General features: G+C 32.8%; 1 protein-coding gene across 2 annotated transcripts; it reads right to left on the bottom strand.

The window, feature by feature from the left end:
- Positions 1–3982: 3982 nt before the first annotated feature.
- Positions 3983–30811, bottom strand: LOC105325405 (uncharacterized). Of its 2 annotated transcripts, XM_034461332.2 has the most exons (27): positions 30636–30811; positions 29444–29697; positions 28528–28709; positions 25283–25392; positions 20060–20325; positions 19507–19668; positions 18729–18769; positions 18469–18569; positions 18008–18155; positions 17163–17210; positions 16684–16764; positions 15618–15881; positions 14461–14724; positions 14001–14264; positions 13650–13910; positions 12854–13111; positions 12298–12558; positions 9772–10029; positions 9249–9506; positions 7908–8162; positions 7472–7587; positions 7223–7290; positions 6224–6444; positions 5768–5864; positions 5638–5660; positions 4700–4847; positions 3983–4134 (listed from the first exon to the last, which is right to left on the bottom strand). In XM_034461332.2, the coding sequence occupies exons 1-27, from the start codon at positions 30750–30752 to the stop codon at positions 4041–4043; spliced, it is 4620 nt and encodes a 1539-aa protein (XP_034317223.2). In that variant the 5' UTR covers positions 30753–30811; the 3' UTR covers positions 3983–4040. The 2 variants fall into 2 exon arrangements, with proteins under 2 accessions (XP_034317223.2, XP_034317224.2); XM_034461333.2 differs by lacking the exon at positions 14461–14724.
- Positions 30812–52409: the final 21598 nt, after the last annotated feature.

Genomic DNA, 52409 nt, shown 5'->3' with positions numbered 1-52409 from the left:
AAATCCTGTAATAAAACAAAATGTCGTTTCGATCGGAGGTCAGCCATTTTATGACAATGTGTTATTCCACCTTAAATCAATGGTAACAGCACAGTACAGTCATGGCAAAACATATATTCAAGTCAAGGCATTACTTGTATTGTATTAATTTTGGTCTAAGTCCACCGTACTTTCAAGGCAAAAAGGGGGCGTGGCAGGATACTATAAATTTACTACGAAATAATCTATTCAGGTGTCCAGTGTGTTGGGAAATGAACGTGAACTCGTCACAAATTACCTGCCATATAATGGCAAAGCATTCATATATATAAACTTCGGGTCTGATCATGTAATATAAATTAACCAAATAAATAACTTTACGGTGCCGCTTGACCAATCAAAACGCTGTACGGTACCGTACACACTGAGCTATGCCGAACAGTGTCGTACAATACTACCGTAACCTGCTCAAAGTAAATCTCAAAGAGAAATATGTCATGAAAATAAACATCGGAATAACTTTTAACAACCTGTAAGTAACAATAACTTGTAAATATTTTGCTTTATTCAACATAGAAACGAGAGATCGTCTAGCAGACGACGTCTCATATATTAATCTCCCCATAATAAAGGGAATAGTTATAAAAAAACGTACGATATCTAGTTTCGAGAAAACAAAGTATAATATATGAAAACATGAATTTTAAGGGAGTTTATAAACTATAAAATCATCGCTAGTAACGAAATAATCTTAGTATAGTCCGTCCCAAGTTATTTCTTCCATCACTTTTTGATGATTTTTAATAAAAATACACATACTTATGAAAGAAGTACAATTGAAATCGATGAAATGGAAAATATCCAAGATAACTTCACTGACAAATTATCCCTTTTCACTCATAAAAGTTTACACGAACGAAAACAAATTTCTTACGGAGATTTATAATGGGAAATGTTTACATATTTTCTCCATTCGGAAGTACTCGGGACACCTTGCGCAATTTTTCAACGTTATCATCCGGGCTTATTAATGGCTGATGCAATGCAAAATATCCGTAGACTTTCTATTTTGGGATGTGTATTGAAACCTGAAGCGGTAGAGGGGGCGTTTCAAAACAGATATTCTGGACATTTTTCATATTAGTGGATGAACGTAGTTGGAACTCGAAGGTATTTATGATTATAGAAATATCAAGCGAATAGTGGTGGAAGCAAAAACCCGGGACAAAGTACTGTTCAAAATACGAAACGATGGCTATCACAATTCACTAGAGGAAAAGATGGCAGCGGAATGTAAACAATCTACCCAGCTCCAGGAATCCAGGTAAAGTAGACAATGAATAGCACGAAATAAAGATGCATAGGTATAATTAACATTCATAGTGTTCTTGCATATATTATTAAATTCACTATGTTAAGAATAAATATGCAAACTGGTAAAAAGAAAAGTACACGTGCCAAAAAAATAAGTTTTAGCAGATACGGTAAGCATTCAAGAGAATTAAACCATGAATAAACTGTATTATGTAAAAAGTGAAGTTAAAATTCATAAACTCTACCCACTTTAACCTTTTAATAAGACCAATAATCAATTAATGTTAAAATGATAAATTCATGATTATTCCCATCTCAGGTCAATACAATATAATATATATACTTTATGCATGCAGTTTTGAAAGTTAACGGTATAAAATGCATAACAAGTTAGATATAATGGTGAATACTTCTTAAATTTTTATACCGCATAAACCTCATCTTTTGAATATTAGTAAAAAAAAATTGTAGTCGTCTTAGGGATGTTGGATCCTGCGATCAAAAGTTTTTTTTCTAAAGTATTTTTTTAAAAAAATCTACACACAAAGCTTAACCAAAATTCAAAACAAAATGTTTGGGTCTATATGCTTCATTTGGCACTACGGTGTATTTAATATGACCTTTCTGCACTGAAAGTGCAGATTGCACATAAATCGCTTTTCCCTCTATATTTAATTATCGGAATGAACCATGGCATCAAATACAAATTTATTCTAGATAAAATAAAATGTCAATAGAAGTAAAATTATCACTAAAAAATGTTACAATTTTTATCCATTACCAATTCAACATGTAATGAAATTATTTAAAAGTCGCAAACTTTTTCTCAAATTATAATAAACTTGTCAGAAAAATCTTAAATTTTCAGAAAATAAAACAAAAAGTATGGGTCTATTATGTAAGCTGATTTTAGGCAAAATTGGGATTCATTTTTCCATGACTTTTATGAATTATATAAGCAATATTTGCCAATATATGTCGATAGAAAAATTGTAAAATTATGTTTTTCGTAACAAAATGAAGACATCCTAATGCACAAACCATCTGGAAATTTTGTTTGCACTGAAAACAGAGAAGCTAAAGTGACGGTACTCTATAACAACTGAGTTATGAAAAATATTCATTTTCCATACTAAACTCTGTAAATATGTTATTTTTCCTTTACTATTTTATCTAAGATAATGTAATTGACATTTAAAATTTGAATTTATGAGTAGAATCAATATGAGTCATAATTTCTAGAATAGAGGTGACCCAAAATGGCTACCAAAAACAGAGGAACGAACCTCTTTAAATATCTTACCAAATATGCAAGTGCTATACGCCTGTCATAATGTGTAATGTATAATATAACTATAGGTCTTTAAATAACACATTTTTTCTTTCTTTTTCTTTATTCTACATTGTAGAACCCATATGTACATGTATATTAAGACAACGCCAAGAAAGGCACAGAAGAAAATGGACGACAAGTCAAAGCAGGAAAGGAAATTGCATGTACGTTGATTTTTTAATTTTCCTTTCCTACATTATATGTGACCAATAATGATGTTCATGTGAAAGGAACACATGTAATATGCTCCCCTTTGACATTTTTGTAATGATGATGAGACTAATAACGCATCTTTAACCCACTAGTCAATGCAAATTTATCAATGGTGTACTACATTATTTTATTTCTTACAATGTTTTAGAGAGAGCAGCGTTGTAACCAATATCCTTTATCAAATGATCAAATAACGGCTTTAAAATTTGTTTTCATGCTTCAAGTGCAAACTTATCTTTGACAGCCCTCAACCTCCTGTTGCTACATACATAAAATATAACTGAACATGGTTTTTACTCCTGTATCGTATTCCGTAGGGTTCAAAGGGAAACAAAATCCACATCCTCTACGATGGTTTTGGAGACACCACCTCTGACGTTACAACCCTGTTACCTCGATGAGCTGACTCCCGACGAGCAAGATCTGGTCAAGTTGCAGATTGAACAGAACGAGCGCGGGAAAGTCAACGTGGGTACCCAAACTGACCCGGTTATTGTTATTGGACCCGAGGACCTGATACCCGTAGTAAATTCCACCGGTTCGTCTGCTGTGATTGCGATTTTGGCACAAATCCAAGATACGCAAATGGAAATGCTAGATAATGTGAAGGCTTTGTGCGAAGACATGCGGGAGATGAACAATTTGTTGAATTGCCTAAAGCATGTTTAAGGACAGCCCTTTTTCTTAAGAAGACTGTGGTATGAATAATGATAAACTAAAAAGAAATCTAGAAACTGACATTTACAATGTATGTGAGTATCATATTCAAGGGCTGAGCATATTATTTGTATTTTTTGAAATATATTTAATATATAAATTGTTTTTCAAGTATAATTAATGTACTTTGTCAATTATGAAATTGCATTGTATTAGCTTTGTGTACTCTGTGCATCTAAATAATGTACCTATTTTTCATCAATTTATTGTTACAAAATACTGAGCATTATTTTTTTTAAAGAAAATAAAGTGGTAAAACCTTCACAAGTTTTCTTTCGTCTTTCATACATGTATCATAGCCGATCAAACACTCTTCAAAGAACTGTTCGATTTATATTGGCTATCTTAGCTTCGATTCATGACACATGTAGAGCCATAACTGCTTGTCATGATACATGAATTTATAACAAAACACTAGGGTTTTTTCTGGATAGATTTATATTGACTGTACACAAATAACAAAGCTTGAGAGATACTAGTATGGTCATTTACATCTCTCCCTATCACAGTGCCAGTTGTTGTAAGGCCTGTAAATCGTTTGCGATGGAGACCTAAGTGTGGCTATTGGTGTTTCAAACCTAGAAGAAAATGGAATGTATATAGACACACAGGAACTTATCAAATATAACAGCTGGCCCATGGGCCGTGATGGTCATCTGAGTCCCTTTCTCTATCACAATGAAATGAAATGCTCTTTAAGACATTGAACTATTATTTTTAAAAACGTGCACTGCATGGCAGAATGATAATAAATTGGTCCCGATTCTTGCAAAGCAAACTGGTATTTGCATACATATGTATATAAAGGATTAAGAAGGTCTCATCTCTTCCTCCTATACACATTTTGGCTACACACCAACTCTACTTAATACTTACTAGAGAAAAGGTTTAAATTGTTCAAAATTAAGGACTAAGAAGGATGGATGACAATCAAAGTCAGACGACGGACTAAAAACCCATATATATATATACTTTAAGTTAATAAAGTCAGCTCAGGGACTCAGGTGACCTAATTGAAAAATTCCAAGAATACAATTTTACAATTTAAAAAAAAATGTATATTGATTTGAATTTTTTAAAATATCCTTGATGGCTAAGATATGTGATTCAGGATAATTTATCAAATACATGTATATCAAAAACCTTTTCTTTGGTTCCTGTTTAAATTTCCGTCTCTTGCGTTGTTCTTCTTTCTTTCGGAGATAGAACAGACCGATAATGATAATGCCCAGCAACAGAACCACAAGTGCCGACACTCCGAGCGCGACGCTTAATATCAAACCGTCGTTATCTGGTGAGAAAAAATAAACATGTCTATTCATTTACTTTTTTGATAGTGGTGGATTGCCAATTTAAAAAATAAATAAATTCTAAAGTGGGGGGGGGGGATTAATGAGAATGGGCCTCTCTCATGATATGCGATGGTATTTTCATTTATTTTCAAGTTAAGAAAACAATCTGACACTTTTCTGAACCTAGGGGTCATTAAAATTTTAAGAAGCTTGGTGGTCAACAAGATATAGCCATCAAATCCTCCTTATAATTTTAGATATTTAGATTTAAATTAACTGCTATTTTTGTATAGAAAACTTGCGTATATTTTTTATATTGGAATATTTTCATATTTATATGCTTTATATACAAAGCTCTTTCTAAATGAGATAAATACCTTCTAAAAATTGACACGACCATTAAACCCTCTTAAAGTTGAACATCTAACATTAAGGTTGCTTCCATTTTATAAATTTAAAACTCCATCAGTCCATTAGAAGAAATATGTTTCATTTAACATATTTTTTAAATGTAAGTACATAAAAACTTATTCATATACATGTTCAACATCTACCAACTCCCTCGCCTAATAATTGACTCCCACGCCTAATAATTGACTCCCACGCCTAATAATTGACTCCCACGCCTAATAATTGACTCCAACGCCTAATAATTTGATGGACTTTGACTCTTTATGTCAAAGGGGTATGCTATGATTCAATCGAAACATAATGCAAGCTTGAATCATTTATGTTAGAAGCCAACGCTGCATTTGACACTGTCAACGAACTAAAAAAATATGCACATACCTGGGCGCATACGTTTTTTAGCCCTGAAAGATAAAATGAAATTTTACAGATACTAAATTTGATGGAATAGATTTCACATATATCACATGTTCTTCACAGTTTGTAAAAGCACGTGTCTGACTGTACTTACACACACATGGCGGTCGATTCGTCACATTGTTCTCCGACTCTACACGTGACATACGATTGCGCAATATCACAAGCTTTGATACGTCCGCTGAATGTAACTGGAATATATAAATCATAATGATACTCATTTGTAAAAAAAGAGTTATATTGCCTCTGACTGACAGACGCTCTGTGATTGGATGATACTCGTCATGTGACTGCCGGTTACAAAAAAAAGAAGGGAAAATAAGACCGTCATGGCAACATAACATTCAGAACGTGTCCCTCATTGCATTTTATTTTTAATATATAAACAAGTTTGTGTACTATCTACGATTTAAAATCATTTAACGGGTTGTTGCTTTGGCTCATCTTTCCTGGACGTTGACAACCCGACAAAATCTCATAGACAGTGAGTAACAATATCATTAATTATCTTAATCACGACTTCATATAAAAAACACGAACTCAGTCTTACTGTTTGTTGTTCCTCCCTCTAACATGAGAACGAGTTTGGCGAACGTTGTTGTTGATCCTCCAATGGTTAGGGACGACCCCCCGGTAGAGAATGTAGACCAGGCCTTAGACAGAGAGGCTGTACTTTTAGACATACTGTTCCCACCCAGCACCACATCATGGTAAATAACTAGCTCACTCCTCGTGGGGATCGTTCTTCTTTTACGTCTGGCAGGCATTGATCTATACAAATGTAAGTTATATTGAATATTTGAGACTTTTTTACTACATGTGTATAATATGTTCTCTAAATGTTAAGTAATCAACCAAAGACTTAGTTTTATTATCAAATGAATGAAATGTACAAGGTGTACCCCAATGTTTACTAATATTTGATTAGGTAAATATCCCCACATTCATATACATGTACAATTTTTAATATCAAATGAATGAACTGTACAAGGTGTACCCCAATGTTTACTAATATTTGATTAGGTAAATATCCCTCATAAACATTCATATACACGTACATGTATTACAATTCTACATGTATCCGAGTTTCAAACATTTACGAGTACCTAGCACGTATATTGAAATAATGGTAACAAATATAGACATTAACAGTAATAATAACAGTTCATATTTGAAATATCATATGATCTTGAAGGTTGAACGTTCAGAAAAGTTATAAAGAGTGCATGATGGTCATGGTCATTTTTATACTTTTTTATAATACTTTATTAATCTCCTTTAATAGAAAGGCGTCAATGCATAAAGATATAAGAAAATATCATATTCAAATTTGAAATCTACAATATAAAGAGGTTTTCTTCACTTAAATTATCATAGTTAAAGAAATCATATCAATATTTTACGACAGATCCGATGGTTAGTTTGTTGACAACCCAGCCTCTTTAATATATATCCAACGTATATCCAACTGATCAATAGTATATTATATTGTTATTGTACGTATCAGATATTTAAATCAAACTTTTATTGTTAATACATGTATACTTACTCAACGGTGATATTTTTTATGTTAAGTGACTTAAAATTCTCAATTCTTGAGCGATAGAAATTCTCAAGCTGAAAAAGAAAAAAAAACCGCAACAATGATTGATAAATGAGGGATGGACTTCATTTTTATTGAAATCAATACGAGTAATCTAAGTATCTGAATCTGAATTTTGAATCAAAAAACCTAATAAATAATATCTTTAAAATTTAAAAGTGTATGTGACACATACTGCATGATGACGTCACTTACTGATATCTGACTCTCCGCTTCCAAGGTGTTGTACTCTGGAGATGTTTTGTTGGCGACATTTGTCACTATCACATTTGCGAGAGTAAATATCAACTCAAATACCAAATCCTGTACAGCTGAAATATGAAACCGTTCGTATACAATTTAGCACATAATACTTTTCTTTTGAACAGAGGATTAACACCTAATATTAATTTTATAAATATATTTCCCTGTATGAATCATAAAAATACGCTTATCCTTAAAATTTGATTTTTTGCTTTATTGTAAAAAAAACACCAAAAAAAACACGGATGCGTTAATAATTCTAAACGATATCTTCATCGGGATATACTTTTGGTTGGTGTGTAATTAGAATTCACAGAATTTGATCATATGATCAACCAAGTTCATATCCCTGATGAACTATTTAACAGAAAAACGCAAGTTTTCATACTATTGTTCCAATAATGAATAGTTTGCGCTTTATTTCCGGATCCGTCTACCATTTTGACTGTCAACGAGTACTCTCCATTTCGCAAATCTGTTCCCACCCACTCGTTATTGCAAGATTCATTTTTATCCTTAACTGGAGAATGAACAGTGCAAAGTGACGTCACTGCTTCATCTGTCGTCCATGACAACGATATGCTTCCGTTAGTCAGAGTTGGTGGTGAACCTATCCAACGAAGTGACGGCGGTGTGACGTCATCTGTGAATGAGATAATGAATGACATAGATTTTGTTGACCAAAAAAGCATAAAATATGCTTTTCTTAGAAAAATTCTTAGACAAAAAATATACCACAGATTCTGTATACTTGTTTAAAAATATCCAATATGTCATCCAACGTAAGCAAAGATAACAGATATTCGAAAAGAAAATTTTTCTGTACATATCAAAAAAAATTTTCCAGAATGACAGCCAAAAGCAAAAATTATTATAAATATTTTGACAAGATTTAACAATATTCTTACGTGGGAATAACTTACACATAATCGGCTTTATTTCCCACGCAAATAAAAAAGAATATTGTTTGTACCATTTACTATGTATGCAAAATTTTTACAAGTACAGTTTATACAAAATTATTACAAGTACAGTTTTTATAAAATTATTACAAGTACACAAGTTTATACAGTTTTATGGAATTTTATTTCTAAACGTAAAAAACTGACCTACCACTTTAGACACACAAACATAATAACACTGTATTAAACATTAAAATGGACATTCAAAATGCCACCTTGACAAATGCATTTTTCAAAGTATCAAAACTTCACTTTTATCCTTTATTTTACAACGATTGAAAAGCAAATTCTACGACTTATACCAATATCTCTCATTGGCACGGGTGTTAGCGCAAGGGGGTCAATAGCATTAACATTATCAGGTAATACGTTTGCATTAATTGGTTTCGTTATGTTTTAAAGATTTGTTTTTAAATTTCAATCATTTAATATAATATATGACATTAAATCATTCGTATCCTCGTACGAAAAATTTTTAGTTCTCATATGGCAAATTATTGACCTCAAAAGAGAGAAATTAAGTAGGCCTAACTGGATTTTCAATTAAACCAACATCATTTTTATAGCTATTCTAACTACATGTATTATTTAGTAAAGACAATTCCACTTTATTTAATTAGAAATTTAATGTTTTTATATTATAATGCAAAGCTTTTTTTCTAAAGCGTTATAATATACATGTTCATGTAGTCTAAAATTGGTAACAACCGCCTAGTTCTCTTACATTTTAAGTCATTTGAAAAAAAAAAACTTCGATCAACTATTACCATTGATCCATTGGTGACGGGACGGCCCTCCGACGTTTCCGGAAGTGTCTATCAAGGTAACACCGAGAGTAAAAGATCCCGGGGGAAGGTTAACGCCCACCCAGCTCCCATTACATGATACATTCCTGTAGAAGTTTGCAGGTCCCCGAATTTCACAGCTGCCGTTTACGGGTTCAGAGACATTCCATTGTATTGTTGCGTTACTATAAGTTTTACTTGGGATCTTGGTAAAAGTTACCCTTGGTCTAATCGTATCCACTGAAGAAAAGAATAATTATATGTTTCAATGTTTCTTTATAATATTCCATTGCTTGTATGAACAATGATATGATTTCATTGAGGAAAACAACTTTCTTATACTAGAAAATTTGTCAAGTCTTTAAAAATTTTCAGTGTTTAAAAAAACATTACTTATAAAGTGACTTCAATTAATAAATTAAAAGTTATGCGTGACAATACCATGTACGAGCATAAAGAATAGAAATATAAAATTCTGTGTGTGTTTTCTTCTTCCAATATTCACCGTTTAGCCACTTATGAACAAATGGCCCTGCAGCGTTGTTTCCTCGATCCAGCAAGCGAATACCGAGTTCGTAGCTCCCTCCTAGAAGACTGAATCCAGACCACAAGCCAGTATCACAGGAAAACACCACAGTCGTAAATGGCGTGGTCAGGGTGCAATTGGCTGATGCTGGCTCATTTACTGACCACGTGATCCATGCATGGTTTACAGTAAGGGCTTCTTTTCGTATTAAAGTAAGTACCGGCGGAGTCGTGTCTTCTGCAACGTTAACAATAATAACAGGATTTCTACAATTTAAAATGACATATACATCCTGAAAACTATTTTAAACTCACCTTTGCAAATTCTTTTTTTTTTTTAATTTTTTGACAATTTTATTAGAAAGAAATTTCAATATTTGCCCTAAAATTCAAAAAATTTTAAAATCACATAAAAATACAAATATACCATCTTGAACATGTTTGTATATAAAGTACCAAGTTATGCACTTTTACATGAATCTTGTTCCAAAAAATAATTATGACTTCAACATTCTGGCATATTTCTAAGATTTGGTAAAAAAAAATGAAGCCGTACCCGTCCACCACAACGAAATTAATATATGTTATGTTATATCACATGAAAAAGTTATATAAATTTGAGTTTTATCGTGGGCGACAGCTGAAGACATATTTTATTATTAAATCAAAGGCCTGAAGGCCTGAGCGGCGCATCGCATTGAGGGTAGATTAGCTGCAATAATGGAGCTCTCTCCCGATTTTTTTTTTGGGAGAGGGCTACAACTCCATAGCATCTCCGTAATGGTGCAAGTGTGATTTACTCCCACAACGATTTCGTCTCAAATCGTATATAAATGACAATAACATTAGCATTTCTTACCTGAACTCAAACATTGTAGATGTCTATGGCATAAATTAATCAAAAATATCAAGTATAGTCCATATATCGGTTATTTTTCGTGTATGTCAACAACATAAGTTGAATTTGTCCGCCATGTTTACTGACCTTGACCGGTATTATTTTTGGACAGCCAATGAGAATTCAGGAGCGGATCTTGAAGTGAATATAGGAATTCCCCTATTATAAACATAATTAACACGGTAGATATGAATTTCTATTATATATCATTTCCTTAAATGATGTTTTAGTGATAGAAGGAGGTAAGATCGATTATCTAGACTGACATTCACGCGAGAACTGGTATGGCTGCTGAAAAAGACGACTGGTAAACATGCTGATGTGTTTTATCTGGTTTTGATTTATATACGGTTAGTTTGTTCAACCTGAATTAAAAAATCATTTTATCTAAAGGAAGTCAAATATAAAATCGATCTTTTCAGACCGAAGTCAGTCGCATTAAAAAATTATTTTTTGCACCGTTACGGAGATCCTATGGAATTGTAGTCAGTAGATCTCTCCAGTAAAAATCAGATAAAAAATATATCGGAGAGGGCTATATTATTGCAGCTAAGGGTAGCTAATTAAAAACATCACTACAAGTTGTTAAATATCGCCATTCTACATGGGGAAGGTGGCGCGCTTTTCCTCATTCAGTTGGAAATCGTCTTATTCGTTTTATCAAGTGATAAAATACGAAATTTGTTCCTAGCTATAGGAAGACAGCCACTTACCCTCATTTTAATATAAAGATTTTATATACGAAATTATTACATTCTTTTACCTCCGATATTCAAACAATTAACGTCACCGCTTTTTTAATTGAAGAACGAACTGTTGTTATGCAAATTATCTCATCGGTTGACTGGTCCTCTGTCCCTATCATACATTGCAGGCATTGCCAGTCTATCGCACCTGCGTATTAATCTTTGTTTTGTTCTTTAATTGATGTTGATGTTTTTTCAATGTGTAAAGGAGATATCTGTTGTAATGATTTGTTGATATTTTTAAAACGCATACTGAATATATATTCCTGGTTGAAAAAACGTAACAATCATAACGGCACTATATATTAAATGGCGCATTGATACTTGAGTTTTATGACGCCGCTTGTATATAAGCCGAGAGAAGCGAGCTGACAGCAATGAGGCTACATCGCTGATAGCGATGCGCCTAAAAAAAAACACTAAGGAACTTGTGTCTTCTGTTCTGTTCTATGAAAATTACAGGAAAATGGACTGTTTATGACGTCACAATTAACCTTGGTAAAGTCTAATCAGGTAACTTTTTATATATGGACTCTATGAATTTATGGGTTTTCTTGTGTAAATGTACGTTACAATTCAACTGTTTGTGATATTTTTAAAAATCACTCTAAAATAGGGCAAAGTATGACTGAAACTGTACCTAGTTCTTTAGACATTGCAGGCAAAAAGAAGATGATAACATATGAAATAGTCACAAAGAGACAAGTAACGGAAGGATTTGGACCTAAAGGCTTACTTAAAACTATGGGCTAAGGTGAGATAACATATCTGGATAACTTTTTTACAGACAGCAACAGAAACACCTAATGACTTTGTAGCCAGCTGTAGGTATCCTCATTATAGACCAGAAAGACGGACTTACTATTGTACCAGGTATACTTGTATGTTGATGCAAAATTCCTTGATTTGTCTCGAGCATCTATTTCAATGGTAACGTTCCCTTCTGGCAAAAATGTTCCACTCCAACTATTATCACAGGGAGAAAACTCAGTGGTTAATGAAGTTTTGATCACGCATGTTGATGCTGCGTACTCATTGTAAGTCCAGGTGAGAGTGGCGTTATCGGAAGACTTGTCCCTGAATGGGGAACTTGTCAGTCTCAGCTCTGGGGGTTTTACATCTCCTTCACGAAAAAGTAAGAATATTGAGGAGGGTGAATGCAAAAATATACTAATAAGATTTACCTCAAAATATTAAATATGACTTTAGCCATCAACTATCTTGTCATGTTGTAAATTTTGAATTTACTGGGTGGGTGTAAATACAAAATTTACAACATGACAACAAAAACTGAATATTTTCCTGCATTTGTAAGAATTGCATTCGGATTGTCTACAAATGGACTGAGTCATTAAGACTTTTATGGTCTAAAAATGTAAAATAAGTAAATAAAATGGGAAGTAAAGGATGACTCTTACTGTTGTACCATCTGTGTTGGAATGGACCTGCCATGTTTAACGACTGGTCATAAACAGTGACATTAAGGATAAAATCTCCTTCCGGTAAATAGTCCTCACTCCAGACTTTGTCGCAGACTACTGACCGATAAAAAGAGGAAGGGCCCTGGACTTCACACACTCCATCAGCTTCCTCGTTAGTCACCCAGGTGATGTTAGCCTTGCTCAGAGAAAGGGCAGGCTTCCTTGTGAATGTCAGGATCGGTGGCGTGACGTCAACTTAGATAAAATCATAATAGAGAAAACGAAGTTTAAGAGACGTTCTGGCCAACAAATTAACCATCAGATATATCTTTAATTTTCAAAAACGATTTGTTAAGCTATAAATGAAATATTTAGTAAAGAAAAATTCCATATATTTTATTCTCTAAATTTGAATGTTTTATTTCCTATATTTTCATACAGAACTCTTCTTTTTAAGGAGATTAAAACTGTCGATAAATGGCCACGACAACCAGCCCCTTTAACAGCGTAACATTACACAAATAATGATATGATACAACATTTTAATGCCTAATACACTACTGTTTAACTAAAGATTTTTCTCGCGTTGAATTGTCCCCCTTCTACACCACAGTGTAGCAAACAGTTTTGCCTCGTCTTGAATTCGTTCCGACACATTACCAATTAATTGAGATTTTTTTTTTAAATCGCCCAGTCTAAAATTCGCACAAGGGCGAAAAGTTTCCAGTATACACTTTAAAATAACGAGACAGTCCGGCGTAAGAAAGTGATATCATTATTAACATATACATACTGTTTGTCCATGTATGCCTAAATGGTCCTCCGATGTGACCAGCCGTATCGACAAGAACGATGCTGATTTGGTAAGGACCACGTCGTAAATCAATAGCTTCCCATCGGTCAATGCAGGATTCATATACTAAGGTACCGTTTGGAAATGTTACAGTGCAATTAGATGATACAACTGGCTCACTAACAGTCCAAGTGATAGACGCATTGCTCCTTGTCAGTGAATGATTCAATACAAATCTGAGACTTGGCGGCGTTACGTCAACTATAAAAACGTAGATATTATTTATTAACATTTTATTCAATAAGAAAAAAAATACATAACCAATACACATGTGCATGGAAAAATACGTACTAACGACCCATATATGTTCATACGGTCCGGCTTTATTCCCGTTCAAATCTTCTATCTTGATACTAATGGCATAGTTTCCTGGGATCAAGATGTTCTGGCTATAGGAGCCGCGACAGTTTACTATTGATGAACTTGCAGGTGTTGTTAAGTTACAATGCTCCATAGAAAGGGACTCGCTCACAGTCCAAGTCATAGAGAACGTGTCATTGTCGTTGACTTGTGTTGGATTTGATACAAAGGTGAGAGAGGGTGGAGTTCGATCAACTGTGTAAAGATAATGCAATTGAAAACAAGAGAATGAACAAACAATGAATAGAGTTAATACTAAATTCACCTGGTCAATATCTAATTATAGATTCTATTATTGCTGCAAGAACTTAACTTCATCACATTTAACATATTAATAGCCATATTCCTTATTTTGTGTAGGGGATAAATGCATAAAAGGCAAAATACGTACTAACAATCCACTGATGTTCATACGGCTCCGCTTTGATTCCATTAACATCTTCTAATTCTATGCTAATGGAATAGTTTCCTGGGTCCAAGAAGATCTGGTTGAAAGATCCGCGACAGTTTACAATTGATGAACTTGTAGGTGTTGTCAAGTTACAGCGCTCCATAGAGAGAGATTCGCTTACAGTCCAAGTCATAGAGAACGTCTCATTTTCGTTGACTTGTGTTGGATTTGATGCAAAGGTGAGAGATGGTGGTGTTCGATCAACTGTATAGAGTATGGTAATGAAGGGTTGAGAGCTCATCAAGACGATACATCACCATTTTTTTAACAATATCATTTTTATAGTATCATTATATGAAACAAGAACAATAACATATAATTTTAAAGGGGCATGGTCACGATTTTGATCAGAATTTTTATTTTTTTATTTTTTATGTTTACAATGTTTCAGTTAGGCATTTTTAATAGGCAAACATTTGAGTGTCATTTGTTGAGTTATTAGCGAGTTACAGAGCTTATAATTCTTCGCTATATAAACAAAGCGTTTGTTTACATTTTGAATGTTGAAGTGAAAATTCCAGTTTTAGACCAAAAATGAATGTGTTAATCGTTAGAAACTGTTTATTTCTGCTTAAAATGAATAATTAGATGGTCAAACCAGCTTTAAAATTTTTTTTACTGGTATATTGAACCTTTGTAAACAAAAACAAGGCACGAGCCTTGTTTACGTGACGAAGAATTGTAAGCCCTGTATCTTGCTTAAAACTCAACGACTGGCACCCAAATTTCATTTGATCATTAGAAATGCATGCCTAAAGCATTGCAAAAAATAAAAACAGAAAAATAAAATTTGACCAAAATCGTGACCATGCCCCTTTTAATGTGTTGTGAAATTGTTTGTTTCAATCGATTAGATTGAATACCATCGCTGCTCAGTGGTTAAAGTATCAATTGTGTGAACGGCAGATTAGCAGTCTAAATCAATGTTTTGTTTTAAAAAGTGATATTTTAAATATGTAGATGAACAGGTTGTTATACACAAACCATATAGATATTTAAAAAAAATCGTGATTGAGACCAAGTAATCTTTATCTCATCTTAAATCTTCATAATATGTCCCAACTAACAAACTATTTGTACCTTAGAAAACAACATACCAACAAGCCACTGATGTTCGTACGGCCCAGCTTTGTTTCCATTCAAATCTTCTAATTCGATTTTAATGGAATAGTTTCCTGCGACCAAGTTGTTTTGGCTGATGTAACTGCGACAGTTAACTAATAATGAACTTGTAGGTGTTGTCAGGTTACAGCGTTCCATAGAGAGAGATTCGCTCACAGTCCAAGTCATAGAGAACGTCTCGTTGTCGCTGACTTGTGTTGGGTTAAATACAAAATTGAGGGAAGGTGGAGTTCGATCAACTGTGTAATGATAAGTTAGTTAGAATATTCTATTTAGATAGAATTTGATGCATTATAGTTATACATTTACAGACATGTTTACAAAATTTTTCTCAGATGTTCTTAGAGTGTTTCTGAGATAAAACGAAGTCAGTATATGTAAGTTAAGAACATCTAAAAATCAACGTCAAACACATTATGTTGAAAGATTGACTGTATCTCTAGCAATCGTTAATCATTTTGTATCGTCACATTTTTTTTCGTACATGTAGAATGAATTCGCGAGATAATAACATTGGAAATCATGAATTTTCATAGAGAAAAGAAATCATTAATAAGATAATAATTTTAAAGTAATCGTCAAATAATAGTATATTTCAATTTGTAAACACCCCCTCGCAAAAAGGATTTAGAAGAAAATTCAAATGCAATTTATTTTAGTACATTGTACATTTTGCCGTTATTCGCGAATTTCAGTCAAAATGAAAGATTTCACTTATATATATATATATATTCCAAAATGCAAAGAAAGTTTAAACTTAGGGATACTATGTTGTAAAAGTTTATTATAAGCAAACAACCTTGTTTTCAATATACATGTACTTGCAAATAATACCTGCAAAAATACGAAACATTTCTGAAAATTCTGAAAAAACGTTTATTTATTTCTTTATTGATATTAGAAATACCTGTACACGCAACGAGAAAACACCTTAATTATCCAAATAGTATAATTCATTTTAACGATTATCATGGCCATGTATGTTGATCGACAATGGAATAGTATATCTAGGTACATGACAAAAGCGTTCGTTTCTCATACCTACGGTGAAGTTCCAATAAAAGGGCTGAGTTATACCAGGCCACTCACTGATACAGCTTAAAGGCTGCGCGGCTACGGATCCTAGTAAATTAGGTTTTCACAATATTATATTTCATGATAAAAATTATAAATCACATTACCAGCCTTAATTAAGTATCATAATTAATACAGAAATAAAGCATTATATTTTCGATTAAGAGGCCGAATTTAGTTTTCATTGCGCATGTTTTTTGCGAATTCAAATGATATAAAATGTAATTATTGTTATACCTCTATGAAAATGAAATGTTTCTCTGCCATTTATTGATTTGAATAGAATAAACAGATTAAAATATTTAGATTTCTTAAGGACAAAATGTATGATATATATATATATATATATATATATATATATATATATATATATATATATATATATATATATATATATATATATAAAATATACTTGTAAATGGTTTTATAAATTAGCATTGACTCACCTGCCTCAAGGATAATGTAATACTGTCCACTTCCTAATAAATCGGGTCCTTTGAAATATGAAATAAGGTCGCTAATTAAAAAACTTTTCCGAAAAAAACATTACATCATATCTCATTTACTTTATTAAAAATGCAACCAAACGAGTCTATATCGCTCACCTAAGCAGCAACATTAAATTATTAACTTTCTCTTAGTCAAAAGCAACAAAAAAAAATATTTAAATGCAAACGCAAACATCTATCTATCATCTACCCATATACCTATATATTGAATTTCCAGATGTGTTATTTACTTATTAGCTTGCTTATATATTCATGTAAGATACACAAACTGTGTCAGTCATGATCTAACTAATAATACAAATATCTTTTCTACTTTTTCTATTGCACATTCTTATGTAGCATTACTCTTCCCAACAAGGTTTGATAGTTTGACTGAGAATCAAGCTCTTAAAAGTGTAACTACCTTCAATATCTTCTTGACAGAAAAAAACCATCTTTATATATGTTTCTATATTGCATTGCTCCATTCCATATTCTGAACTTTGTAGATGTTATGGTATATATAAACTAAAATGTCATTGAATATCTTTAAAATCATCTTGCTGTTATACAAATTTCAAAGATACAGTTCTTAAAAATGTTTTTTTTAAATAACAGTGTCTTATTGTTTAAACAGAACCTGAGTTCAATGTAATGTTATGTTTGAATAGAAATGGTCCAGAGTTGAAGAAGAGGTGATGGACATATGAATAACAAATTCATTAGACGACGAAACTGATACATTGTGGTCAGAAAACCTTACTTCGGTCTTCAACATAAATGAGCATGATAGGTTAAATTACCTGATGAGTTGCCCCAAGTCACAGTAACCATGCGATCGTCTAAAGTCGAAAACGAGGCAACATTTGGATCATTTAGATTAAGTCTATTGGCTTCAGTTCCATTTGAATGATGAATAATCATGTATTTATTCGTCGTTGGTCGATTAAACTATCAATATAATTTAAAGAGCATATGTACATGTAGAATATGTCATGAACATGTCATACATAGTTTTTGTCTTTAAGTTATTTCTTTTGTTAATGAAAAAATGTAATTTAAAATTTGAAATTATTAAAAAAAATGCTTACTTTTATATCCCTCACTGGTTATTGTTTGGGTTTGTTTATTTCTTATATAAAGTTAACATATATATTACTTGCTTGAGCATTATATTAATTTTTAATCAGGTTGATTAAGATTTCCTAAAATGATTTAATTTTGGGGTACAACATTAACTGTTTTTCACAAGATAAAATTTCACCTTTTTATCGAAACACATCCTAAATGTAATGTTGGATGTAGTACTGTCAATTTCTCCAGTTGGTGTCAAACAGTTTGGTCGAAGATTTATAGATGGTGGTGCTAGAATAGAAATTATTTTTTGTCCACAATAATATAAATGATATTTCGCATATCGAATATTTTTTTCATGATCTTAGAATCTATATTATGCTGAGATGTCGCAAATTGAGAAAATTTGAGCTCTTTTTTTAATGCTTTCTAACATAAGATCTAACTCACTTCCTTTCATCACATCAAAGCACATCATGCCTGAAGAGAGTCTGAAAGTAAAACAAAAGTTCAAAGATCAAGATAAACTAACGTACTGTGGTTTCATCAATATTCGTTGAATACCAATTTTCGTAGATTTCGTTGTTTAGTTGATCCACGAAATTAAATGTTCATTAAATTGCCTTTTCTATTCACACTTTGCATTGATAGGGTCATTGACCACGATTTTACGTATCCTTGAAACTGTAATTTTCACTTTATCCACGAAAATTGATACCCTTGAATATTAATGAAACCACAGTATTGCATTATTCAGGAGGACTAAATGGTCGAGACCATTTTTAGACTCATAGCATATTAGTCTTCTTTTAAAAAGTTTTGTATAAACTTAAGATATATAGGAAAATTCTCACACCTAAAATATTAACTAGTATATAATAAGTTATTTTCGCCCCCGTGTTATTTTAGTCCTTTTATACTTGCAAATGGCTTCGCCCAGTCTTATATTAGCCCAGGTACAGTTGTGTTAAGAAATAAATAGTTTTAGGCATTTGAATTTGCACAGTCTTTAATTCGCCCATTGACAACGAGGGCGAAAATAAAACGTATACTTCCCTGCATACAGTAATTTTTTCTCTATTAAAAATGGTTTTAATTATGGCTTAAAAATATCATCTTTAACATTTTAAAGAGGATTTGATGGGTTTTTTTGGGGTTGTTTTTTTTCTTTGACCATCCAGCCTCTTTAAGATCATTTTTCAATTTACGAATTTAAAATGAAACATACTTGTTATTGATCTCGGCACTATAACACACAAGATGTAATCCGTCTTGACTCTGCGTGGGTGACCACTTGACTGATATCGACCACTCCCGACCGGATTTGCCATACGGGGCTAAATTGCTCTTCGTTATTCCAGTAGGGCCCATTAAGAATATATTGGTTATTCTTAAATGAAATGTTTCGTAATGAAATTGACATCCTTTATATAAATTATAATTTGAATAATGATAAATGATGATGATGATAATACTGATAATGATAATAATAATGAATTAAATATATAAAGCCTTTTAACCAGTATGACATATTTAGCGACAAATGCTTTGTTTTCGATATACATGTGTAATCCTACCAATAACAAAGGTACATGTAAATAAACTGGTTTTTATAAATGAATAAAATGAATTTTGAAATGAAAAAGAGTTTCCCCATAATTTTTTTTTTTAAAAACTGTCAACATGAAATGAAAATTTTAAACACATTACAAAATTTAGAAATATAGTGCAATATTTCCCAAAATGAGCAGCAGAAGATTTTACTTAGGTATAGGTCTTACGTGTGAGCTGCACTTTTGGTTCTCGCTACCAATCTTGTAGTAAAGGTCGTGTTTACCACGTGGCAGCTAGCCTCAGGTGGGGTAGGGGATACAAAGGTGGGTCCATCATTACAAGCCAATGAGTCAGAAAAAACCAAGATCAAAAACTGTATGGGGACAGAGCTTAGAACGACTGAGGGAGAGGCGGCAGAAAAGTCCTCGATATAGAGACTGACTCCATAGATCCCTGTTCCAGACGTTGCATTGTAGGAAAATACACACGCATCCTGCAGTTTACAAACATAGGTACCGATTACAAAGCTCACCGAGACGAGGCAACACCTTTATGAGGCACCGCCTGTATGAGACCACCTTTATCATTTTATATGAAAGTCATACTTTATGATCTTGGATATTCCTGGATACTGTTTTTACACAATATCGTATATTATCTGTTAAAAAATTGTATGATAATCATATGTTCATTTCATACGGTATTATAAGATACAATATTTATAAATACAATAATATTAAATACAATATTGCATCATATCATACTTACAATATACATGTATATCATATATTACAATAAAATACTGTAATAAACAATGATGAGATATGATATTGTAACATATGATATGACATTGCATTGTGTTATAAATAATTGTATTTTACCTCATAATACAATATCATAATATATAATACAATATAGTATTTTGTTTTCCCTTGGACTGAAATGTCACACTTTCATTGGTTTACACATAGCACGTGATTGCCTCACATATCTCTATATTTGTTCGGTGAGAAATAATATAAGGCAATATAATCGTCATTAACCGACGCTTCGCTTACTCATTTCGACATTTCATAGTATTTAATACATAAACCGCATGCTGTAAGTTCTTTAAGTATTTGGAGTAGTTGCCCTTAGAATATTGACGTTACATTGTTTTGTCTGGAGCAGAACAAAATGGTAGCGTCAAAATTTGCTCAATGTCTGCAGAGGAAAGGGAGAACACATTTAAAATTGAATTGCAACAAAATATTGTAAGTAAACATGGGTAAAGCAAAAATGTTAAAAGAGAATTTGAAAGGTGAGATTGAGAATTTTGAAGAGTTTAAATTAGTTAAATTGGACGATATGTCAAGCATCTTGTACATGGCTTTGCGTAGATCATCGCTAATTGTGAATAAATATGTCGCTAAATAGCCCTCGGGAAAACAAAACACTTATAATGTTAGTTACTGACTCACTACGGAAATATATTGGGTTGATCAATCTCATAGAAGGCTCGGCTTCGCCTCGCCATCTATGAGATTGATCAACCCAATATATTTCCGTAGTGAGTCAGTAACTAACCTAATAAGTAATAATATGATACAATATCATCACATAATAAATCATAATATTGTAACATATGATATTATATGTATAAAATAGTATAATATTGTATTGTATGATATTGTATCATATTTGCTACATAAGATAAAATAATTTGATACAACATTGTATCATATCAAATGATACAATATCATGTGATAAAGAAAAAAAATCATATAATACAAAATTATATTAAACATATTGTATTATAAGATACAATAATATATATAACAATAGCATATAATACCATTTCATGTGATATAATCTAATATAATGTAAACCAATGTTATATTATACAATTCGTATGATACAATATTATATAATTTAATAATATCCTACAATACAATTTCCTGTGATATAATACTATATTAAAGAAACCAATAACATATTATACAATATGATATAATACAATATTATAATATTTATAATATCATATTATATAATACAAAATAATTTATTTGAATATCATATGTTACAGTATCATGTGATAATATAATAAATAAATAATACAATATCATATTATACAATATAGTATCATATTATACAAAACTATACATAACAATATCATGATACAATATCATATCATAAAATAACAAAAAATTGATACAATATCATATTGCATCATAACTTTTTACAATATAACTTATGATATTATATTGTATCATATTAAACAAAAGTGTATTATATTATACATTGTTATACTTTCATGTTAAATACTGAAATCTGATTGGTTAAGACGCAGTTAATAATATTTACTATTACCCTCAGCGTTAGCAACGCACTTGGCAACGGGTAACATTAAAAAATATTACATGCGCGAAAATTATGCGCGTACGGTTCGCAGTAGAATTCACGTTATTCCTATATAAAAGCAGTAAAATTTTCTTTAAAATTTTAAAAAAGACATTCAGTATAACAAAATAAATAGTGCCTGTTTGGGAGGATAACAGTTGAAATTGACACCCCTCGAAAACCATTGTCAACCTCCGCTTCGCGTCGGTTGACAATGGTTTTCTCGGGGTGTCAATTTCAACTGTTACCCTCCCAAACAGGCACTATTTATATAATACTATATCATCCGAATCATGTTATATTATTTAACAACAAACACATCTATCCATTAAACAGGTTTGAGTGAGGTAGGAGATTTTTTTAGCATCCTTGATAATGGAGGTCAGGCTCTGCATCTGAAGCTGTTTCATTTATACTATAGTTAATTCAACTATGCAGGCTATTATCTATAAAACATGTGACCTGTTCCAAAAAACTAAACCTCATCCAACATCCGAAACCTATGGCTCAGATTCAGCATTCGAGCCTGCCAGGTGCATCAGTATCATAAGACACACACCATCCATGCAAGTTTGGTGAAGTTAAGACCAGAAATACACCAAGATATATTTTTTAGTATCCTTAATAATGGATATCAAGCTCTGCATCTGAAGCTACCTCTGCGATTCGTTCACATTATAGTTTAATCAACTATGCAAATTTAAATTAGTACTACTATCTATCAAGCATGTGACCTGTTCCAAAAAACTTAACCTTATCCAGCATACGAAATCTATGGCTCAGATTCAGCATTCAAGCCTTTCAGGTCCATCAGTATCAAAAGACACACCACCCATGCAAGTTTGGTGAAGTAAGACCTACTATTCGTGCAAGTTTGATGAAGTTATGACCAGTAGTAAGTAAGAAATAATCATCAGAGGGCACTTGCTCCTGAAACTTTAACCAGCTCTAAAAACCTTAACCTCCTCCAGCATACGAAACCTATGGCTCAGATTCAGCATTTAAGCCTGTCTGGAGCATTATTATTATAAGACGCACCATCCATGCAAGTTTGGTGACGTTAAGACCAGTAGTAACTGAGATATAATCATAAGAGGGCACCTGCAAAAAAACTTTAACCAGCTCTAAAAACCTTAACCACCTCCAGCATACGAAACTATAGCTCAGATTCAGCATTCAAGCTGTCTGGTGCACCAGTATCATAAGACACACCATCCATGCAAGTTTGGTGAAGTTAAGACCAGTAGTAACTGAGATATAATCATCAGAGGGCACCTGCAACAAAAACTTTAACCAGCTCTAAAAACCTTAACCTCCTCCAGCATCTGGAATTTAGAACCCAGTCTGGAGCATCCAAGTTTTTCAAGTCCATAAGTAGGTCCAGATGCATCATCCGTGCCAGTTTGGTAAAGATAGGACAAGTAATAACTTAGATACAGGACCTGCAACAAAAACTTTAACCAGGTCCGGACGCCGACGCCGACGCCGACACCGACGCCGGGGGTATAGCATAAGCTCCCCTTGACTTCGTCTCGGTGAGCTTAAAAGTACACACGCATCCTACAGTTTACAAAAATTACACACGAATGCTACAGTTTACAAAAATCACACACGAATCCTGCAGTTTACAAAAATTACACACGCATCCTGCAGCTTACAAAATTTACACACGCATCCTGCAGTTTACAAAAATTAAACACGTATCCTACAGTTAACAAAAATCACACACGAATCCTGCAGTTTACAAAAATTACACATACATCCTGCAGTTTACAAAACTTTTCAGAAAGTCTTATCATTTTAATTGTATCACAAAAAGTTCAGTTATCATTTGCTTGGTAAAAAGATTATTGCAGCACATGCGCAAGCGCGGACCAAGAAACGGAGGGATAAGTTGGGGGGGGGGGGGGGGTCCGAGGGATATTTAATTTTGCCAGGGTGATCTAAGGTATAATTTTGGTAATTTAACTCTGAAAATTTAAACAATTTGAATTTTTCTGGAGACTTTCTCTTTATCGTACGCATAAGTGTTACAGATGAAAAAAATATAAAGTATTTCTTATTCAGTAAATTGATTTAAACCGATGTTTTACGGGTAGTTTTTAACTGAAGCATATAAGAACAAATATGATTACCCTTTAAAGCAATGTATTCTGATATTTTTACAATGCTATATGCGGGTACAATGTAGTTACGTGATCAAATCAAATCAACCAATTATTCTTCGGGCTTTAAAAGATTCGATCACGTGACTTTAAGGAATAAGATATCATTCTTTGGGTATTATGAGGTGATAATTTTGGTCGGGCGTGGTCAAATCTAATAAAATCCGAAGAGTTTTATGATAGATTTGATCATGCTTCGACCGAAATTATTACCTAATAATATTCAAAGAATCCCTATTATTTATATTATTTCGACTTTCTGCTCTTTTTAAAACAACATTTTAAAACCACAATTCTTTTCATGTTGCACATGCTATGTATTAATACGCGGCGCAGCCAATACCGTTTTTCGGTTATGATATAAGACACACCCATTTCGCTCATCTTTTATGAAATCATTGGGCTATATGCTTCAACGTTGATTCATAATGTTAGCACAGACAAAGACAGTTGAAAATGTTAATATATTCCAATAAACGTTTAAAAATGATTTCTTATTCCTTAAGACGAATGGATGGTTGTGGCATATTTAGGCCGCTATATATACCTCCTTCAAAAGAAGAGCTCTGTACAAAAAGTTAAAAAGGTAAAATGTTCAAACTTTAGAGGCTAAATATTTGGATTTTTTCTTTACTAAACATAGTGTATTGGCAAAAATATCACTTTTAAAAGTTTAAGGCAGATTCAATGGGTAATCTGATTAAAATAAGATCTTTAATCCGCTCTGAAAAATTTGATGTCGCTCTATACACAAAGATTAAGCGACATCGAATTTGTCGGAGCGGATCAAAGATCTGATTGTGTAGCGACATCGAATTTGTCGGAGCGGATCAAAAATCTTATCTTAATCAGATTGATTTGATAGGTAAGTTGTTTGACCACTTAGCCTCTGAAATAAACACGAACCGTGTCCAAAGCACTGCCTGGCAGGCCGGCACAGAGGTATCCACACTCGTTGGTGTCGAACGTTGTATTTGGTAATCGGCAGCGCACGATATCATTGTCTGCATCGATGACTGAGGAAGACAGAGAGAGAGAGAGAAAATCACTAGGCACACCGGGGTCGTACACAGTTTTAAAGAGGACTGGATGGCCGTCGCCATTTTTATACACATTTCTATAAGGTTTCCCGTCATTCTTACACAGTATACAGGACCACTAATACTTAGTAATCTCCATTATTAGAAGACGAACTTTGCAGGAAGAGATAGGAAAATGTCAATAATATTGGGAACACTTTTTGTATTCTATTAAATAATAGTTTAGTTGCTACAGAAATCATGTTTGATATTTTAAGGTAGATCTGACCACAAAGAACAGGGGCGTACAAGGCGTTGTATACCCCCAATTCGGAGCAATGAAGACGAACGAATTTCAGTTCAAGTTAGAATGTTAAGTTTTGACTTATATGCATTGTTTTCATTATAAATTTCACGATGGAAGTCAATATTGTGCTTTCATTCTATAAACACGACAGATATTGGATTCCAAATTAAGCTGCACATCGTTTTTTGCCTATATCTTGGATCATCCACTGTTCTTAATTGCAAAATAGGTATGAATGGGTCCTGACTCCATCCTAAAAGTACTTTTATTTAAAGAATAAGTTTAGTTTGACTTTTATTCTTGATTTTTGTCAAAAACGTTTTACTTCATTAATTATTGTCAAATAGTTAAATTTATTCACCCGTGCTCTTATGTGTCAACGTAGCTCAGTGTGATAAGCGGAGGGTCGTAGTCCATCCTTCTCCATGGAGAGGGTGTTCGAATCGTATAGACGGCGTTTTATTTTTAATTCATTTGCCTTTAAGTAAAAGTTGTTCTGCTTTTTTATTGATTATGAGAGAAATATCTAATACCATTTACATAATGACACAATTACGTAATGTTCATGTTCTGTACATACAATGTCGGATAAAAATAGCGCTTGCACAAGTATGAAATCATTCTGTAATGCTTAGAAATCAAATAAAACAAAGGAGATGAATACCAAGTTCATTTATTATTGTATATTATTTATTTGTCAGAGAATGCAGTTCTATATTATACATGTACTGATGCACAGTTTCAAATGTAAAGATTTTTTATATGTTCATATGCGATTTCAAAATCCTGGGTACGGGGGATTTGTCAGGCCTTGTACGCTCTTGTCCTTTGCTGACCATCCAGTCTCTATAAGGTATGAGACACCTCCATAATGTTAGGTAACTTTACTTCTTTCGAATGATCAATTACGATTTAGTTTAATACAGTTTATTTTCTTTCATTGTATTCATGTTAAACAGCATAGAGCAGTTAAAAACCTTAAAGTAAAAAAAAGATGCAAAAGTCTCAGTATGATTTGTAAATCAGTAACTGGATTTGATTCATTCTTTTCAAAAAATAGTCTATAGCTAAAAAAGAATCACATTTTGAAATTTTAGGTTTATCTGATGGTTAATTTATTGACTATCCAGCCTCCTTAATTGCCAAATATAAATCTTTAAAACATCTCAATAAAGGGATTGCAGATAATTTGTACGTTTAAAACATCACTGGAAGGGTTGTAATTTGTTTATGTTTAAGCCTTTATTGTAAAGCCTTTCGTAACCCAACCATGTAAGTTGGCTCGATGGTCACAGCCATTTTCAGACTGTATTGATCTCCATTTGAAAAAGAGCTCAATATAAAACTATAGAAAAATACCAAATTTAAGCGGTGAAATATATGGATATTTTCTTTACTAAATAATACCGAATATCCGGGTTTTTTTCGCGTGTTATAAAATTTGCGCAAATGGGAAAAATGTGTAATTTTTTTTATTTGCGTCTGTTCATTTTTTGCAATTTAAAAAGATTTCCAATAGCAAACAGTACCGGATTAAATTTCTTTGCGTTGTTTATTTGCGATGCAAAAATGATCGCGAAAATTAGATCATAGCAAAAATTACCGGATATACGGTAGTTTATAGCTAAACAAATCATATCTTAAAAGTTTAGTATATCTGACGTTAATTTGCTGACCATACAGCCTCCTTAATACGGTATAGAATTAAAACCTTTGTTTCTGGTCTAAAGTGCTTGTGTACGTTTTGGAGCTGTCACATTTGCAAAGGGCGACAAATGTGCTGATAACAAGATTCTAATTAAACAGGGTTCGATGGTGGTGGCCATTTTAAGACTATTTTGATCTCCTCGAGAAGACGAGCTATGTACACATAAAAATACATGTACTGTATAGGAAACTGTTCAAATTTTTAAAAGGTTACATTGTAAGGAATTTTGTTTAACTTATAATAAACACTGTGCAGGATAATTATGCCGGTCCCAAGGTGACATAATTGCATCCGTCTAAGCTGCATGTATCGAAAAATTCAAATATGCCATATGATAGATCGTTGCTTAAGGTGGTATGGGATATTTGGAATTTCCGGAATAAATTGAAAGTACTACCTATTGGAGTTTAAATTCCGACAGGATTTGAACAAAACTCCCATATGATTTTAAAATCCGATACGTAATCTGATTTTTTAAGGTAAATATCTCACCTGCCAGGTGAGACACACTTAAAAACAAGTGGTTAAATACTCTCTAGACAATGGTCTATCATTTTATATGCATGTATATTGATTTTTACGAAACTGCAAAAAAGCTACCTTGACACTGGCAATAATTTTCCGGCCCAGTGTTAATACACGTAGTTTGTAGCTTCAAAAATCATTTATAAAATTTAAGATAGATTTCATGACCCTTTTTTGTGGACCATATAGCCTCCTTAAGACCTTTGAATGGAGGCATTTTGCAAAACAAACTAAAGTAAAATCTGTCATCACTTTGAAAAAATGAAATTTAATAATTAAGAATAAGCACTAGATTTTCTTTCACTTCGATGACGATCGCAAGAAGTCGAGGAGATTGGAGACAATATAGTAAATTATAACTTGCACTGCATCGTAAGTTTAACACTTAAGATGTAAAATAGTAGAAGGTGAAAAATTAGAAAATAAAATGTAAAGAGTTTAAGATGTAGGAAATAAAATGTAAAAATATTTAGATGTAGAAAATAAAACGTGAAAAGGTTTAGATAGGAAAAAAAAAAAATCTTTTTTAATTAACCATTTTCAGTTGTATTTTCTATGTACATACTCGATGCAGTAAGTTCTAAATGTTTACCTGGTATTCGAAAGGAATGTTGGCACCCAGCCAGAAGACGAACTATTGGTGACATTGTAGCGACAGGTGAGGAGTTCATGACCCCAGTGTCAGCTCGGGGTCGGAGGTCAGCAGTCATGGTCATTCTCATGCTATCGGACGAGCCGCGATTTCTTATGTTTTGCCAACAACAATCTTCTAATCTAGACAATTCGGGTAAAACAAACATAAAATTATGAAACTTGAAAGTATTCTAAATTAAATGATTTAGGTAGCTTGTTAGTTTTCTGGCGTTAAAATAGGATTGGACACACAAAGTTAAGCGTGTTAAGTTTTAAATATTAAAAAAAATAAAACAATTGCAATTTTTCAAATATTTTTTTCTTCTGAAAAATGACGACTTAAGCAAAATTTGCAAAGCCTCGAGAGCGCGTAATCTAGAATTAAGGGGCCGGATGGTCGTAGCTATATTTAGGCTATATTTTCCTCCTTTAAATGAAGATATCTGTAAAAAGATATCGAAAAACGTTCAAATTATAATGCTAACATATTTGGATTATTTCTTCACTGAACAATAGTTTATGGCCCAAACTATCATATTTAAAAATTTAAGGTAGATCTGATCGTTAATCGGTTGACCATCCAGCTTCAGAGTTCAGGTGTTTCAGCCCTTCAGTTGACCCTGGCATTTACCTCTCTTACATCTATTCTTGGTTTTACGCTCGAAAAAAGTTGTGGTAGGATCTGTCAATAGACATTTTTACTATGAAGTGATTAGATTTGATCGAATGCCAATGTCATGCTACCGTATTTTAGAAAATTATTCAAAGATTGTTAAAGTTTACGTGGTGGACTCCTTAAGATGTTTTTTTCTAAAACAGTGTTTCGTACCACTTCGAAGTTTTTAAAGAATATTGATGAACCTGATCCAACTCACCTAAATGTGTACTTAATTCCGGGGATGGGGACATTAAATATAAATGAGTCCTCTGCGAGGGACCAGTCTTCCGATGCGCTGTAAGCAATGCATTTACCGTGCATAAGGCTGATTCTGTTTGATGAGTTGCAGCCCACCCTACAGTACAAATATGCCGACACAGTCAATGTTCCCTGGGTCGCTATCGTTGTGTCGTTACAAAAAGAGGAGCTACTGGAGGATCGTCTCCACGCCATCTGGTGGGAGATCTCAATCTAAAACAAATGAAAACTTGTGCATTTAAACTTATAAAATCATATATTTTCATCCTATCTGAGTACTTTCTCCTCTATTTCTTATGTAAGAAGATCGATTGTGATTCATAGCTCTACAGAAACTGACCGGGCTGAAATCTACACGATTCCTTTTGTAATCAGTTTATAAATATCGATCGATCGAAATTTTCAGCAACCTATTAAAAATCACGGACTGCACAAAATTAATAATGTCAGACTCAAACTCCATTCATCGAAGAATTGTTTTTTTTTTTTCTATCAACTTATTGATCTTAAATCAAGAAAAATTTCGGGTACTTGTACTTACTCTTCAAGAAAGAATAATTCAAAAATGAATTATAGTAGAAAGATTAAAATATATGCATAATCAATTAAATGCTTTCTTTTGGTGATTCATATGAGTATGAAGGAAGTGGTCATTGCAGAAAAAAATACATAACAGGCTAACGCAGTTTATGTAAAGTTCGATATCTTTATTTCTACATGGATCATCAAAGAGAGCATTTCATTGTTTAAATTACCGGTTCTTATATAAAAGCCATTTGATGCATATTTCATTTACCACCCCATCCCCTTAAAATCACTCAGCTAACCGTTCGTCGTTTAGTATATAAAGTAAAAGTCGCCCCTTCCACCATCACCTTTTCAAAGAAATTAAATGGCCGTGGTCTTTTGGTTCGATTTTACAAATAAATTCTGATTTTGTATTTTTTTTCCATCAAGAGGTTCTACAAAGTCGATATATAAAGCGGTACATTATATGTATGGGGCCACAATGGGGGGATAGACTTTAACATAGGAATATATAGAGAAAATCTTTTTAAAAATCTTCTTCTTAAAAACTATTAGGCCAAAAAAGCTTAAACTTGTGTTGAAGTATTCTCAGGTTGTGTTGATTCAAGTTTGTTTAAATATACCTGTGACGCGTTGGATGTCGGTTTCCATGACATCGAACCGCCCCTAAAATGAGAGCAGTCAGCAGACGACATCAGCCACGCACACAGCAGTGATATTGACAGCGGTACTCTCATCATCGTCAATATCCCTCCATCAGGTCACAGACAGCCAACGACAAAAATTAAGAAAGATGCACTGGAACTGAAAAGGGAGAGAGGCATACTTTGGTGAATTAATACCGTATCTTAGGTTATGTTCGCGATGATCTATTTTTCGCTTTTTACCCGTTGCATGTTTACTGTAAGAAATTTTTCGCAAATTAAGATTAAATGACGCAAATAAAAATGTTACATATTTACCCCCATTTTCCCAAATTGTGTGACACGTGAAAAACCAAGAAGTATGGTACATGTACAGCAGATATTATAAGACGCTGTTTGAAAATACATGTATCTCCGAAAAAATACTAAACAATTTAAAAAGAAAAAGAAACAACGCGTACTCTGGTGAAGTTATCAAATGGGTTGACCAATCCAGGGTAGCGAATTACAATAAATGCAGTTATTGTCCCCATGCAGATTTTTTTTAAACATGGTGTAGCATGTTTTTATTACATGTACTTTACTTCTGTCAAAAGATATCCTTGCATCACATTTTGCAAAATTGTTTTATATTTATTAAATATGTTCTGAAAAAAAAAAACACCAAGATTTCTCCTTCAAAACCTCCCTCTAGCCTTTCAGGTTAAATGAAGCTGAAGGAAAGTTTGATTAAGGCGCTTTGTTCATGGCATGAACTTATCTGAATGATATTGATGCAAAAATTGTGCGAAGTTTTCTGAGATCCCAAACAGTCTCAAATGGAAAATAATGCAAGAATGTTCACTCATAAATCTGGTTAAGGTTAAGGTGGCTCTATACACCACTTTTTGATGATGCAGTACGCAAAAAAGTAAATCTGGAAGCATGCAATTCTGGTACTGGCTGATTTAATCTGAGGCGAATGGTATGGGGACCGCTATTTTGATAAATTTGTTAAATTAATAGATTTAATTTGATAATTGGAAAATTCATTACTTACAAGTAATGTGGTATGTGACACCTTCACGTTGTGTGGTATAATTTATCGAAATAAACAATACAATCAAGTATGATTTTTTTTAATAATTTCTTTCCCATAATCGAAATGTTACACCATAGCGCAGTGGGTTAGTGGGTTCATTACAAACCTGTAGGTCATGAGTTCGAATTCCGTTGAGAACGATAAGTTTTTTAATTTTCCAAAATTTTCTAAAACGTATTTTTTTGGCTGAATACTGGGAAAGAAAATTCTAAACGGGTGAAAGTATTTCAATTATGATATACTTTAATGCACATTAATATCGACAGATGTTCCTTACCACCTTAAGGATGGGAGGGTTGCTTTGAATTTCTCTCAGGTTGGGATACATAAATCCTATTAGCCTAGTCAATTTTCCCCTTTATTTATTTGAATTAGTTTTGCATTAAAGCGAATATATTCACTTATACCGGCCTATAATGAAATATGTATGTATTTATCATTCCAACATTATATTTAGGAAATTTTCTTCAACTCAGAAATGAAAAGTCCCCAAGGTGTTTTGGCCTTGAGACTTAGGAACGATAACCCTTACCTAAGGAACTTTCATACCAAATAAAATTTAAAATATTTTTTGCATTTATTTGTAATGATTTTCATTCAAATTATTAGTATACACATCATATCGATTGTCTTAACCAATCTTTTCGTACAATTTTTTCTTATCTTTTAATCAACGATGAGCTGTTCTTACATGAAATTAAAACTAGTTTACAAGTACCTTATACATTGTATGATGGCAATCAATACAGCTGGTAGGATTTAATTGTAATAAACCCATGCAGAAAATGTTTGAGCAGTTAATTGCAATGTTCAGCGTACGTTGTGACAAACAAACAGCTGAGCGTGAGAACTTAGACATTGAATTTTTGAACTTTATGGATAAATCACAAATAGCATACATGTGCGGGTCCAGAAAAAAAATCACATGGGGGGGGGGGGGGCGAGAGACACTTTTGATTGCGGGGGGATGGGGGGGGGGGGGGCTATTTTCGGTAATTTTAGATCATGTGAGTTGATTTAAACGTATGCAGTTCTGAATACCCAGTCCCTTCCCCCTTCCAGGTTTGTACTTCATACAAAAGCATGATATATTTTTTTTACATTCCACAATATTTAGTAGTTTAGAAACTATATTTCGTCTACAGATGAGTTAAGGCACTATTACAATACGTTAAAAAGAATTAATTCAATATGACTATTATAATATAATTTTAAACTTTGAATTCTTAATAAGAGATATCGAAATACATCTTACCAGTCTTCATATATCCTGTACAATAAATGATTCTCAATGTGTTTAGTGTCACTCGAGAAGTGAAGTCACAGGTAGGGCGGTATTGTTATTATTTGTTTGTGAACACAACTCACTGTCTCTCGCATACATGTACCGTTTCCCTCTATTTTTTTAAATCACCTGACATAAGCAAGACAAGCAACACAATGAGCTGAATGACGACGATCAGATTTACCTGTAAATTCCAACACCCGCGAGTCTTGGCTACAGTAGCATTGTTAGATTGAAATCTACAGATATTTATTTTTTTTTAAATAGTGCCAGGTATCCCCTTCACTTTTTTTCTCGCAAGAATTTTTTTTCTTATATCTACACATAGATTAAAGCATGAGAAAAATTATAGGGGGAGGGGGTAACTGAAATTATCAGTAAAATGGGAGATTGAGGAAGTTATTATTGTTTTTTTGTTAATTCTATTTAATTCTATTTATTTATTTATTTATTTATTTTTGCATTTTAAGATTTCTGTTTACCCCCCCCCCCCTTCCCCTCAACTTTCAAAAATGGTGCTACGTGCCTGGAAATGATTTTAAAAGGTCTAATTTTTTTCGGCTAAAATAATAACATAAACAATGCGTTATAAAGTTATGAATAGAAAGAAAATGTCGAACTCTACAATTTTATAAATTAACCGCAAGATGTTCCGTCAGCAGGTCTATCCCGGAAGGATATTTGAATTTTTTTTATGTATGGACAATGAATTATTTCGGGAAATTTTTTCTTGTAATGAATTTTATATGATTTGTCAATTTTGCTTGAATGATTTAAAAACATTAAAGCAATTGTTTGTAATAGATGTGATTGTGTTCACTGCGTAAATAAGAGGGGAATGACAAATTTATCAGTTTTTGTGAATGTTTTCTTCTTTACAGCAATATATAAAAGGTCAAAGATATATATTTTAAGCTCATGAAAAAAGTAAGGGAGAGAAAAAACGAGGGACAAAGTAAAGTCCTTCTGTGCAAAATCCCGCCTTTGCATTTGCGGCTAAGAAGGTCAGTGTATTATTTAAATGAGAGGGCACACAGCATGAATATATCCAAAGTAAAAGTCTTATAGTCCCCTAACTCTTGTAAGGGCTTACTTGGGGCCGGCAAAATATGTAAATCTGCATATTGATGTGCAATTAAATTCAAACAAATATTTTGACTAGGGTTTTTTTCTTAAGTTTTTGCATAACTGTTTAGCTTACAATTTCCTGTTCACGCGCTTTCTTAAACTCTCAACCCCCTCACACTCTCTACTTTCACAAAATCTCTCTCTCTCTCTCTCTCTCTCTCTCTCTCTCTCTCTCTCTCTCTCTCTCTCTTCACAGTCTCCCTATCTCACACCGTCCACCTTTTCCCTTCCCTTACGCTTTCTTCCATGACACTCTTTCTCATCTCACACTCTCTATCCTCTTCACACTCTTTCTCATCTCACACTTTCTCTCTCCCATCTCACATTCTCCCCTCTCACAATCCCTCCCCACAAAAACACTTTTTGTCCCCTCAACGGCACACTTTCTCACACACCGTCTCCTCTTTTTCTCTTCGCAAACTTTTCCTTCACGTTATTTCTTCTCTCACTTACTCTTCTCTCTTAAACTCTCTCCCTTCTACACAGGTAAAATTGCAACATATGTTTCGAGTAACATATGTTAAACATATGTTGAATATATGTTGCATTTTTTACCTGTATACCACTCGCTTTTTTCTCACACTCTCCTCCCTATTATACAACTTTTTCCATCTACCACACCATCCCCTTTCACACTCTCCACTCTTACACTTTCACTCTTTTCCTCCTCATGCTTTCTCCCCTCATACACTCTTCCACTGTCATCCTCTCCCCTCACTCCCACAAACTCTCCCCTCTAACACACTCTATTTCACACAATTTCCCCTGTACATGTAATACCACTTCCACACACAAACACACAGACACATACCCTTCCTTCTCACACACTCTTCCCTCCCTTACAGCTTCCTTCTCACATTCTCACGCTCTCCTTTTCCTTACACTCCCTCTCATTCTATCGAGTCTCAATATATCGTTAACGTTCACGTTATTTCGTGACAGATATGAATAAAAACAATGAATTTCCATCTATTAATATACGACATAACATGCGTGGATCTCAAAATTTCCCATTGTTTATGCATGTTAGAGAGTTTGTGTAAGTAGGATTTAAGACCCACTGTTTTAAATGACTTTAATGATCATCTTATATCATTTGTATGTCAAACCCTTCATCAGCTTTGCAGTCCCGATGTTGAATGATATCTGTTACGTTCCTACACTTTCTGGGCCATTTCAGTTTAAAATATTGCAGAGATATGCCACTAGTATATGCATATTAGAATATTTAACTGGCCCTCAGGTCCATGCAAAAATTGACCAATCTTTTATTTCACGCTGTAATATAAAATAAAAAATGGACCAAAACCAAGGTGATGTTGAACCGACGGACTTTGATAAAAACAATTAAGAGATTGCCTGAATTTTTCTTTAATTATATGTAATTGTGTTAATCTCGCAGTATCACGTGTCGCGTGTTGTGATTTTGTTTGTCTACCGACGTAGATGATGAGGTACTGAAAAGGCAGAGGACAGAAGTTTGTTTCACCACTACTGCTATCCCCCCCCCCAAATCAACTCTATTGATCAGGTCTTATTGATACTTTGATGAATAATCAAATGATGATCCAGTGTAAGTACAGTGCCACACAACAGTGCTAGTAACTTAAAATTCTGAAAAACATCCTAAAAGTCTTGTAATAGTAACTTTTCTTAATGGTACTATTTCAAATCTCTTTTCAATCTAGGGGTCAAAATATGAAATAGAAAAGGATGAGAAAATGGAATACCTAAAAGGTCACTTTTGTGTTTCTAGGGGTAGCTCTGGCTTGGTAAAATAATTATTTTTGTAAACAATTTGACAAAGTGGAACTAGGACAATAGGATGCTTTCACTCATAATGAGACTACACAATGTATATAATCAGTCATTTGAGATTTTCCTATCTCTTGTAAATATTTCGTTTGTAAAACATCCTTATTCCTTATGCAGCATGAATATATTTCAGGTTTTTTTTTTTGCTAGAACTTTTCTTTCCATTTCAATATCTGTTTCAAAATTTCAATAGTAAAGAATAAAGCAAGTACAAACGGAAATATTGGGGGGTTTTTTGGGGTTTTTTTTAGATACAAAATAAAATAGTATTGATACGATATGGTACAACGAGATATTTTTGTCTCTAGTGACTATGTTTGGTTTCCTTCAGTTTCTAGTGATTAGTTTGGTGTTTGTACAGCTTTATATTTAGAGTTTTAAAAAAAAAGTTCAAGAATTTATCAAATCTGATTGTGTTAAGATATAAATCGCATATATTTAAAAAATGAAAACTATAACTAAAAAAATGAATAAATAATTAAAGCGGTATTTTACTGTTTTAAAAGAAGTTACTTCCGTTTCTGATATCTTGCGTATAAACCTTGATGTAAACCGATGAAACTTACAGAATAAATTGTGTGGCACGCTTGGAGTGAAGAAATTATTTTCTAATTTTTATTATTAGCGCTTGCACTTCATGCAATTTTGCAAATCAATTATTTCTTGGCACAACTTTTGCAGAGTACTGATACCAAGTAGAGATACGCTTTTTACAACAATGATCCTCATGGTATCACATCCATTTATCATATACCTAGTAGTGTATCAACCCTGATGCAGCTGTTTCGGACTAGGTGAGACAGCAACCGGAAGCTGATATTTCTCCCAGTCGTCAATGACTTGCATTGCCCTCAAGTTTACCATTACCTGTATTTTTATTAAGACAAGTTTGTAAAATAAAACCGCAACAAAAACAATAAATAACGTAAAAAATCATGTAAAACGTCGGAATACTTGTAATTTATGCTGAAAATGAAAAAAAAAATAACTCAATTAAAGCGGCAAACACTAATATGTATTTTAGCAGGCTTAGGCTCTGACTGATACTAGGGTAGAAATCAAGATAACAGTGTGATGTTCTATATATCCCACATGATACCATTATTATTCTGGTTTTATACCATTGAACCAAAGTGATATCCAGTGCACCTCAAATATACATGTTCTACAGTCAATCCCTAAAGTTAACGTGTAATTTAATAGCTAGCCACAAACAACATTAATTAGGTTTTAATTTGAATTATTTACAATGTTTTTTTTTTCTTTATAAGAATTGTCATACTGTGCTACAACTACATTATACGTATTTGAGTCTCAATTAACGTCAAAATAAATGATCGTGAGTAATGAAATTATTTATGATCTACATGACTGTGTGCATGTATATATATGTCCTTGATGTTTATATGCATCGCAATAAGAGGAAACGTTATGTTACAACGAAGAGTTTGATTATTTTGGATAAAATATATTTAGCCGTACAAAGACCCCGCTATTACCAGGAAGCTTTGAAACAAAAAGGAAACCAAAAAGGCACTTTGAAATAAAAAAAAAAAAAATACGCCGTTGTACCACATGGTGCCAATTCGTATTACGAAATATCATTAAGCTCAAATTGTCCTTTAAAAAACGGAGACAGGCAATCCCCATATATCCCATCTCAATTATTACATACATACAAGAAAATGCAAAAAAAAAAGAAATGCCCAAAATTGTTATATTTCAACCTCTTCTTAAATCATGTTTAAACTTTAAAACAGTAATTTTGATTTAGGACACATGATATTGAAGATATAGTTAAACACACACTAAAATGTGTATTATTTATATTTTTTCTGTAATTGCTAGCTACCTTTATACCCACATGAAGCACAAAAGAAGGCATTATTATTTAGATGATTACGATTTGGTGTATCTTTAAAACAGGTTAGTCAGCTTTATGTAACTAGTATATTATCTCGTTGTACATGTATATAGCAAGATAGTTTTCTCGTTAACAAATTATTAATATTATTGAATCGAGTTGGTTTTCTCAATTTAACTAGATATACTTATTACATTATTAAAATTTAAAAAAAATAGATAGTTATTTAATGAGATGCAAATCAAATAAAATACATTGCATTGTTTTTACGAGTAATTATTAACAACCTCGTTTAAATAATTTTACCTCGCTAATTTCCTCCACATAATGTGGAGTTCTGTTCCATTTTCTACAAAAAAACTCGATATCTTCATTGCTAGATTTATACATCGATATGATTTTTTAAACGATAGTATATTTTACAGTTAGATAAATATATATATATATATATATATATATATATATATATATATATATATATATATATATATATATATATATATATATATATATATATATATATATATATATATATATAAGATAAGATAAGATAAGATATTCTTTATTTCCTCCAAATTATTGGAGAGTATTATGATGTTTAAAATGAAACTAAATAACAAAAAACAGTAAGAGCAAAATAAATATAAATGCAAACATATTTACATCAGTTCAGGAGAAAACAGTATTATTTTAGATTTTTTTACAATCAATAACAAAATGATCACACAATAAAAATACGAATTTCGATACACAAATTATAATTTTTTTCCACTTTTCAAATGTAATTTGGGCAAAACTGGTATTTGCAATGCACCCTAACAGAGCCAAATATTGGATTTCGGTATCTTGCAAATCAAAAGAAACATATTCAAATACATCTAGAATATCTAATAAATCTTCCAAAAGTTTGTCTCTCTCTCATTCATAAATAATGAACAATTGAGCATAACTGTATTCCACCTGTATTTCAAGCGACTGTGTAGTGCGCGGCCAGCGCGCTAGGTTCCGTTCGTTATCGGAAGCAAGATTGTAGTCTTGCCTATATAGCCGAGTGGGGAGCGCAGTGGCCGCTCACTGCTAGGAGAATGGGTTCCAGAGGTCGTGAGTTCAAGCCTCGGTCGGGGCGCAAGGTGGAGCTCCAACAAAAGTGAATTTCTCTGTGCTTTATATATATATATATATATATATATATATATATATCTATATCATTCACTATGGGCAGGTACATGTCAATTTGAGAGTTATTGCAATGTTTGTGCTTATTATATATATATATATATATATATATATATATATATATATATAACTAACACAGAATATACAAGATATAACACAGAATATACAAGATATACACAACAGGTGTGTCGTGTGCCCAGGTGCAAGTCAGTGTTTCTAAAGGCGTTGAATCTTAGTGTGTACGTGTATACGATAATTCTAGTAAATAAAAGTTTATTTACATTTGTAATTCATTTTCAAAGAATTATTTCCCAACTCTGTGTTTTAAAATGTTACGTCTACAAATTAAAGATACATGTATGTAAGAGTAAAATCTAGAGGCTAATTAATTCCTGTACCTGTGATCATAAATAGGGGTTAATTGTTTAAATATATGTATAAGAGTAAATATGTCACATACCCGGCCTGGTACATCAATCAATTGTTGGTACAAGTATATGTATACATCATTTGCAATTGCCACATGCAGTAAATACGTCACCCGTTATTGGTAATATTGTTTGCTATAGAATTGATAGTCTAAAAATCATGTATACAAGTAAATGTTTAAACATACTGGAACGGCGCCGTGATTATAAAAACCGGGAAAATTGCGTAGAACTAATACCCTAATAGTTTCAATGCATTTAATAAAAGAAATGATTCCTAAGTCATATCTACCGAGTTTTAAGTTAAGGATAAGCTAAGAATTTTGTAGTGAAGTGTTAGAATGTATCAAGTTAAAAAATTATACTAAAGCACTGACTAAGACCTAATTAACTTTAAAAAACTGCCACTGAAATAATGCATAATAGATTACTTTTTAACACTTCAATAAGTGGATAAAACAACTTTTACTCTAATGCTCTTTTAAATAATAATTTGTTTTCTTCATGTGTCTAAGATTGCATTTACAAGAATAATCAATCTTTGTTAGACTACCCAGTGCACAAGTTTACGAACTTGATTTTCATTCCAGGGTATTTTTTTTATTTTTAATGAGCATTGTCCGGTGGTAAAGTGGAACATTCTTTGCTAAACTTTCCATGTTCTATCCAGAGAATATGTAATATACAACAACTTCACAGATGAAAGGGTGAAGTTAATTTACCTTTCTTTATCATGATCAGTTGTTAACCGTAACTCTATAAATAACATGTACTGACAAGTATGTATAATATTTTCAGACCAATGGCTATGTCTGAGTCAGTGTATGTGGCGATTTGTCGCAAGATAGGAACCCAACAACAGGTGGAAATCAGGAGAGAAATATACGACATTGATGAGTGGTTTAGAAATCAAGTAGAAAATCGAGCTAGAAATTGGGTACAAGTAATGAGTGGAAGTCAAAAAGAAGGATTCAGAATAGAGGGATCGGACGTAGACTATATGGACTGGCTTACTTATGTACGTGTGATCTGGGACTTTCATCAATATAAATTTTACAACATACGCCGACAGTTGCTTTTTGTCTGTGACAGTTCCGCGAGTCCACCAGGATTCACTTTACTTTTGTTATTTCCTGTAGGGTATCTCTAAGAAATAGAAGCACCGTTTGTAATGATAAATGAAAATATCTATCTATCAAGTTATCGATCCAGACAGATGAGAAGTGAAAATAATTTTTTGACAATGCATGGGCCATGTTCAAGTGGTAAAATTCTGACTTCTGAAGATATTGATATTGCATTTTGTTTAGCCAGTGATTTTTGGCCGCCTTCTGCTATTTCATGGATAGATAGATGTCACACATGGCCTTCAATTTCTGTTGTCAACGACATTGTCAGAAATGGATGTCATTTTGTACCCATAGGACACAAACTGGGGAACCATGCAGACAATGAGTGGAGGATATCTTTCTCTCAGGCTGAAACCATACTTGTAAACTGGATGAGTCACACACAGTTCTTAATTTATGGTTTACTAAAGTTGTTCTTGAAGGAAATAATTAACGAAGGCTTAAAAGATGAAGATACACTGCTGTGCTCATATCATATGAAAACAGCAGTTTTCTGGACAATCCAACAAAATGCGTTATCATATTGGTGTCCACAAAATCTTCTGGCTGGTTTCTGGATCTGTTTTAAACTCGTTCTTAAATGGGTGTATAATGGGGTCTGTCCTAATTTTTTTATTCCACAAAACAACATGTTTCTGGGCAAAATATATGGTAAAACACAAACATGTTTATTTAGACGACTGTGTGATATGTACAAGAAGGGTATATCATTACTTTTAAATAGTCCTTCTATTAGGTCCAGTATGTATGATGTCCTTTGTAATCCCAAACTCGAAGTTTTTATACATGAGCACTGTCTGATATCCAAGGATAAGCTTGATGCAAGTATATTTTATGAGATAGGAGGTAGATCGTCATTTGGAAATCAAAGAAATCTACAAAAGTATTTACACCTTATTGAGCAAATGATATGTTTACCCCTAACACGGTGTAAAGCTTCCTATTTACAGAAAACTACAGGATGTGTCTTTCAGTGCATTGCGTTTACAATACCACACAATTGCACAGATTCAAACAAACGTGAGTACGTTGTTGACAAAATGATTCACAACATGCTTAGATTAGCAGCTAAGTTTGGGTGCGTTACTGATCTGTTGTTCATTTCCATGTATTATTATAAGACATGCAGGTACTGGAAAGCGTTATCTGTAATAGAGGCTGTATGGGGGATAGGCTTGTCTAGGAATATGCCTCTTTCTGTCATCATTCAAGAAGATATTCATTTTATTGACGAACTGATACCAGAACAACTGGCTTCTAGACAAAACTGGTTGTCAGTTTTTATGATTCCAACTTCCGTTTTAATTTACATGCTAGAGTTTCTGTGCTCTAGACATGTAGACACAATGAGAGCACAAGCAGCTCTAAATGATCTCCAGACTGAAGTGAACCTCGCTCTTAATTATGACAGATTTAATTTCGGGGACATCTCTTGGGAAATCCTTGGGATCTGTCAACAAATCGCAGGGTACCATCAGGCTGCCTTGTACTCGTACCAACAATCACTCAGACAATTTTCAATGGCTTCCATAGAAACTGCCACGAGACAGAGAATTCGTGATTTACAAATATAAATTTTTGAATCATGGCTGTGGTAATTTTCCTTTGACGATTGATGTGCATTATTATTTAATACTAGCACAGTTGTAGAGCAAAATGTTAGAGGTATTTTCCAATTCTGGAAAGTTATGCATGTTCAATAACTTCCAAAGTATCCACGATAACATCTACTTGAACTGCTTAACAAAACTAAGGAAAATGTTCAAAAGTGCATGACATACAATTCGTGTCAAACAATGTTTGTTAAATTTGGACATCCATAATTTAAAAATAAAAATATGAGCATATCATACCAATGTTTACATAATTTAACAAAGTTGGGTGTTTGTACGAGTACATGTTGTTATTCTCCATCCTAAGAGTGTCAATATTAAATATATTTTACTAAAGTTATTGCCGAAATCAAAGAGGTGCCGCGGACATTATTCTCCATTATTTTCGTCTTCATTTGAAAACGGTATAAAGAGTTGAAATAATTGACAGTCTCCGGGTTGTGCACTGTCCTCCGCCATAAGCTGACGTCACATAAACAACTGAATAAAGTTAGAATAGTCTGCCCTTTTATTTATTCAATATCATATTTTTTATCTTATACGGAATTTTTCAGTGGTAAAAGAATTAAAACCTATCTTCTTTTAATTTTAGTATTTGTTATGAACATATTTTGATAATTATTATAGCGGAAGAAAAAAAAATTGCTTTAAATTTCGAGTGATTTATTCAGTGCAGATTTAATGTTTATGTGACGTCAGCGCATGGCTGAGGACAGTGGCAGGAATTTTTGAAACGATGGAGGTAACGGTTGACTGTGTCATTATTTCGGCGCATTTGAATTTTTTGAAGCGACAGAGAACAATATAAATCAATTTCGGACACAGATTAGCACGCTTAAGGTCATCACTGCAATTTTTTTTTTTGAAATAATCGGCCCCTAATTGGCGAGGTGGTTAAATAGTCGTTGCATACCTGGTGTATTTATAGATAGGGTGTATATGTTTATCTTTCCCTACATTTAGCGACTTATTGATAGAAATGCGGAGGCTAGTGCGCAAACCAACACAATAAAAGTTAATCAAACGTCAGAAGAAAACTCAGGCTATGCGGAACACAGACTTACGTCCGTCCCTATGAATTGCCTCAACCTCCTTCTGTGGAAGATATATATGTAATGCTTGGTACTCCTTCATTTTATGATGATTCGAGGGGCGTTCAATAAATAACCTAAACCTGAACTTTATTTATTTTACAACGATTGAAAAACAAATTCTTCAACTTATATTAATATCTCTCGTCGGATGTTAGTACGAGGAGGTCTTTGATTTGGGAGAAAGCCGGAGTACCCGGAGATAACCAACGTGTCCAAACGGGCGACCACCATACTCTTTCACATACAACCACAGTTGATCATGAGGATCGAACTCGGGTCGCAGCGGTGATAAGCGAGTGAGTTTACAACTACGCTACTGGGACACATTTGTTCAATAAATAATGTCATCGCTCTTACAAAAATACAATAACACATTAAGATATTTTTTGTTATATTTTTTTATGGTTACCTTCAAAGTACTCTCCTTTAATATACACAGATAGACCTACTTTCAACGTATTCATTCAAGCTTTGAATGCATTCATATAATTTTTTTGGGGGGGGGAATGGTATTCATATACTGATAGCTCAAAGCATTCCTTGAAGCATATCTTCTTCCTGACAAGTGCTTTTTAAATTAAGCAAAAAGAAACGTCACAGGAAGACAAGTCGGGAAAATAGAGAAACGTGAAATTTTTCTTTTTCCAAAAATGGTTTCACAATCTGGGATTTAAGTGCTTGGGCGTTTTCATGAAGTTGAATTTGGGAATTCAAAACTTTGGTTTCTTCCTTTCGTAATGTTTCTTAACTTTCTTCAGCACATACGTTTTGTATACATGTCCGGTGATTGATCGGCCTTTTGGAATATCAACTTGAATCACAGGGCATTCACTATTAAAGAAAATTGCATATAATACTTTCTTTGTACTTTGGCACCGTTTGCTATAACATGACCTTTTGCCTTTTTGGTCAATCGCATCTTGTTATCAACTTTCCTTTGAGGTTCAAATTAATATAACGTATCCATGTTTAATCACTTGTAACAATTTACGATAAACGTCGTTCATTGCAATTTTTTGTAGATTTTAAGTAGTTTTCTACACATATCAACCCGCAATTGTTTTTGTTTTTTCAGTTAATAGATGAGGTATCTATATTGCACTTACCTTTCGATGGCTACTCAGATATTGTGTTTCTTAAAAATTGTAAACACTGACCCAATGAAATGCCTCCTTAATTTGCTATTTGTTAAATGGTTAGTAGACCATCATTAATAATGTCATCGATTGTTTTTGCAAGTATTGCATCCGTTTAAGCCGTCCGAGGTGCTCCAGGACGTTGCTTTACCTTAAGGTCTGTTTGGCAATTTTGGAATTTGCTGAAGCACCTGTAAACATGTCTCATGTTTCGAATCACTTAGCAAAGTTCTTTGAAATTTTTGTTAAGTCTTTACCTATTCTGACACATGCTTTTATGTAACCTCTAATTTCAGTCATATCTCGAATAGGGGTTATATATCAAATTCTCAAAGGAATATTCGATGATGAAACGTTGTCAGAAAAACGGCCCTCAATAAAATATTAACCAAATCATGCGTGACATTCAAAGTCAATTGAACCCTGTATTTTATGGAATCAGATTAGTGACAATATTTATTGAACACCCCTCGTATTTTATCATTATGGTAGGGGTGGAGTTAAGAATTATACGTTATGTGACTATAAAAAAACACATTTTATCTTATACTTTTTCTGTTTCAATAATACATTTGAGCTTTGCGTGGGTTGACAATGGTTTTTTTCGGGAAGCAATTTCAACTGTTACCCTCCCAAGCAGGCACTATTTATATAAAGCTGCATGGTTCTTTGTTTAACTAATACAGTATGAAATAATTTTCCATATAAGCCATTTATCTTAAAAAGTTATAAACTTCCGCCTATTTACATCAGCATAATTGGTGTCCTTTCAAAGTAAGAAATATTTAAAGTAAATAAAAATAGCTTCTTTCTGGGTAAATAAAAGAATAAACACAAACCAAATGCATCATGGATATGCGTTTTTCGTCCCCCGGATGATTGGGTTTATCCAACCCGCATGTAAACAAATCATTCTTCAGATATAATAGTGACAAGAATAAATTGTTATATTCAGAATATCTGTATATAAAAGGCTAGCGAGTGTTTCTAAAATTTATAAAATGAATTAGCGTTATTGATTGTGGTATATTGATACTTAAATTGGTATATGAGCGGCATATGATTAAATGTTTTATCATAAGTGTTTATCTATGCATTTGTTTAAATGGTATTGGAACACATGCCTATTCCAATGATATGTGACACTTAAGGCAATGTTATTTTCAAAGTACCAATACATGTTCTTGTATATAGAATAAAATGTTAAACTAATTTTAACCCTCAAATTTGTGATTAAATAGGGGGTGGATATAGGAATTAATAGTCACCATATGGTAAAGTTTTTGACTCCCTAACATTCTTAAGTCAATATTTGTTATACGCCTTCAGATATCATGTATTTGGTTTATACCCTCGATAATTTTTCACTAAAATTTGAAGCCAAAGATGCACATATATTTTTCTTGGAATTTTGCTATTATTGCACATTTCTAAAATGAACTTTTCAAATTTCAGGTTTAAAAATATTATATTAGGAATTCTTTAATGAAAATCCAGAGTTTCGATTTTTTTCATAGACGTACAAATCAACTCAAAAGTTTCAAAACCCTCAGCTTAAAGTCAAAAAGAAAACCCTATCATCGCTGAAAATTTTACTACTCCCCTTAAACTTGGTAGGAAATCCGTGTATACATGCAAATGTGTAGGCAACATTTAGTGAGGAGAAGCCTGGTACCAAAGAAAACATGATTCTGTAAAAGACAACTGATGAGAAAAAACTTCTGTGAAAAGCGTCATTAGTAAACTTACTTATTTTAAAGTTGAAATAGAATCATAACTCACATTATATGACATCAAAAGTAATATTCATTCAATAGATTGTCTTGTTTTATGAATTTGCAAAATAATAAAAATAATAATGATAAAAACGCTCGAATTTTGAGTTGACTTTTGGCTAATGACGTTTTCTCTAAATTTTCTGATCATATGAAGCCAAATGAAAACCATCTATCCTTCTGTTTTCAATAAAGCAGAAGTGAGAAAAGAACTGGATTGATTACACGATCAGTATGTACTGGTTCCTGCTGACGAGGCAGGTAACAAATTTGTCTTTGTTTGTAAGGCACATTATACTAATTGCATTTTCAAAGAACTAGGTTTTAATTCTACACATGGTAATTCTACTTACTCCCATAGCAGCCTTTCCAAGCAGAAAATACTTCAAAATCATAAACCGGTTTGGATATCTTTAATATCCCCAATAAACACAATGAATTTGATTAACCTTATTTGTACTGGATTCCAAAGGTTACAAAAGTCCTTACAAACAGAGATATTTTGCAGGTTCCAGTAAATGTTCTACTGAACCCCCTCTTTACTCATTACTAAAATTCTTAGAGTAGTAAAGGAGAAACTTCAAGAGTACTGTACAACAATATACTCCAGAAGCGGTGGGAATCAGACGTGAGGCCCACGGGTCACACGCTCACCTGAGGAACAATAAGTATGATAAAATCAGCTTAATTTAGTCATAATACAAACTATATGGACAATGTGGTATAATACATGTAGATCCTGTATCAAAAAAATCCGCTTTTGCTCCTGAATATTCTAATGTTAATTGTCATTAGTCCCTATTCTAACAGGATGACCTTATAGCAATATCACATGTTAAGCATTGCAGTTCTTAAAAAGATCCCAAACAATTGTTTAAATAAAGAATATAAGCCTCAATAAATCTCTGAACCTCTTGTGAGGCCCAAGAATCGTTTGAGATTTATTCTATATATTCCTAAAAATATTACCCCCACTGTGGCCCCACCTTTCCCGGGCGTCATGATTTTCACAACTTTGAATCTAAAGTACATGAGGATGCTTCCATACAAGTTTCACATTCCCTGGCTGATTAGTTTCAAAAAAGAAAATTTTAAAGGATTTACTCTCTTTCTATAGTAAAATTTCCTTAAGTAGCAATATTACCGTCATCACCTGCATATGGTGTTTTTGTCTCTCAGTTAATTAGATACACAAGACCATGATCTTCCTATGAACAATTTTTAAGGCGAGGCAGGCTACTGACAAACAAGTTGATAAAACAGGACTACCAACAGTCTCGTTTTAAGTCATCTTTTCGTAAGTTTGATGGTCATTACAACGACCTTGTCAACAATCTTCGCATCGGTCGCATGCTGATTGACGTTTTTCATACTAATTGTTAGACCATAATAAATCACCTAATTGTCTACTGACATTTCCGTTGGTTTTTTTTCACGATTACGACAAAGATCACACGGCGGGTGTGACCGGTCAGCAGAGGATGGACACTTCTCCGAGGCACCTGATCCTACCCCTATCTTATAAGAGGTCCGTGTTGCCTGCTTTGAATTAAATTTCGTTTTATGGATTTTTGATATGGTTAACAGTTTGTTATTGTCAATTTTTATTCGAGTATCAAAACTATCACCTAACTTTCGACTGAATCATGGCATGTTCATTTACCGATTGTGTCGGTGTTGGTTCACAGGTTTTTTAGACAGATATACTAACGGATGACAACATTGTTAGAAAATTCGGGATGAAATTTAAGATGAGGCCTTGACAGAAACCGAAAAAATGTTGAAGATATCGGTGTGTCGGCAGATGCTGCAGAAACTTCAGCAGCTTCAGCAAAAGATGCGTCAGGTATGATTTTACAAACTTTCTTATGCTGAATATAGACACCGAAAATTCCACATTTGGTATATTACAAAAACTGATTGACATCATTGAAACGTATTAAAGAATTAATAAAAAAAAAACTAAAAACCTGTCCATCACATATTTTTTTTTCTCTCGTGAAGTGAAAATAATTCATGTTTACAAATATAACTGTTCCATGGCCATTTACATTAACATGTTGTTAGCATGTTACTTTTGAACAAGTTTGATTCAATTATATTCATACATGTATCATTATAACTTGCTAAAAAACGTAATTCATTATGAAATGTTAAATTATTAAAAAAAAACAAGTGTCACCTTTGGAAATGCCAACCTCGAATATAACAAGTACCCTTTATGATAAGAATGAAAACGGTGTCCCCAGCATCTCGTTATACTATGAGGCCACTCTATCACCATTTGATATTGATCATGAATGATTGTAAATCACTGTAATGTATGTGATGTGCCATTTAAGGGGGAAATATTACAAGAAATTTGAATCTATAGTACAAATTGTTTACTTTTATCATATAACAACATTCAAAACTAAAATCTCTTAAACTGTAGATTTTAATTAATTCTAAAAAAGCTTCAACATATCTTCAAATTATCAAGCGCGGATCTAGAGGGAGAGTTGGGGGGGGGGGGGGGGGTCCGGTGTAACGAAGAATATTGACCCGGGTTGAAAATTGACCCGGGGGTCATTTTTCAACGTTAAATATTGACCCGGGGGGTCATTTTTCAACGTTGAAAATTGAGACCAAAATCGTGAAATTCATACCCGGGGTCATTTTTCAACGGTATGAGAAAGATTTTTCTAAACTCTGAAGACCTCGACACGTTGAAAATTGATCCTGTTGAGAATTGACCCCAACTTTTTTGATCTGAACTGGAACTTACTCTACACTGTTTAAATGTACAATCATGCACATATTTGAAAGTTTCAGTTTTAAAACGTTTATACTTTCCGATATATATGCGGACGTGGCTAATTTCTTTAAGGTTGATATGTCCGATTTATCATTCAATTTTGAGACTGAAAATATTATATCCATTTATTATTACAATACTATGTAAATAAAGCTAAGAAGATGACCGTTTGCTTCTGAATGGAACAGGCTAATAGGGCTAGAATACTTTTTGACATAGAATTGGTTTTCATTCCCTCGTGTGACAGAATTTAAAGTTTAAACTTGTCATAATCTCTGATAAATATATCTATATCGTCACTTTTCAAGTTAATCGACAGAGCTCTATTCGACAGGCACCTGGCGTTGTATATTTTTCTAATAATTTAAATTTATAACCTCTATACTGTTTTATTGGATAAAGGGTATATATATTTGTATTAAGACAAAAGGATATAATGTCATATACCTATGCTAAATTTTAAAAAAGTCAGACTATTTTCCTGACAAAATAATAAATGAATGGTTGTCATATTTTCGTCCTTTTTTATATATACTGTAGTATACATATATACACTGCATATACATATCTATACATGTTTTAAATTTTTTTACGACTTAACAATAATTGTTCATAAACTTGTCAGATTAACTTTATTGAAGCATCATCTAATTTTCTGCATATGCAGAGTCATAGTTCTTTTTAAAAATGCAATTTATTTCTATCACTTTTAGTTTTCAATTCCATTCTTTACCTGTAAATTAGAAACACAGGCAACTGGCGTATTATATTTTCTCAAAATTAAAAACATATACCCTCTACAGCAAAAATGTTATCAATTCAAAAAAGTAGGTTTGCATCTAAATATACAGTTGGAGGATGGTTGATCTAATTATATTAATGGTATACATGGAAAGGCATGCAAAAAGTTGAATATATTAAGATTACTCACGCACACAATTGATAGATAAACGCTTGTTAAAATTTGTCTTTTATCGGACCTAGATTGGAATATGGTGATGTTGTGTGGAGCAGCTGTATCAAGGGAAAATCCGAATTGCTTAAACATATACAGATTGAAGCAACCAGGACAGTGACAGGGATCAGAGTTAATTAATTGTTCTAAAATCATTTTATATAGTGATCTCGAAGGGATAAACATAAACTAATTACATTCTACAAGATTATAAATGGTTTAGCATCACAAGATACGTTAGATTGAATTCAATCATATTTTCTTAGGTCGAATGAGGTTTTTACTATCTACCACTAAATACTTATAACAATAGCTTTGATCCGTCTACATGTAAATTATGGAATAATCCTCATGCAGAAAAGAAAATTTCATCAACTCCATCTTTCTTTAAGTCAAAACATAAAAAACAAAATATACCTAGAGCTTAGAAACATTTCAGTTAAGGCAATAGGAAATATTTTTTAAGGATTTTTTAACTGATGAAAGTCGATGTTTATACTGTGGGTCTGAATCTGAAGGAAAAGTGATTTTTCCCCTGGATGTCCAAGATACACTCAACAAAGAGACGAACTTTTTAAACAACTTATTGATATTAGTGTACCTTTTTATATGAACTACCGGGTGTATACTTTATGGTAGTTTTGATTTCATATAGATAAAATTGTTTCCCATGTTATATTCATATTAGAGCTCCCAGGCGTTTTTATTCTTTTAAGTTACACTGTTTAAACCTATTTAAGTATTATTCATGTGTATTTACTTAATATACAGTTCCCTTTTATTTACTGTTCTTATCAAATGGGCTCAATTTCATTCTTATGTTTGTATCTCTGTAAGTATAAATGGAGGTGATAGGTTTGTTAATGTAGGTGTGAGTGAACATGTCTACCAACAATATGTCTTACAATCATATATGGTATATATTCAGATATAATCATTCAATATATAAGTATCCCCTGTCTTATATATACACATAATATTAATGATATTCTGTATACTTGTAATACTATATTCTTATGACCATAGATAATTTCTTCTTGACTTCTTGTATGCTTGAAGGGGTTTACATAGGATATGACTGTTATCCAATCCATTCAATAATTTGAACATTCCGTTCAATAAAACACGTTTAAATTAAATTAATGATGTAGGTGGCTGTGGTATATACCATATACCCCAATGCTGCTGTATGATCTTCTACTACATATTTCTATTCAAAAAATGCAATTTACCAATTTGATGAAGAAAACAATTACTGTTAGTAAATTAATGTTAATTTTTTTGTAATTAAAGCAATTCAAAACTATTAAAGCAAATTTAATTATTTTATTGTCATCCTGTACAAAAATTAGGTTGCTAACTTGCTACAGATTCCATAAAGTAGAATTGTTTATGCCTAAAAAATTTCGCAATTTGATGATATTTAGTTACATCAGAAGTTATCCTAACGGAACAAAAAAAGCACTAAAAAAATATCGGCGTATAAGATATATATAGTTACTACTACATTGTTCATGAAAAAGTACATGTTAGCATATTATCACTTTGTAAACTGTTATTGGCTGGATGGGTGTGAATACAAAATTCAGATAGTCTCAGTTTTACCAGACTGAGTGTGTGCAAACACGAAAATCTCAATACGTACGACATACTGTAAATTTTGTATTTACACCCACCCAGAAAATTTACAATGAACAATATAAAAGTTTCAATTTACTGGGTGAACGTAAAACCAAAATTGAACAATATGACGTATTGTAGATTTTTTTTAATTATCTATATTTGTACACTTCTCCAGCGAATTAAAAAAGGAGTTTTACTAAATTGAGTATTTTAACGTGTAACCATGTATACAAATATTCTGAAAAACATATATTTAAAAAAAATATATATAGATATCACACAAAACAGCAATAATACGCTAAAAGTTTATTATGAATAAAATAGTTATTGCATATTTAAAGGGATAATATGTAAATTTTAAAAAAAATGATTCAAGTCTCATTTCCCCCCCCCCCCCCATGTAAATCTAAAGAATAAATATGTAAAGACTGATAATTTTTATTTAAATAAACTCAAGTTATAATATTGATTCGTTAATTTGTGCTTCTTTGCTGTTGAATTTTGAACCGGTTTCATGATCAAAATTCCACGATGCGGGTCATTTTTCAACGGATTAGGGTCTTTATTCAACACCATTGGTCTCAATATTCAACGTTGAAAAATGACCCCCGGGTCAATTTTCAACCCGGGTCAAAATTCTTCGTTACACCGGAACCCCCACCCTCCCTGTAAAATTCAATTTTCTTTAAATTACATTTTCAAAATAACAAAAATATGTCTTGGACCCCCCTCCCTCGGCAAACTTAAATAACCCCCCCCCCCCACCCCGGAAAAAGTTTCTGGATCCGCGCATAAGTTACAATATACTATTCAGATACACGCTTTTAACCAATTTCAATTCTCTTTGGTTGGC

Source organism: Magallana gigas, chromosome 10, assembly GCF_963853765.1.
Source record: "Magallana gigas chromosome 10, xbMagGiga1.1, whole genome shotgun sequence".
NCBI lineage: Eukaryota > Metazoa > Mollusca > Bivalvia > Ostreida > Ostreidae > Magallana > Magallana gigas.
This window is presented reverse-complemented; position numbering and strand designations above follow the sequence as displayed.

Coding starts and splice junctions, on each gene's coding strand:
- LOC105325405 (XM_034461332.2), bottom strand. CDS start 30,752: ATGATGAGAGTACCGCTGTCAATATCACTGCTGTGTGCGTGGCTGATG. Junction 16,765..17,162: donor TTACATTATCCTTGAGGCAG/GTGAGTCAATGC, acceptor CTAATTTACTAG/GATCCGTAGCCGCGCAGCCT. Junction 6,445..7,222: donor ATAAAAAATATCACCGTTGA/GTAAGTATACAT, acceptor ACATTTGTATAG/ATCAATGCCTGCCAGACGTA.